The 60,948-nt window shown below is 42.6% G+C and overlaps 4 protein-coding genes across 4 annotated transcripts; all 4 read left to right on the top strand.

Moving 5' to 3' along the window:
- The first annotated feature begins 5,446 nt into the window (after window positions 1-5,446).
- Window positions 5,447-7,670, top strand: LOC103717030 (L-type lectin-domain containing receptor kinase IV.2-like). The gene has a single exon (XM_008805261.4). The coding sequence runs from the start codon at window positions 5,471-5,473 to the stop codon at window positions 7,475-7,477; it is 2,007 nt and encodes a 668-aa protein (XP_008803483.3). The 5' UTR covers window positions 5,447-5,470; the 3' UTR covers window positions 7,478-7,670.
- A 10,992-nt stretch (window positions 7,671-18,662) lies between these two features.
- On the top strand, window positions 18,663-20,771 carry LOC120109963 (L-type lectin-domain containing receptor kinase IV.2-like). Its single transcript, XM_039123883.1, has one exon. The coding sequence runs from the start codon at window positions 18,672-18,674 to the stop codon at window positions 20,604-20,606; it is 1,935 nt and encodes a 644-aa protein (XP_038979811.1). The 5' UTR covers window positions 18,663-18,671; the 3' UTR covers window positions 20,607-20,771.
- Window positions 20,772-34,586: 13,815 nt separating this feature from the next.
- On the top strand, window positions 34,587-36,733 carry LOC120109962 (L-type lectin-domain containing receptor kinase SIT2-like). Its single transcript, XM_039123882.1, has one exon. The coding sequence runs from the start codon at window positions 34,606-34,608 to the stop codon at window positions 36,613-36,615; it is 2,010 nt and encodes a 669-aa protein (XP_038979810.1). The 5' UTR covers window positions 34,587-34,605; the 3' UTR covers window positions 36,616-36,733.
- Window positions 36,734-40,039: 3,306 nt separating this feature from the next.
- LOC120109964 (L-type lectin-domain containing receptor kinase IV.2-like) lies at window positions 40,040-42,221 on the top strand. The gene has a single exon (XM_039123884.1). The coding sequence runs from the start codon at window positions 40,084-40,086 to the stop codon at window positions 42,088-42,090; it is 2,007 nt and encodes a 668-aa protein (XP_038979812.1). The 5' UTR covers window positions 40,040-40,083; the 3' UTR covers window positions 42,091-42,221.
- Window positions 42,222-60,948: the final 18,727 nt, after the last annotated feature.

Below are 60,948 nucleotides of genomic sequence, written 5' to 3' on the forward strand. Positions count from 1 at the left end.
TGCCTTCTGCATTCAAGAGAAGTCAATATCTGTGGACGCGCATCCGAGAAATTTGTATGACACGGTGGAGATGGCAGCTACAAGGAAGAAAGAAAGTAGAGAAAATTCAAAGCATGGGCTCTGTACTTGTCACCTCACCAAAAGGAAAGAGAGAATATCTTAAAAACAATGACCCATGTTCCGAGATGCAAGAAGGATGGGTACGGTATCATTAAAAATGATTAAATAATTAGCTAGTTTATTGCAGGCGAAGACATTTAGTCACTACTTTCTGTCCTCTTCCATCTTTCCAAAGCCTTCTAACAATTGCATGGGCCCTTCATTACTTTCTGTCCCCTCCTTACTTTCCAAGTGCTGACCATACTGCAAGCAAAAACTTCAAGTCATCCCATGTGCCCTTCCAGTCATCGCAAAAAAAACTCCAAAAAATAATTATATTGCAAGCAAAGTCTTCGAGTCATTGCATGTGCTCCGTAAGCCTGACTAAATCATTAGCTTGTTTTATCATGGATCTGGCCATCTATATTGCAAGCAAAAGCTACATTTCAAGTCCTCCAAGCAGCGGAAATCACCAAGGCTATCACAGCAATTTTATTTAGGATGGGCAGAAATATCTAGAATCCTCCTCGTCTGTTACAGCACCTAAGATCACCTTTGACTATTGGAAGCCTCTACCTCCAGGCCATCTGAAGGTGAATTTTGATGGTAGCGCATCAGGTGATGAAGACAAAATATGTGTTGGTTTTGTGACCAGGAGCCATAACTCTAGGCTGATCGCTGCTGGGGGCAAAGTGAAAGATTTCACATCGTCTACACTCGTTTTAGAGCCTGAGCATATGAGGCGGATATTTTCAAATTCTGCAGACGCATTTTGGGTGGAAAACAAAATCGAGGAGGAGTCTGAGCGGCGCGTGTGCGCGCGTGCGGGCTTCAGAACCGAACAATATCTAGCAGGGGAGCCCCATGTTCCTCCCTCATGTGGCTCCCACGTGGACACTAGGTGCCTCATGTGCCCCGCGTAGACGGGGGCATGACACGAAGCATCGCCGGTTTGACAGTCATAGGGATGGAGCTCATTGCAACATGAGAGGACATCACCTATGCAAGACAGGTGCTGAGGGCGGAGTGTATCCTCGTCAAGGAAGACTCAGCAACGGTGATCGACTCGTTCGGAAGGAGAGGCTTGTGTATGTGTATCGGAAGGCAAATAGGGGCGCCAACTAGAAGCCGCTCCCCCATTACTTTGTCACTTTCTTACTTTTGATTCTGCGGGCTCTATTTATATATATATATATATAAACTATATTTCAATCTATCAGAATATTTTAAAGAGGTAATTAATTCCCCACCCTCCAAAAGACCACGCTATAACAAAAAGTCCCGGTTGACTGATCTTAAAATTTTCCATCCAATATCTTTACCAAGTTTAATTCCCGGTCCTTGAGCCCCTTTTATTTTTTTTGAAAAGGCCGAAAATGCCCCTGCCCTCCTCATCTCCCATTCCCAAAAGGAGAAGAAGAAAAGGACGCCACCGCCGACCACGGCCCGCCCCCGCCCGAGCTCCCTCCTGCGGCCGCCGCCGGCCCCGGCTCGCCTCCTCCCGAGCCCCCTCCCGCAGCCCTGCCCCCGACCGAGCTCCCTCCTGCGGCCACCACCGGCCCCGGCTCGCCCGCTCCCGAGCCCCTCCCACGGCCCCGCCCCCTCCCAAGCCTTCTCCCGCAGCCGCGCCGCCAAGATTGCCCCCGCCCCTGCCCCCGCACGAGCCCCCTCCTACAACCGTCGCCGGCCGCAACCCGCCCTCCTCCCATGTTCGCCACGGACCGGCCCCTTTTCGGAGCCGCTAGCCTCGCGGGAGGAGAGGTGCTTTCCGCTGGCCGGCCGCGGCCGCCGCCGCCGGAGGCCCCGCCCCCTCTCGGGCCGCCTGCCATGGCCCCCTCCTGTAGCCGCCGCGGCCCGGCCCCCTTCCGGCGCCGCCAGCTCGCGGAAGGAGAAGAAAGAAGAAAGAAGAAGAAGGGAAGAAAAGAAGAAAAAAAAGAAAAAAAAAGAAAAAAAAGAAGAAAAAGAAAGAAAAAGAAGAAAAGAAAAGAAAAAAAAGAAGAAAAGAAGAAAAGAAAAGAAAAAAAGAAAGAAAAGAAAAATAAATAAATAAATAAATGCATCAATATATATATATATATATATGAATGAATGAATAAATAAATAAATAAATAAACAAATATATTTTAATGACATAAAATAATTATAAGTAAATAAAGCTGCTGTGGCTGGACCCCCTCCCGCGGCCGCCACGGCCCGGCCCCCTTCTGGCGCCACCGGCCTCACGGGAGGGGAAAATAGAAGAAAAGAAAGAAAAAAGAAGAAAAAGAAAAAAAAGAAGAAAAAGAAGAAAATAAAAAAGAAGAAAAAGAAGAAAATAAAAAAGAAAAATAAATAAATAAATAAATTCATAAATAAATAAATACATATATATAAATGTGATGAACGAATAAATAGATAAATAAATATATAAGAAAAGGAAAAAAAGAAAAGAAAAAAGAAGAAGAAAAAGGAAAGAAAAAGGAAAGAAAAAGAAGAGAAGGAAAGAAAAAGAAAAAAAAGGAAAGGAAAAGAAGAAAAGGAAAAAAAAGAAAAAAAGAAAACAATAAAAGAAGAAAAAAAAGAAAGAAAAAGAATACTTAAATATGTGATGCATAGAAGAAAAAAAAGAAAGAAAAAGAATACTTAAATGTGTGATGCATAGAACAGTTACTGTGTGCAGAGAAGATTTAAGTGTGTGTGCAGAGAAGACTTAATTGTGTACCGAAAATATTTAACTTAAATGTGCGATGTACAGAATACTTAACTGTGTACAGAGAAAATTTAAATATGTGCATAGAAGATTTAATTGTGTATAGAGAACACTTAACTGTGTGATGCACACAGTTAAATGTTATCTGTATACAATTAAGTCTTCTATGCATACACTTAATTGTGTGATGCAGAGAATACTTAACTGTATGCAGAGAAGATTTAAGTGTGTGCAGAGAAAATTTAATTGTGTATAGAGAACACCTAACTGTGTGATGCACACAGTTAAATATTCTCTGTACATACTTAACTGTGTGATGCAGAGAACACTTAACTGTGTGCAGAGAAGATTTAATTCTGTACAGAGAATACTTAACTATGTGATGCACACAGTTAAGTGCTATCTGTACGCAGTTAAATATTCTCTGGATACAATTAAGTCTGTGTGCAGGAAAGACTTAATTGTGCACAGAGAATACTTAATTGTCTTTTTTTTCCTTTCCTTTTTTTCTTTTTCTTTCCTTCTCTTCTTTTTCTTTCCTTCCTTCTTTTTCTTTCCTTTTCTTCCTTTTTCTTTTCTTTTCTTCTTTTTCTTTCCTTTTTCTTCTTTTCTTTCCTTCTCTTCTATTTCTTTCCTTTTTCTTCTTTTTTTTTCTTTCCTTCTTTTTCTTTCCTTCTCTTCTTTTTCTTTCTTTTTTCTTCTTTTTCTTTTCTTTCTCTTCTTTTTTTTGTCTTTTCTTCCATTGTATCTATCAATATCAAGAAAAGAAAAGAAAAAAAAGGAAGAAAAGGAAAAAAAAAGAATAAAAAGAAAAGAAAAAGAAGAGAAGGAAAGAAAAGAAGACAAAAAAAAAAAAGAAAAAAAAGAAAAAAAAAATAATGAGTGAGTGACAGTTAGGTTAGTAAGCTTGGTATACAAGTAATATAGCATTGTTAACTTAACTGTGTGCAGAGAAACCATACCTATGTGCAGAAAATAGTAAACTGTGTGCACAGAATAGAAGACTATATTTCGAGGTTAATTAAGTATGTATCATCGTTAGTTAAGTGTGCTTCAAGTTTAATCGACTATGTGCCATGCTAAGGTAAGACTTGGCTCACAAGAACAACCTATATTAAGTATCTACCACATCATTGTAATTGATTCGAAACATTCTACAAAAATCAGATTACTTAATTTAACTGTGTGCAGAGAAACCATACCTGTGTGCAGAAAATGGTAAACTGTGTGCACAGAATAGAAAATTATGTTTCGGGGTTAATTAAGTGTGTGCACAGAACAGAAAATTATGTTTCCTTTTTCTTCTTCTTTTTTTCTTTTCTTTCCTTTTCTTTCCTTTTTCTTCTTTTTCTTTCCTTTTCTTCCTTTTTCTTTTCTTTCTTTTCTTTTTTTTCCTTTTCTTCTTTTTCTTCTTCTTCTTTCCTTTCCTTTTTTATTTATAATTATTTTATTCTATTAGAATATATTATTTATTTATTTATTTGTTTGTTTATTTATATTTATTTATTTATTTATTTATGTATTTATGCATTTATTTATTTATTTATTTTTCTTTTTCTCTTTTTCTTTCTTTTTTTTCTTTTTCTTCTCTTCTTCCCTTCTTCTTCTTCTTTCTTCTTCTCCCGCGAGCCGGCGGCACCGGAGGGGGCCGGGCCATTGGAGGGGGCCGCGGGATGGGGCGGGGCCGCCGTCGGCGGCGGCGGAGAACACCTCTCCTCCCGCGAGGCCGGTGGCTCCAGAAAGAGGCCGGGCCGCGACAGATGCAGGAGGAGGGTGGGCCGTGGCCGCAGGAGGGGGCTCGTGAAGGGGCGGGGTCGGGGGTGGGGGCATTCATGGCGGCGCGGTTGTGGGACGGGGCTTGAGAGGCGGCGAGCAGGGGCTGGCGGCAGCCGCGGGAGGGAGCTCGGGCGGGGGCGGGCCGTGGGAGGGGGCTCGCCCGCAGGAGGGGGCTCGCCCGCGGAAGGGAGCTTGGGAGGGGACGAGCAGGGGCCGGCGACGGCCGCGGAAGGGGGCGAGGCTGCGGTAGGGGGCGAGGCCGCGGTTGGGGGCTTGGGAGGTGGCGAGCAGGGGCCGGCGACGGCCAGGCCTTTTTCTTTTCCTTTTGCTTCTGAGAACGGGAGATTAGGTGGGGAAGGGGCACGGGACGGGGCGGGGCCGCGGGACAGGGCTCGGGAGGGAGCGAGATGGGGCCGGTGGCGGCCGCGGGAGGGAGCTCGGGCGGGGACGGGCCGTGGTCGGTGGCGGCTGCCCCTTTTTCTTCTTCTTCTTCTGGAAATGGGATATCAAAAGGGACAGGGGCATTTTAATATTCTTAGGGGGTATTTTCGTCTCATAATAAAGTATTGAAATATGGCTGGACTGATTGTTAAACAATCAGTCAACAGGGATTAAACATTGTAGTCCGGTCAAAGAATGGACCGGATATTAGTTTCCCCTATTTTAAAATGAGTTACGGCATGCGGTCGGCCAAAGAAAGACCGAGGGATCGATCTGGCATTTTCGTCGACACGGACTTGCCGTTTGCAAGCAAGTCTTGCCTACTGACGCGGTAATCTGGACAATCCTTCAACGTGAAATGGGATGGGGATGGATGAACCACCCAAGGACTTCTACTCTTCAATGAGATGTCCACCTCTAATTAACTCTTCTGTCGTTTGTGGGACGCCAAGTTTGAATAGATCCATGGCTGCACATCATGATGTGTGGCAAATAACCATTGAATTGCTCAAAAAGAAAATCCCCATTCTTCTCCAAATGGATCGAAAACTATCCTTACTTTTGGTGGTATGTCTGCTTACAGGAATCTCAGCAACCAAATATGATGAATTCACATACAATGGATTTCAAAGGAGTGAGTTGTACCTTGATGGCGTAGCAGAGATCACACCCAATGGTCTCCTGATATTAACCAACACTACAAGGAATCAGCAAGGACATGCATTCCACAAAGTGCCACTGCATTTCAAGAACACCTCCGAGGGTAATATTTACTCTTTCTCTACTTGCTTCGTTTTTGCAATACTCCCCGAACATCCAGATGTGAGTGGCCACGGACTTGCATTTGTGCTCTCTCCGACCAGGGGGCTCCCTGGGGCTATGCCCAACCAATACCTTGGTCTCTTCAACTCTGCCAATAATGGCAATTCATCAAATCATGTCCTTGCGGTTGAGCTAGACACCATCTCTAATCCGGAGTTTGGAGATATTGACAGCAACCATGTCGGAATTGATGTCAATGGATTGAGGTCGACAGACGCCGCGCCGGCATCATATTTCGTTGAGAAAATTGACAAGTTTAAGAAACTCAGCCTTATAAGCGGGGAACCTATGCAGGTGTGGGTAGATTATAGCAATCCAGAGAAGAAGCTAAATGTAACAATATCCCCCATCAGTGTGCCAAAACCAAGCCATCCATTGCTGTCTTCTTTCGTTAATCTCTCCTCGGTAATTTTAGAAACCATGTATATTGGCTTCTCTTCTTCTACAGGCTCCATTCTAACATCCCATTATGTTCTGGGTTGGAGCTTTAAGATGAATGGGCAAGCGGCTGCCCTCAACCTGTCCAGCCTTCCTTCACTTCCTTTGAAAAAGCATAGAAGAAACCTAACATCTTTGATAATTTGGCTGTCCTTAGGAGTAGTGGTGTTCATAACTATAACCGCCTGCAGTATTGCTTACATAATAAGAAGAAAGGCAAGATATGCTGAGGTTCTTGAAGAGTGGGAGCTAGAAAATAGAACTCATAGATTCTCATATAAAGAACTATACAAGGCTACCAAAGGCTTTCCCGAGAAAAATCTTTTGGGTGTTGGCGGTTTTGGAAGAGTTTACAAAGGCGAGCTGCCCACCTCTAAAACTGAAATTGCAGTGAAGAGGATTTCTCATGATTCTAAGCAAGGAATGAGGGAGTTTGTTGGGGAGATTGCGAGTAACAGTCAGCTCCGTCACCGCAATTTGGTCCAGCTTCTTGGCTATAGCCGTAGGAAAGGGGAAGTCCTTTTGGTCTATGAGTTCATGCCCAATGGAAGTCTTGACAAGTTCCTCTACGAGGCAAACAACCCAACGACACTTGGCTGGAGTCAGAGACTAAAAATTATCAGAGGTGTGGCGTCAGGTTTGCTCTACCTGCATGAAGAGTGGGAGCAGATTGTTGTACACAGAGACATAAAAGCAAGCAATGTCTTGCTGGACAGTGAAATGAATGGAAAGTTGGGAGACTTTGGACTATCAACATTGTATGATCATGGTAGCGATCCCCAAATCACTCGTGTGGTGGGAACTTTCGGTTATATAGCTCCGGAGCTCACTAAAACAGGCAGGGCAACTACGAGCACTGATGTCTTCGCCTTCGGAGTTTTCGTACTTGAGGTTGTCTGTGGAAGGAGACCAATAATGCAACAAGAATCACCGGACCTTCATTTGGTGGACTTGGTGTGGAGGAGTTGGAGGAATGGAGTAATTCTAGAGGTTACAGATGCAAGACTGGGAGGTGATTACCATCTGGGGGAAGTAGAAATGATCGTAAAGATTGGATTGCTTTGTTCACATCCTGTGCCTGGAACAAGACCAACCATGCGCCAAGTGATGCAGTTCTTGGATGGTGATCTTTCGCTGCCGCAAATGCCCAAGGGTGGGAGGGGCATCATTATTTCATCACCAGAGCATGCTGAGGAATTAGAAGAACCATAATATCAGTAGTTTCCCTTGTAAACTGTTCCATCCACCGGCCAAGAGCCAATCCCCTTTGAAGGTTGTTGATTTTCTTGAATTTAGGTAACTAGTGGAATTTGAATGTAAGTGGTATATTTTGTCATTTCCTCTCTTCTCACTTCACTGAGAGACCTAAAATAACATCCAATCAACTGGTCATATTCATCCTTTATTCTCATTTAAAGATGAACACAAACTGCTCTGAGCACCAAGTAATTCTGAGCAAGTCATTCAGCCTCTTTAGCTTACGCTAAACACTGTCTGGGAGAATGCTTGCACCGGTCTATATTTCGTGGAAAAATAACTGTTAATGTTAGTGAAGAAAAATGTTGCCATGTCCTTCAAGTAAGAATGAGCTCTCAGATTCCAGATTAAACGAACATCTATTATTCTCTTCAAATAAAGGGCTATAATGTAAAACCAGGCCTTTTAAGGGAATTGGGCCTGGTCCATTTGATCGGCCCAGTTGGATTTGGCACAAAACCCACAGAAAAAAAAAAACAGAAATTGGCATGTGCCGCACACGTGCCTGTTGAGGAAGTGGATTTCCAATGGGAGTCTTCTTTTTCCCGATCTCACCAGATGCAATATAACTCCGGATTCCGATTGCGACGCCTCTATTTAGAGGCTTCTTGAGCCCTCTATTGTATTATCTGTATCATAGTCTGATTCTTGTTTCACGATTTCACTAGTTGGATTGGCCAGAGCAGACTAACCCAAATTGTCAGACTCTGCTAACTAGTTGACAATATCTATCCTACACCCGATTGTTATCAGTCACCATTGGACCTATAATTGATAACCGCTGATCTATTCCCTTAATTTGATATATGATTCTTGATTAGATGGATTGAGTTACACTGTACTGACTAATTCAAATAATTGGGCATTAACATCTAGCCGGCCTCGTTTGTCTTCCTATATGAATATATTTTCATAGATTTTATTCTCTAGTTTCTCTCTCTTTCTGTTTCTTCTCTTGGTTAAAGGGACTCAGAGGGTAGTCCTAGGTTACTACGTGATGGTGGGCCCTTTTAGTAGATCGGTAGAGGGTTTTGGGATGTCGGATACTTCAGATAATTTTTTATGTTGATTTGGTTCTATAGAAAAACAATCTTGTGTGCAAGAGGATATTGAGCAGGGTTCAGTGGACTTCAGTTCATAGATCACGGTAGTCTGTTTGAATTATTAGAAAAGAGGTAAGTATCTTTATATACCTGTGAGACACGGGGCTGAAGTCGGCAGCCCTCGCCGATTTCAGCCCCGATTCATTTGGGGAAGGAGCCGGAACAGAGGATCGCGTGGGCGATCCTCTCCGGCTCCTCCGGAAGGGCAAACAAGGCAAGGGCGCCGCGAGAGTCCCGCGGCGCCCCTCCTAGTCCATCCACGGCCGATTCACGGCCGTGGATCTCGCTTGACCGCCGCAATTTTCGCGGCGGAGAACGGTTGCGATGGGGCTATAAAGCCCCATCTACTTCTTCCCTAGGGCACCACCGAACCCCCTCCTCTTCTCCTTCTCCTCTCCCTCTCCTCCCTCTGTTCTTACCTCCCAAGCGGCCGGCGTGCCGCCCGATCAACCACCACCACCATCCGAGCCTCCCCTGTTTCGAGACCTCCTTCCTCTTCGGAAAGCACCGCCGCCGCCGCCGCCGCCGCCGCCGCCTGACACCGGATCGAGCTTCCCTTGGCTGAGACCCACCACCTCCGTCGACCGCCGGTGAGCATCCCTCCTCCTTGCCTTCGTTCCCATGCCAAATAACATGATGCTTTCTTTCCCTGTTTCGGCCCCAAACCGAGATCTTCCCGGTTGCTCCTTCACACCGGTCGCCGCAGCGGCCGCCGGCCACCACTGCGGTCGGCTGGCCGTCGACCGGGCGTCAGCCTCCGGCCACCCAGGCCGGCCACCCCGCCGGCCCTCCCTCTCTCCTCCGTCTCTCCTTCTCCCCCTATTCGTGGGGGGGGTTTGGGGAAGGAGGAGGCCCATCACGGGCCAAACTGGGCCGTTGGGCCCAGTCCCCTGCAGGCCGAACTTGGGCCCAGTCCCCTGCAGGCCCAACTTCGGCCCAGTCCCCTGCAGGCCCAACTTCGGCCCAGTCCAGTCCGGTTGGGCCCAGTGGGGCAGTATCCTTGTGGGCCCAACTTGGGCCCAGTTCAGACCCAAGCCCGGAACCCGAACCCGGATCCGAAACCCGGAACCCGAAACCCGAACCCATTGGGCCGTGCCCAATATGGGCCTATCGGGCCATGCCCATTATGGGCTAACTATGGGCCCTGTTGGGCCGTGTCCAATAATATTATTTTTGAATTTTTTTTGCTTAATTCTGACATTAACAAAGAATTAATTAAACTTTAACAGGTGAACCTGATCCGTCTACCTGAAGTAGGAATCAAGCGAGAAGAGGTAAGTGACTTAATACTTCAAGTGTGATTTTCAAATAAATATATTAAATTCTGAAATATGTTTTGTATTTAGTAAAATCGGTCTGGCATTTCATTTGAAAATTTTGCTCTGAAATCCGTAAACTATGACTGAAAAATTTATGAAATCTGTTTTTATATATATATATTCTCAGCATGGCTATGATCTGTTCTGTTCTGCTCTGGCCCCGCCAATGGGGATTATACGTTGGACCTGTCGACTTGTATTCTGTGAGGAACCGGTTTCGACACCGCGCCACCGGTGATTAGAATAGTGGTTTCTGGACACCGTTTCCACCGGTGACTAATAATAGTGGTTTCTGGCACTCTGTGCAACCCATGCCGCTGGGTTACGTGGCCGTAGCCTATCATGTTGAGATTATGATATCAAAGTTTTATAAAAACAAAAATGATATTATTTGTGATTTGTTTCAAACATTATCCTGTATTTTGATCTGATATGCTCTGACCCCACTCTGGGGTATTTTGTTGCTTACTGGGCTAGTGTAGCTCATTACTCTGTATTCTCCATTTTTCAGATCCAGAGGCTTGATCGCACGGGATTGGGGAGTGCGTTAGAGATTTCGATGATTCTTCAGTTATTGGCATTTTAGTTAGTTTAGTTTGGATATTTGAATTATGTTGGCATATGTTATTTTGGAATTTTGTAAGACTGCTTTTGAATGATTTTAAGTATTTTGTCAATTTTAAGCATCTGCTATTAATCCTTAAATAAAGTCTTGAACATCTGTATTTGCTTTGATGTAATCTGATGCCTTGCACGTCTACGCGGCCCGCCGTGCGGGCGTGCGGCGTCTGCCGCGCCTCGGGCTCGGGGCGTGACAGATTTGGTGGTATCAGAGCTCAGGTTTAAGATCACTAGGGATTGTAACTGAAACAATTATATTGAGCCTAAGTTTTAGGATTCGTAGGATCCGTCAGAAAGGTTAAGAGATGGGTAGGAACCAGAATAAGGGGATAATGTTTATTTATTTTATTAACTATTTCGTATTATTCTGTTTGGATGATTTTATAATATCTATATATTTTTACTGAATCAGAATGCCGCCTCGTCGTGTCCATAGCCTGAATCGGATGGTCAGGGGCCCTCGGGGAAGAGCCCCTACTAACCAAGCGGGCGAGGCACCGCATAACTCAGGGACCCAGGGTCAATCAACTCCAGAAGCTGCCGCCGGAAATCAAACTCGGGTGCTCGAACTGATCGAGGAGGTCGTCGGGTTAGTACGCCAACAGAGGCAACAACCTCAGCAACCAGTCCAGCAGGATGTTGCTCCTCCTGAGCAAAGAAGGAGTATAGCAGAATTCAAGAGAATGGCACCTTCGGCTTTTAAAGGCACCACTAGTCCTCAAGAGGCCGAAACCTGGATAAATGAAATGGAGAAAGCCTTCAGGGCAATGGAGTGCACCGATGAAGAGAAGGTCAGATTTGCCACCTATATGCTTCAGGACCGAGCTCATCATTGGTGGATGTCTGTGGAGCGCACATTGGCACCCGAGCATGAGGCGCTTACCTGGCAGAGATTCCGCACAGCATTCTACTCCAAGTATTTTCCCTCCAGTCGTCTGAGGGAGCTAGAGAGGGAATTTCTCAATCTGAATCAAGGAACTATGACTGTGGATGAGTATGAGGCAGAGTTTGACAGGCTATCTCGGTTTGCTCCCACCCTCGTCATGGATGCAGAGTCTCGGATGAGGAGATTTGAAGAAGGATTGAAGCCTCACTTACGTCGGAGTTTGGCCGCAATAAACTCCACAAACTATGATGATCTGGTAGACAGGGCTAAGAATCTGGAAATTGTCTGGAAAGAAACCTATGATGCCAAAGATAAGAAACAAAAGAAGAGAAGCAGAGATTATGATGCTCGCAGTGGACAGAATTCTAGCAAAACTGCAAAATCACATAACCAATCTTGGCAATCAGGGAAGCAAGGATCTGATGGAAAGACTATTCAGCAAGAGAAGCAGAAGTGTGATGCATGTGGTGGTATGCATAAGACTGAACACTGTAGACGATTATCTGGTGCCTGTTTTAGATGCGGCCAGCAGGGTCATAAAGTAGCTGAGTGTCCTCAACAGGACCTTCGATCAGTTCAGAGGCCTCAAACTTCAAGAAACCAGCAAGTGCAAGCTTCTCCTGCTCTGGCTCAGTCAGCTCAGCCTTCTTCTCCTAAGCAGCAGAAAGGGGGGAGACTGCGCACACAGGGTCGTATTTATGCACTGACTCAGCAGCATGCTCAGGCATCCAACACGGTGGTGTCAGGTACATTGCCAGTTGCTTCTGTTTATGCTCATACACTATTTGATTCTGGTGCTACGCATTCCTTTGTGTCATCTACATTTGTGCAAAAACATGACCTGCCTTGTGTGCAATTAGAGTATGATCTGCATGTTAGCACTCCTGCAGGGAGTGGGATGATTGGTAATCAGGTCTGCAAGACTTGTCCAATTCGGATTGTAGGTAGAGACTTGCCTGCTGATTTAATAGTTATAGATATGCATGACTTTGACATAATCCTCGGTATGGACTGGTTAGCATCACAATTTGCCACTATTAATTGCCATGAGAAACAGGTAAACTTTCAGATCCCCGGAGATACCGAATTCAGCTTCGTGGGGAGTGGTGCTTATACCTCCCCTCGAGTTGTCTCCGCTATGCAAATTAAGCGGCTGCTTAGAAAGGGGAGTATGGCGTATATTGCCACAGTGGTTGACACCAGACAATCAGATCAAAGATTGGAAGATATTCGAGTAGTGAATGAATACCCTGATGTCTTTCCGGAAGACCTTCCTGGCTTGCCACCAGATAGAGAAATTGAATTTGCAATTGATTTAATTCCTAGTACCACACCAATCTCTAAGACCCCCTATAGAATGGCTCCAGTTGAAATGAAAGAATTAAAGGAGCAGTTGCAGGATCTTCTTGATAAGGGTTTCATCAGACCTAGTGTTTCACCTTGGGGAGCTCCAGTCTTATTTGTAAAGAAGAAAGATGGTAGTATGAGATTATGTATTGATTATCGAGAGATAAATAAAGCAACAATAAAGAACAAGTATCCTCTACCAAGAATTGATGACTTATTTGATCAGTTAAAGGGTGCTCAGATATTCTCTAAAATTGATCTTCGTTCTGGGTACCATCAATTAAAGATAAGGGCTGAAGATGTGCCTAAAACTGCTTTTCGTACTCGCTATGGGCACTATGAATTTTTGGTCATGCCTTTTGGACTGACAAATGCCCCTGCAGCTTTTATGGATCTGATGAACAGGGTGTTCAGACCCTTTCTGGACAAATTTGTAGTAGTCTTTATTGATGATATCTTGATCTATTCTGGGAGCCAGGCCGAGCATGAGCAACATTTGAGGTTAGTACTGGAAACCCTAAGACAAGAGCAGTTGTATGGTAAGTTGAAGAAAAGTGAATTCTGGCTAGACAGTGTGATGTTCCTAGGGCATGTAATATCTAAAGAGGGTATCTATGTGGATCCAAAGAAGATCGAGGCAGTGGTCAACTGGAGCAGACCCAATAGTGTTACTGAGATTCGCAGCTTCTTGGGCCTAGCAGGATATTATAGACGATTTGTTGAGAATTTTTCCTCTATTGCTGCATCTTTGACTCGACTAACTCGTAAAGGAGTTAAGTTTGAGTGGTCAGATAAATGTGAACAGAGCTTCCAGGAGCTTAAGCAACGTTTGGTGTCCGCTCCCATCCTTACCCTTCCTTCTAGTGGCGAAGGTTATACTATCTACAGTGATGCCTCAAAGAAAGGATTGGGTTGTGTACTGATGCAGAATGATAAGGTTATTGCATATGCTTTCCGACAATTAAAGTCATATGAGGAGAACTACCCCGTTCATGATCTGGAACTTGCTGCTGTTGTGTTTGCATTAAAAATTTGGAGACATTATTTATATGGTGAATCTTGTAAGGTGTACACTGATCACAAAAGTTTGAAATACCTTTTTACCCAGAAGGAACTAAACATGAGATAGAGAAGATTTGACATATCCTGAGCAGCCTGCACGTGTGGTTGATAGAAGAGAGCAAGTGTTGAGGAGGCGCACGATTCCTTATGTTAAGATCCAGTGGAGCCATCACTCAGAACGAGAGGCCACGTGGGAGTTGGAGGACGAGATGAAGGAAAAATATCCGGACCTTTTTGCAAGCTAAGGTATGTTAAATTTCGAGGACGAAATTTTTTTTAGGGGGGAAGAATGTGAGACACGGGGCTGAAGTCGGCAGCCCTCGCCGACTTCAGCCCCGATTCATTTGGGGAAGGAGCCGGAACAGAGGATCGCGTGGGCGATCCTCTCCGGCTCCTCCGGAAGGGCAAACAAGGCAAGGGCGCCGCGAGAGTCCCGCGGCGCCCCTCCTAGTCCATCCACGGCCGATTCACGGCCGTGGATCTCGCTTGACCGCCGCGATTTTCGCGGCGGAGAACGGTTGCGATGGGGCTATAAAGCCCCATCTACTTCTTCCCTAGGGCACCACCGAACCCCCTCCTCTTCTCCTTCTCCTCTCCCTCTCCTCCCTCTGTTCTTACCTCCCAAGCGGCCGGCGTGCCGCCCGATCAACCACCACCACCATCCGAGCCTCCCCTGTTTCGAGACCTCCTTCCTCTTCGGAAAGCACCGCCGCCGCCGCCGCCGCTTGACACCGGATCGAGCTTCCCTTGGCTGAGACCCACCACCTCCGTCGACCGCCGGTGAGCATCCCTCCTCCTTGCCTTCGTTCCCATGCCAAATAACATGATGCTTTCTTTCCCTGTTTCGGCCCCAAACCGAGATCTTCCTGGTTGCTCCTTCACACCGGTCGCCGCAGCGGCCGCCGGCCACCACTGCGGTCGGCTGGCCGTCGACCGGGCGTCAGCCTCCGGCCACCCAGGCCGGCCACCCCGCCGGCCCTCCCTCTCTCCTCCGTCTCTCCTTCTCCCCCTATTCGTGGGGGGGGTTTGGGGAAGGAGGAGGCCCATCACGGGCCAAACTGGGCCGTTGGGCCCAGTCCCCTGCAGGCCGAACTTGGGCCCAGTCCCCTGCAGGCCCAACTTCGGCCCAGTCCCCTGCAGGCCCAACTTCGGCCCAGTCCAGTCCGGTTGGGCCCAGTGGGGCAGTATCCTTGTGGGCCCAACTTGGGCCCAGTTCAGACCCAAGCCCGGAACCCGAACCCGGATCCGAAATCCGGAACCCGAAACCCGAACCCATTGGGCCGTGCCCAATATGGGCCTATCGGGCCATGCCTATTATGGGCTAACTATGGGCCCTGTTGGGCCGTGTCCAATAATATTATTTTTGAATTTTTTTTGCTTAATTCTGACATTAACAAAGAATTAATTAAACTTTAACAGGTGAACCTGATCCGTCTACCTGAAGTAGGAATCAAGCGAGAAGAGGTAAGTGACTTAATACTTCAAGTGTGATTTTCAAATAAATATATTAAATTCTGAAATATGTTTTGTATTTAGTAAAATGGGTCTGGCATTTCATTTGAAAATTTTGCTCTGAAATCCGTAAACTATGACTGAAAAATTTATGAAATCTGTTTTTATATATATATATTCTCAGCATGGCTATGATCTGTTCTATTCTGCTCTGGCCCCGCCAATGGGGATTATACGTTGGACCTGTCGACTTGTATTCTGTGAGGAACCGGTTTCGACACCGCGCCACCGGTGATTAGAATAGTGGTTTCTGGACACCGTTTCCACCGGTGACTAATAATAGTGGTTTCTGGCACTCTGTGCAACCCATGCCGCTGGGTTACGTGGCCGTAGCCTATCATGTTGAGATTATGATATCAGAGTTTTATAAAAACAAAAATGATATTATTTGTGATTTGTTTCAAACATTATCCTGTATTTTGATCTGATATGCTCTGACCCCACTCTGGGGTATTTTGTTGCTTACTGGGCTAGTGTAGCTCATTACTCTGTATTCTCCATTTTTCAGATCCAGAGGCTTGATCGCACGGGATTGGGGAGTGCGTTAGAGATTTCGATGATTCTTCAGTTATTGGCATTTTAGTTAGTTTAGTTTGGATATTTGAATTATGTTGGCATATGTTATTTTGGAATTTTGTAAGACTGCTTTTGAATGATTTTAAGTATTTTGTCAATTTTAAGCATCTGCTATTAATCCTTAAATAAAGTCTTGAACATCTGTATTTGCTTTGATGTAATCCGATGCCTTGCACGTCTACGCGGCCCGCCGTGCGGGCGTGCGGCGTCTGCCGCGCCTCGGGCTCGGGGCGTGACAATACCGAACTGCATGATATAAATATTTTTGTACCTATATATGTATAATATACTAATGATCAAGATAAGCAAGAAGTAATAATAGTTTTATGATGGTTTCTGTATTAAGTTATATTTTGATCAAATAGGCTTGTGATTGATGGTATGATGGATACACATATGAGCATAACTTACACTTGCGTAATCGGACAAATGGATGTGGTGCTCTGGACAAACAATGTTATAATGATTGCCTCATTACGGGCTGGAAATGTAACCGTAGTTAGTCCAAAGTGAGAAATAAAAAAAAAATGATGCGTGGACGTGAACTTGATGATTTGAACCAGAGCTTTGGACTTATCTTGCTATTATCGATTGCCTCGTCACCGACTGAAAATGTGATACTACCTTTCCCAGGCAAGGGAGCCCCCTTTTTGCTTACCGCCCGAACTTTCTTTCTGCTGCTGCTACTGGAACAGATAGAGATAAAGAAGCCTTAACGTACTTCAGTTTTTCACTCGTCCTTCTCCAGGGTTTTTTATCCCGAATGATCTTATGGAATGGAAAAAATTTTTCTATCATCAAAAAAAGCAATAAAAAAATAATAAATTTTTTTTTTCCATCACAGGATGGAAATGTGATACTATTGATTGCTTCGTCGCAGGTTGAAAATGTGATACTATCGATTGCCCCATCACAGGTTAAAAATGTGATACTATCATTGCCTCGCACATGCTGAAAATATAATACTATCAATTGTCCTGTCCCAAAATATATGATACTTCTAATTGTTGCATGACCCCTCACTTGTCCTCTCTGAACTTTCCAAGTGACAACTATATTTGCAAGCAAAGACTTCTAGTCGTTGGTGCATCAGAAAAGACTTCTAGCCATCACATGGGCCCTTCATTACTCTCTCTTCCTCTCCCAAGTTTCCAAGCCTTTATGGTTCATGAAGTGGGTAGGCACGGGAAACCAATGGCACTTCTATGTTACTAATATCATAACCAGCGAAGGAATCTCTCATATTGCAGAAGGCAAGCAAAGTTGGACCAAAGTCATGCTTTTCCAAAGAACATGTTCTTCTTTCTCGTCCTCCCACTCACCACAACATTAGCTAAAGACTTCCACAAGGCAGAGTAGGCAGGGCAGATAAAGTCCCTCCTGCTTTAGAAATTTACAGGGGTCAATGAAGAAACCAGGGTGCAAAACATTCATGCTTTAGCACCTGGGGTTGAGCTCTCCATCTTCCCAAATGGTTTGTCATGGATATCTATCAGCTGAATTAGGTTTACAGTTACCATAAGTCTTTTCCATTCCAAGTCTTCATGAAAAGATTAGCGTCTTCTGAAAAATTTTAAAAAATCGAAGTTATATTACATAGATTCCAAAGATCGGCAATAGAAGAAAAATTTTTTGAGGGTAGCCTGCTAGATGAGAGAAAAAAGGGAGTAAAATGATAGTTCTCCTTATTCTGCCTAAATCACATTGAATGGTCATATTCTTCGGTTCATTTTCAAGGAATCTAGTTCCAAGGATTAACAATACGCACTTACCTATAGAACAGGTAACAGACTCTTATCATTTAGGGCCTTGGACAGTCCAGCTCTTACCACAAGATCTTTAGCAATTGCCTGAAAAATAGTTACATGCTAAATTACTTGCGGCAGCATTCATCGAAATGAACTATATATAAGGAATAAATGAAGATCTTATCACACTCATTTTCATGAATTATGGAGTAAATGAATGTAATGATCGCCCATTTTGTCAGAGTGTTTTAAAGTGACATTCCTGCGGCGGGCCAAGAGAGACTGGCATGTGAAAGTTTGCATTTTTCCATTGTTACATGACAAAAATGAATGGTAATCTTTGAAAGATAGTCCGATTAAAAACCTGATACGAGTTAAAGCTTCTTATAGGTTGGAACTTGTAAAGACTCTTGCCACATTGACACAAGAGACCAAGGTTTGATCCCAACCTCACCCTGATGTCGACCCAGGGTTCTATCCATCCTAGTTCAAAAAGGAAAAGTAAAAATAAAGTTCTTCTATAGTGGAGAAGTTAGCAAGTGGTACAATATCAGCCTTGCATTTAAAATTCAAAAACAAAAATCTGATTCCAGTGTATGAACTGAGGTCTCTTCTTTGGGAAAATAAGTATCATGACATATTTTTAGATCTCTTACGTTTCTTAGCTTTCAGAAATATCAAAGAAAGACCCAGGAGAAGGTTTAGCATTTTCATCCATAAGAACTTGTGTGGCCTTTGTGCAAACAAGTCTTGTCTGCTGCTGCGGTAACCTGAACAATCCTTCAACATTAAATGGGATGTCGATGGATGTACTACCCAAGGACTGCTACTCTTCAATGAGATGTCTACCTCCCATAATTAATTAGCTCCTGCTGTTTGATGGACGCCAAGTTTGAACAGGTCCATGGTTGCACATCATGATATGCGGCCAATAACCACTGAATTGCTCAAAAGAAAATCCCCATCCTTCTCCAAATGGAGAGAAAACTATCCTTACTTTTGATGGTATATCTGCTTACAGGAATCTCAGCAACCAAATATGATGAATTCACATACAATGGATTCCAAAGGAGTGACTTGTACCTTGATGGCATAGCAGAGATCACACCCAATGGCCTTCTGAGATTAACCAACACTACAACGAACCAGCAAGGACATGCAATCCACAAAGTGCCACTGCATTTCAAGAACACCTCAGATGGTAATGTTTACTCTTTCTCTACTTCCTTTGTTTTTGCAGTACTCACGGAATATCCAGATGTGAGTGGCCACGGACTTGCATTTGTGCTCTCTCCAACCAGGGGGCTCCCTGGGGCTTTGCCCAAAGAATACCTTGGTCTCTTCAACGCTACCAATAATGGCAAGTCATCAAATCATGTCCTTGCCGTTGAGCTAGACACCATCCAAAATATGGACATTGGAGATATTGACAACAACCATGTCGGAATTGATGTCAATGGATTGAGGTCGAGAAACGCCGCGCCGGCATCATATTTCACTGAGAAAATTGGCAAGTTTAAGAACCTCAGCCTTATAAGCGGGGAACCTATGCAGGTGTGGGTAGATTATAGCAATCCAGAGAAGAAGCTAAATGTAACAATATCCCCCATCAGTGTGCCCAAACCAAGCCATCCATTGCTGTCTTCTTTCATTAATCTCTCCTCGGTAATTTTAGACACCATGTATATTGGCTTCTCTTCTTCTACGGGTTCCATTCTAACATCCCATTATGTTCTGGGTTGGAGCTTTAAGATGAATGGGCAAGCGGCTGCCCTCAACCTGTCCAGCCTTCCTTCACTTCCTTTGAAAAAGCATAGAAGAAACCTAACATCTTTGATAATTTGGCTGTCCTTAGGAGTAGTGGTGTTCATAACTATAACCGCCTGCAGTATTGCTTACATAATAAGAAGAAAGGCAAGATATGCTGAGGTTCTTGAAGAGTGGGAGCTAGAAAATAGAACTCATAGATTCTCATATAAAGAACTATTCAAGGCTACCAAAGGCTTTCCCGAGAAAAATCTTTTGGGAGTTGGCGGTTTTGGAAGAGTTTACAAAGGCGAGCTGCCCACCTCTAAAACTGAAATTGCAGTGAAGAGGATTTCTCATGATTCTAAGCAAGGAATGAGGGAGTTTGTTGGGGAGATTGCGAGTAACAGTCAGCTCCGTCACCGCAATTTGGTCCAGCTTCTTGGCTATAGCCGTAGGAAAGGGGAAGTCCTTTTGGTCTATGAGTTCATGCCCAATGGAAGTCTTGACAAGTTCCTCTACGACGCAAACAACCCAACGACACTCGGCTGGAGTCAGAGACTAAAAATTATCAGAGGTGTGGCTTCAGGTTTGCTCTACCTGCATGAAGAGTGGGAGCAGATTGTTGTACACAGAGACATAAAAGCAAGCAATGTCTTGCTGGACGGTGAAATGAATGGAAAGTTGGGAGACTTTGGACTATCAACATTGTATGATCATGGTAGCGATCCCCAAATCACTCGTGTGGTGGGAACTTTCGGTTATATAGCTCCAGAGCTCACTAAAACAGGCAGGGCAACTACGAGCACTGATGTCTTCGCCTTCGGAGTTTTCGTACTTGAGGTTGTCTGTGGAAGGAGGCCAATAATTCAACAAGAATCACAGGAGCTTTATTTGGTGGACTGGGTGTGGAGGAGTTGGAGGAATGGAGTAATTCTAGAGGTTACAGATGCAAGACTGGGAGGTGATTACCATCTGGGGGAAGTGGAAATGATCTTAAAGATTGGATTGCTTTGTTCACATCCTGTGCCTGCAGCAAGACCAACCATGCGCCAAGTGATGCAGTTCTTGGATGGTGATCTTTCGCTGCCGCAAATGCCCAAGGGTGGGACGGGCATCACTATTTCATCACGAGAGCATGCTGAAGAATTAGAAGAATCATAATATCATATCTATTTTGTATATATATGTATTCTCAGCATGAGTATAATTTGGCTCTGCTAATAGGGATTGTTCGTTGGCCTTGTCAACTTATAAATTGTGAGAAATCGATTTCGATACCGCACCACCGGTAATTAGAATTGTGCTATTTAGACAGCGTTGCCACCGATGGTTAATAATAATAGTTTTTGTTATTTTGTGCGACCCATGCTACTGAGTTAGGTGGCCATAGCCTATTAATATTGGAATTCTGGTATTAGAGTTTTTCTAAAAATTCTTAATATTTTTTTAAAAAAAATTGTTTATTTGTGATTTATTTCTCAGTCATTATTTTGTGTTTTAATTAAACATCTGGAATGCTTTGACCCCACTCTAGGATATTATGTTGCTTACTAGGCTAGTGTAGCTCATCATCCTATTTTCTTTATTTTTTAAAACCAAATGCATAGACAGATGATCATTCGGGACTTGGGGAGTCCGTTAGATTTTCTAAGATTCTTTCAATTATTAGCATTTTAGTTAGACTGGTTAGAATATTTGATTTATATTGACATATGTTATTTTTGGAACTTTGTAAGATCTATTTGAATAAATTAATGTCTAAATAAATTTTAAGGATTTGTCATTGCTTTGATATGGTCCGTTGCCTTGCATGCCTATGCGGTTCACTGTACAGGCATGCGACGTCTATCGCGCTGTAGGTTTGGGGTATGACACATGGATCTTTGCTTAGGTGGTGGTCCGATGAGGTGGTAGCAGGTGATGGAGAGTGGCCAATGGCAATGGTGTGATATACGGGGCTGAAGTCGTTATCCCCAGCCGACTTCAGCCTCATGCTTCTTTTGGAAGGAGCCAGAGCAGAGGATCGCGATTGCGATCCTCTCCGGCTCCTTCAGGTGCCACCGGGGCAAAGGCGTCGTGGGCATCCCGCGGCATCCTCCTCCATCCAATCCGCGGCCAATTCCGACCGCGGATTTTACTCGGCCGCCGCGATTCACACGACGGAGAGCCATTACGATGGGGCTACAAAACCCCCTTTGTTCCTTCCTCCTAAGACCACCTTCGAGCCCTCCTCCCTCTCCTCTGTCTTCTCCTCTTCCTCTCCCTTCTTCTTCTCCTCCCTCTCCTCTTGCTTCTCAAGTGGCCGGCGTGCCGCCCGATCAACCACCATCACACATACACCTTCCCCTATTTTGGAGATTCACATCCCCTCGGTTCCGAGCGCCACCGCCGCCGCCGCTTGACTGCTAGATCGAGCAGTCCTGGCCGAGAACTCCCTCCCGCCACCTCTGTCGACCACCAATAAGCCTCTTTTGCCTTTATTCCATGCCAAATAGCATGCTTTCTTCCCTTTGTTTTGGCTCCAAACCGAGACCATGCTCGGCTGTTCTCGACCCCGACCGCCGGCTGCCACTGCGGCCGGCTGGCCGTCGACCGGGCGTCAGCCTCCGCCACCCAGGCCGGCCACCTCGCCGGCTCCCCGCTTCTTCCTCCTTGCTCCCTTCTTCCTCTGTTTTGGATGAATCGGGAAGAAGAGAGGCCATTTGTGGGCCATGAACAGACATTGGGCCCTGTTGGGCCATACCGATTGTGGGCCCAACTTGGGCCCAGATCAGCCATATTAGGGCCCTGAAGTAGGAGTTAAGCGAGAAGAGATAAGTAACTTAATACTTCAAGTGTGATTTCCAAATTATTTGATAAACTGATTAAGTTTTGACATATGTTTTGTATTCAGTAAAATGGGTCACACATGTTAAATTTTATTTGAAAATCATGTTATATGCTCTGAAACCCGTGAAATATGACTCGACAGTTTATGAAATATATTTTTGTATATATGCATTCTTAGCATGGCTATCACCTGTTCTGGCCCTACCAATGGGGATTATACATTGGACCTGTCGACTTATAATCTGTGAGGAACCGGTTTTGACACCGCGCCACTGGTGATTAGAATAGTGGTTTTTGGACACCGTTGCCACCGGTGACTGACAATAGTGATTTTTGGCACTTTGTGCAACCCATGCCACTGGGTTACGTAGCCGTAGCCTATTATGTTGAAATTATGATATTAGAGTTTTTGGTAAAAATGATAATAAGTTTTGAAAAGAGCAAAACGATGTTATTTGTGATTTATTTCCAGCCATTGTTTTGTATTTTATCTGATATGCTTTGACCCTACTCTAGGGTATTTTGTTGCTTACTGGGCTAGTGTAGCTCATTATGCTATTTTCTCTATTTTTTTCATATACAGAGACTTGATCGCACGGGATTGGGGAGTGCGCTAGACTTTTGATTATTTCTCAGTTATTAGCATTTTAGATTACCTTGGACATTTGAATGATGTTAGCAAATGTTATTTTAAAATTTTGTAAGACTGCTTTTGAATAATTTAAATAATTATGTCATATTTTAAGCATCTGTATTTGCTTCGATGTCATCTATTGCCTTGCACGCCTTGCGGCCCGCCGTATAGGCGTGCGGCATCTGCCGCGCTCCGAGCTCGGGGCGTGACAGATTTGGTGGTATCAGAGCTCAGGTTTAAGATCACTAGGGATCATAAGAGAAACAGTCATATTTGAGCCTAAGTTTTAGGATTTCTAGGACTCGTCGGAAAGATTGAGAGATGGGTAGGAACTAAACAAGGGGATAATATTTATTTGTTTTTGCTAACTATTTCGTATTATTCTATTTGGATGATTTTATGACATTTATATATTTTCACTAAATCAAAATGCTGCCTCGCTGTGTCCGTAGCCTGAATCAGATGGTTGGGGGCTCTCGAGGAAGAGTCCCTACTAACCAAGCGGGCGAGGCATCGCAAAGCTCAGGGCCCCAGGGTCAATCAACGATGACTCCAGAAACTGTCGCCAAAAATCAAACTTGGGTGCTCGAACTGATCGAGGAGGTCATCGGGTTAATACGCCGACAGAGGCAACAACCTTAACAACCAATCCAGCTGGATGTTGCTCCTTTTGAGCAAAGAAGGAGTGTAGCGGAATTCAAGAGAATGGCTCCTTCGACTTTTAAAGGGCACTACTAGTCCTCAGGAGGCTAAAGCTTGGATAGATGAAATAAAGAAAGCCTTCAGGGCAATGTAGTGCATTGATGAAGAGAAGGTTAGATTTACCATTTATATGCTTCAGGACCGGGCCCATCATTGGTGGAAGTCAGTGGAGCGCATATTGGCACACGAACATGAGCCAGTTACCTGGCAGAGGTTTCGCACAGCCTTCTACTCCAAGTATTTCCATTCAAGTCGCCTTAGGGAGCTAGAGAGGGAATTTCTAAATCTGTCTCAAGGAACTATGACCATGGATGAGTATGAGGCAGAGTTTGACAGGTTAGCTCGGTTTGCTCCCACCCTCGTCATAGATGCAGAGTTCCAGATGAGGAGATTTGAAGAAGGATTGAAGCCCCACTTATGTCGGGGTTTGCCCGCAGTGCACTCAACAAACTATGATGATCTGGTAGACAGGGCTAAGAATATGAAAATTGTCTGGAAGGAAACACAAGATTCAAAAGATAGAATACAAAAGAAGAGGAGCAGAGATGATGATACTCATAGTGGACAGAATTCTAGCAGGATAGCAAAATCTCGTAATAGGTCTGGACAATCAGAAAAGCAGGGATCTTATGGAGAGACTATTCAACAAGACCAGTCTAAATGTGAAGTATGTGGAGGTGCCCATAAGACAGAACTCTGTAGACGATTATCTGGCACATGTTTCAGATGTGGCCAACAGGATCATAAGATAGCAGAGTGCCCTTGCAATCGGCAAGTATCACAATCAGATCAGAGGCCCCAAGCTACAGGAACCCAACAAGTACAAGCTTCTCCTGCTCCAGTTCAGTCGGCTCAGCCTTCTTCTCCTAAGCAACAGACAGGGGGGAGACCGCGTATACAAGGTCGTATTTACGCACTGACTCAGTAGAATGCTCAGGCATCCAACACTGCGGTGTCAGGTACACTACCGGTTTATTCTGTTTATGCTTATATACTGTTTGATTCTGGTGCTACACATTTCTTGTGTCATCGATTTTTGTGTGAAAATATGACCTACCTTGTGTGTCGTTAGAGTATGATTTGTATGTTAGCACCCTTGTCAGGAGTAGGATGATTGTTAATCAGGTCTGCAAGACTTGTCCCATTCAGATAGTAGGTAGAGACTTGCTTGCTGATTTGATAATTATAGATATGCATGACTTTGACATAATCCTTGGTATGGACTGGTTAGTATCACATTTTGCCACTATTAACTACCATGAAAAATGGGTAAACTTCTAGATCCCTGGAGACACTGAATTCAGCTTTGTAGGTAGTGGTGCTTATACTTCCCCTCGAGTTGTCTTTGCTATGCAAATTAAACGGCTACTCAGAAAGGGGAGTATGGCGTATATTGCCACAGTGGTTGATACCAGACAATCAGATCAAGGATTGAAAGATATCCGAGTAGTGAATGAATACCCTGATGTCTTTCTGGAAGACCTTCCTGGCTTGCCACCAGATAGAGAAATTGAATTTACAATTGATTTGATTTCTGGTACCACACCAATCTCTAAAACTCCCTATAGAATGGCTCCAGCTGAAATGAAGGAATTGAAAGAGCAGTTGCAAGATCTTCTCGATATAGAATGGCTCCAGCTGAAATGAAGGAATTGAAAGAGCAGTTGCAAGATCTTCTCGATAAAGGTTTCATCAGACCTAGTGTGTCACCTTGGGGAGCTCCAGTATTGTTTGTAAAGAAGAAGGATGGTAGTATGAGATTATGTATTGATTATCGAGAGATAAATAAAGTAACAGTAAAGAACAAGTATCCTCTACCAAGAATTGATGACTTATTTGATCAGTTAAAGGGTGCTCAGATATTCTCCAAAATTGATCTTCGTTTTGGGTACCGTCAGTTAAAGATAAGAGCTGAAGATGTGTCTAAAACTACTTTTCGTACTCGGTATCGGCATTATGAATTTTTGCTCATGCCTTTTGGGCTGACAAATGCTTCCGCAGCTTTTATGGATCTGATGAACATGGTATTTAGACCCTTTTTGGATAAATTTGTGATGGTCTTTATTGATGATATCTTGATCTATTCTGGAAGTCAGGCCGAGCATGAGCAGCATTTGAGGTTAGCACTGGAAACCCTAAGATAGGAGCAGTTGTATGGTAAGTTGAAGAAAAGTGAATTCTGGATGGATAGTGTGATGTTCCTAGGGCATGTAATATCTAAAGAGGGTATCTATGTGGATCCAAAGAAGGTTGAAGTAGTGGTCGATTGGAGCAGGCCAAACAGTGTTTCTGAGATTCGCAGTTTCTTGGGCCTAGCTGGATATTACAAACGATTTGTTGAGAATTTTTCCTCTATTGCTGCACCTTTAACTCAACTAACTCGTAAAGGTGTTAAGTTTGAGTGGTTAGATAAATGTGAATAGAGCTTCCAGAAGCTTAAGCAATGTTTGGTGTCGGCTCCCATCCTTATCTTTCCTACCAGTGGTGAAGGTTATACCATCTACAGTGATGCCTCAAAGAAAGGATTGGGTTGTGTGTTGATGCAGAATGATAAGGTGATTACTTATGCTTCCCGACAATTAAAGTCATATGAGGAAAACTACCCCGTTCATGATCTCGAACTTGCCGCTGTTGTATTTGCATTAAAAATCTGGGGACATTATTTATATGGTGAATCTTATAAGGTGTACACTGATCACAAAAGTTTGAAATACCTCTTTACCCAGAAGGAGTTAAACATGAGACAGAAAAGATGGTTAGAGTTACTGAAGGATTATGATTTGTCTATACATTACCATCCAGAAAAAGCTAATGTAGTAGCTGATGCTCTGAGCAGAAAATCTACTGGTAATATTGTTGCTTTACTCATCTCTCAGAGGAAAATTTTGGAAGATCTGAGGAGAGAAGAAATTGAGATATGTTGGCATTACCCTAATGCACATTTGGCAAACCTACGTGTCCAACCTACCTTGATAGAGAGGATTAGGATTGCTCAAGCAGATGACCCTCAATTGCAAAAGCTTAGAAGTGACATTGAGTCAAGTTCTCGATCAGAGTTCAGGCTTCATGAGGATGGATCATTGAGATTCAGGGATAGAATATGTGTTCCAAATGACCTTGATCTAAAGAATGAAATTATGAGAGAAGCTCATAGTACTGGATATACAGTGCATCCTGGGAGCACTAAGATGTATAAAGATTTGAAAAATATATATTGGTGGAATAACATGAAGAGAGAGATTGCATAGTTTGTGGCTTGGTGCTTGACTTGTCAACAGGTTAAAGCAGAGCATCAGAGACCGGCAGGGTTATTGCATCCCCTTCCAATCCCTAAATGGAAGTGGGAACACATTACAATGGATTTTGTTTCTGGGTTGCCCCGTACTTCTAAAGATTATAATGCTATATGGGTGATTGTAGACAGATTGACAAGGTCAGCACACTTTATGGCATTCAAAGTGGGGATGACATTGGAAAAGTTTGCGAAGCTCTATATTGAGCAGATAGTAAGGTTGCATGCATGGAGTACCCATGTCCATTGTTTCGGATAGGGACTCACGGCTTGTATCCCACTTTTGGGGTAGTCTACACAAAATTTTGGGGACCACTCTGAGCTTCAGCATAGCTTTCCACCCTCAGACTGATGGCCAATCAGAAAGAACCATTCAGACCTTGGAAGATATGCTAAGAACTTGTGTAATGGATATGAAAGGTTCTTGGGACCATCACTTGCCTTTGGTTGAGTTTGCGTATAATAGTTACCAGGCAAGTATTCAAATGGCACCTTATGAGGCTCTGTATGGAAGAAAGTGCAGATCACCTATCTATTGGGATGATATTGGTGAAAGAAAAATTATGGGCCCCGAGATTGTGCAACAATTAATCAGGGAACATCTCCGGATAGCATAGAGCAGACAGAAAAGTTATGCAGATAATAGAAGGAGAGAATTGAAATTTCAGGTTGGAGATCATGTGTTTTTGAAAGTGTCTCCTACTAAATGGGTAATGCGATTTGGAATACACGAAAAACTCAGTTCGTGCTATGTGGGCCCCTTTGAGATTCTGGAAAGAGTAGGAGCTGTTGCATACAAATTGGCACTCCCACCTTCACTGTCTAGAGTTCACATTGTTTTTCATGTTTCCATGCTAAAAAAGTATGTTCTAGATATGAGCCATGTGGTAAAAGTGGCTCCCTTACAGTTTAGAGAAGATTTGACATATCCTGACCAGCCTGTACGTGTGGTTGATAGAAAGGAACAAGTATTGAGGAGGCGCACGATTCCTTATGTTAAGATCCAATGGAGCAATCACTCAAAACGCGAGGTACGTGGGAACTGGAGGACGAGATGAAGGCAAAATATCCAGACCTTTTTGCAAACTAAGATATGTTAAATTTCGAGGACGAAATTTTTTTTAAGGAGGAGAGAATGTGATATACGGGGCTGAAGTCAGCATCCCCAACCGACTTCAGCCCCATGCTTCTTTTGGAAGGAGCCAGAGCAGAGGATTGTGGCTGCGATCCTCTCCAGTTCCTTCGGGTGCCACCGGGGCAAAGGCGCCGCGGGCATCCCGCGGCACCGCCCCTCCAGCCAATCCGCGGCCAATCACGGCCGTGGATTTCGCTTGGCCGCCGCGATTCACGCGACGAAGAGCTGTTACAATGGGGCTACAAAATCCCCTTTGTTCCTTCCTCCTAAGACCACCTCCGAGCCCTCCTCCCTCTCCTCTGTCTCCTCCTCTTCCTCTCCCTTCTTCTTCTCCTCCCTCTCCTCTTGCTTCTCAAGTGGCCAGCGTGCCGCCCGATCAACCGCCATCACACATATGCCTTCCCCTGTTTTGGAGATTCACATCCCCTCGGTTTCGAGCGTCGCCGCCGCCGCTTGACCGCCGGATCGAGCAGTCGCGGCCAAGATCTCCCTCCCGCCGCCTCCGTCGACCACCAGTAAGCCTCTTTTGCCTTTATTCCATGCCAAATAGCATGCTTTCTTCCCTTTATTTTGGCTTCAAACCGAGACCATGCTCCGCTATTCTCGACCCCGACAGCCGGCCACCACTGCGGTCGGCTGGCCGTCGACCGGGCGTCAGCCTCCGCCACCCAGGCCGGCCACCTCGCCGACTCACTGCTTCTTCCTCCTTGCTCCCTTCTTCCTCTGTTTTTGGATGAATCGGGAAGAAGAGAGGACATTTGTGGGCCGTGAACAGACTTTGGGCCCTATTGGACCATACCCATTGTGGGCCCAACTTGGGCCCAGATCAGCCATATTAGGGCCCTATTTGGGTTGTACCCTATGTGGGGCCCAACTTGGGCCCAGTTTAAATCCGAAATCCGAAATCCGAAACCCAATAGTATTATTTTTGATTTTTCTTAGCTCTAAAATTAACAAGAAAATTAATTAAATGTAAACAGGTGAACCTGATCCACCTACCTGAAGTAGGAGTTAAGCAAGAAGAGGTAAGTAACTTAATACTTCAAGTGTGATTTTCAAATTATTTGATAAACTGATTAAGTTTTGACATATATTTTGTATTCAGTAAAATGGTCAGGCATGTTAAATTTTATTTGAAAATCATGTTATATGCTCTGAAATCCGTGAAATATGACTTGATAGTTTATGAAATATATTTTTGTATATATGCATTCTCAGCATGGCTATGACCTGTTCTGTTCTGGCCCCACCAATGGGGATTATACGTTGGATCTGTCGACTTGTAATCTGTTAGGAACCGATTTCGATACCGCGCCACCAGTGATTAGAATAGTGGTTTTTGGACATCGTTGCCACCGGTGACTAACAATAGTAGTTTTTGGCACTTTATGCAACCCATGCCACCGGGTTATGTAGCCGTAGCCTATTATGTTGAGATTATGATATCAGAGTTTTTGGTAAAAATGATAATAAGTTTTGAAAAGAGCAAAACGATATTATTTGTGATTTATTTCCAGTCATTGTTTTGTATTTGATCTGATATGCTTTGACCCTACTCTGGGGTATTTTGTTGCTTACTGGGCTAGTGTAGCTCATTATGCAATTTTTTTATTTTTTTTCAGATCCTGAGACTTGATCGCACGGGATTGGGGAGTGCGCTAGACTTTTTAATTATTTCTCAGTTATTAGCATTTTAGATTATCTTGGACATTTGAATGATGTTAGCAAATATTATTTTGAAATTTTGTGAGACTGCTTTTGATCATAATTTAAATAATTATGTCATTTTTTAAGCATCTGTATTTGCTTCGATGTCATCTGTTGCCTTGCACGCCTGTGTGGCCCGCCGTGTAGACGTGCGGCGTCTGCCGCGCTCCGAGCTCGGGGCGTGACAAGTGGGCAACCGAGAGCAGCTGTTAGAGGTAACCGGTCGATGACAGCAACTGGCCGATGAGGGCACAAAAATTAGCCAAAAATAGGGCCAAATATGTGGCCCTTTGCCCGATCTTTTTCGGGTCGCAACTCGCTCACCGGTGGGTAGGGCTCTGACTTCAGCTAGGGGCCGATGTAGGGGAGAGGTTGAGGCCCTCTACGATGAACATTGGTGAAAGAGATGGTCAAAAAAAATGAAAAAAATTCAGGCCAAATAGGAGATATTTTCTCGATTGGCAGCTAGAAAGAATGGGAAAACGAAGAGAAGAATGGTTGTGGCCATACCTTGGCTTTGACGAGCTTCTTTGGCCTTGATCCGGTGGGCGCTGTGCTATGAATCAGTGAATTTGAATGCGAGAAAAAGAAAGAAAAGAGAGAGGATGAGGCATAGCGCTCGTGGTGGAGGGTCACAGAGAGGAGGAGAGGAGGGCTTTTTTTTTATAAAGAAGTTCTAGGGTTCCTAGTAGCCCTAAGACTCCAGTTTCTTCCTAGACTTAACGAAGAAGAAGATTTCCATTAGAAATCTTTTACTTCTCTAATGTGGGTAATGCGCATGCCGTCCCTTCTTAAGCTAAGGGTAAGTGAACCTTCAGCGAAAAGGAAAGAAATTGGCTCGCATTACGACGAAGGGATTGGGGTAGTTGCTGAACCATACCACATAGTTCCAGCAACAACGAAAGCTGCAAAAAAAACAGCAGCGATACTACTAGAAAGTACAGTTTCAATATTTCCCATACGTAATCCTTTGTATAGACGTTGAGGCGGACGGACACTAAGATGGAATAGACCTGCTAATATGCCCAATGTACCCGCTGCAATATGATGAGAGGCTATTCTTGAAAAAAAAATCCATTTTTTGATTTATTTCATCTATTCCATGACCGGAACAAAGGGGGATACACGTTACACCACGATTTTGAATCAGAAGAGAGATTTCAAGAAATGGCAGATCTATTCACTCTATCAATAACCGAGCCGGATCTGGTGTATCATAGGGGATTTGCCTTTTCTATTGATTCCTACGGGTTGGATCAAAAAAAATTCTTCCTCCTTCGAGCCTTTTTTCTTCAAGAAAATACTGACTCCCGAGGCTAGCTCTTGGCTCACTAGAAAGGTCTCTTTTTAGGAGGTGGAGAGCGTTGTGAAAGAAGCTAAGTCCGATAACAAGCTTAATTTAGGCACCTACCTCCTGAACGATTAGAAAATTACAAAAATGAAACCCTTCATTGTGAATGAGTGAAAGGGACAAGTTATGGCTCTGACTCCTTCTTCATTCCTGCTTCCAATTTCTTAAATGAGAGCTTTTTGCCTCAGGTATTCTAGGAATTTCCGTTTTTGAATTGCTCCTTCGACTTTGAGACGAGAAGACTCCTCTTTCTTCACGAAAGCTGCCAATCAAGTCCGAATCCAGATCTTGATCCTGAGGGAGTACTGACAATACAGGCTATGCCGCTCATAGGGACATATCTATCCGGATAGAAAATAGTAACGATCTTATAGATAGATCTCTCTCTATATAGATAGGTATCTCCGTGGATAGAGATAAAGATAGGGATCCCCATATCAAAATTTATTTAGAAAATATATAAAATGGAAAAAGTGCACTTTTTGACTACTACTTTAATTAGGACTCTTTTCGTTGTCTTTCATATCCGATATTAAAGAGAACACATAGCTCTCTCTTTACTCTCTCTCAAAGAGGATGGGGCGCATGTTCGACCTGTAGGAGTTGGGCAAGCCAATCCGCATTAGCTCCCTCCTTCACCTCCCGCACCAGCTCCGGTATGAAAAGTTTTTAATGTTAGTTGAGTCCCTGGTTCCCCAATTGATTGACCCGCAATAATACCTACGGCTTCTCCCAATTCGACCAGGTCGCCGTGAGTGGGACTCCGACCATAACATAATTGACAGATTGTCTTAACTTCTTTCTGTCTTCCTTTGGGCTGGAGATAAAGCGGAGCTCAAAGCGAGGAGGAGATCTTTTATTCTTACATGGGTCCTCCCCTTTAGAAAAGAAAGTTCTTTTTTAGCCCCTGAGAGCGAAGTTGGAAGAATCTCTGTTGCCGTATCCGATGATGCTAGCGCAGTCAGAAGAATGGGTCAAGTGGGAATTGATTCGTTTAAGTTTCCGAAGTCAGTTCGCCTTTTCATTTGGTTGACCGCCCTGCCAGAGTCGAGCGAGCTTTCGCTAATACTAATCAAAGACGAAAAGCTAAGGTAAGAATTTGCATAGAGATGGACGTTTTTTTTTTGTATAAAAAGAAAGCAGCTTCTTTCTTCATTCTTTCGGGCATGAAAAGAAGCGAAATATGGACTCACTCAGGAAGCACTTCACGAAGCTTCCCTAGGATCTGCTTCTCGGTCGGAACTAGTGCTGCTCGACCTTACTTCTTTTTGCAATACAGAAAATCCATTCAAAGGCAAAAGGAAAGCTTACCTATAAATGCGGATTTGAAGTCCAGGCAAAACATGGTACTCTTTCTATCGGGACTAACGTACCGAAATGGTTTCAAAATGAATAGTGGGTAATTTATCTGATATAGAACACTCATATCGATAAAATTATTTGAACCATTTATTAAAAAAATGGGCATTTAAGCTCCAAGCCAAGGATCACTTAGATGGGCATCTTTCAACTATGAAATCATGAGTTTTTTCGTCATTCTTACCATTTCTATTCAAGAGCCGAGTTTGAGATTTGAACCTCATTCCGGCTCAAAATAAAGCTGCTAAGGACTGAAACTGAGCATTTCTCTTTCTGTCTAGCGCTTTCAAATCCACACAAACGCTTTCGAGCTCGGATGACAGAACTAGCCAGCCCTTTTCCGAGCGAGCTTTTCTTGAGCGAACACATTTCTATATTTCTAACCTCGGGAGAGGAGGACATTGATCGAGCTGGAGCAGCCACCATAGCTAGAACGTCCAGAGGTGAGCTGACCTACCAACGTGTGAATGTTTTATTCCGACCTACTAGATCCTTTAGGTTGAAATCAGCGTCTGACAACACGATTCTATCTTTCTCCAAAGAGCTATCGTCCCAATATCGCCACGTTTAACTGTCGTATTCAAATTGTGATAAGAATCATTCTCATTTATCGTTTAGGAGCACTGGCCGCCATGGCCCAAACGAAAGTCACACCCAGAATATGGGCCAGAAATTGCAGAGGAGCAGGATCCGAAGCGGTGGCTGCTACAAGAATGGAATATTCCAATCTCTTTGCGAAAATCCTTTAAAGCCCCCAATCGGCTCTTGGAGAATAGGGACTCTTTTTCTTTCTATCCTGCGCTAAGGCTGGTTCGAAATCCACTTCTTTCATCAGGGAGAAACCAGGGACTGGTGCTTGGTCGGATGAGTTTCTTCTAAAGGACGAGGAGGAGCGGACAACAAGGAGAAAAGCGTAAAAAGCTCAAGCTCATAGGATCAAATTTAACCCACTTTAAAACTCATTTTTCCTTCCGTTTGAAAGAACTTCCTTATGTTAACAAAGTGGGAGCCGAGTGCTTCGTTTGATGGAAGCACGAGGTGAGCTTGCCTCTGAGCCTGCGGCGAGCTCTCTAATAGTTTAGTTGGGCCTCCCTTCTCTTTACTTTATTAATTTCATAATTGTCTCGTTGAATGCGATATGAAAGAAATTAAAGTAAATCAATGTAAACAAAGCCAATAATAGAAACACCTTATAAGGAATTTGAGAAATTAATATTTAGGGCTTATGTGACGGCTATAGGAATTTGCCGCTCTTTCTAGTCCAGGCTGGCCAATGGGCCAGACCAGTCCAATGCGAGACTGAGTCTCATATTGAACGTCATCTACTCTCAATGTATTGCCATGGAGGGGTGTAATGGTTAGAATTCTCTGCGGTCAAAACCCAGGTACTTAAGAAAGTTAATTGGCTTCCCACTATTGATTCATATAAAAAATAAATATTTTTTTTCTTTTGACGTGTTTTTTTTGTTTTGTTTTCCCTGCTGCGTGAAAGAGAGGCAAACATTTATGGACGCACATCCGAGAATTTTCTCTGACAGATGACAGCTGCAAGAAAGAAAAAGAGGAGAGAAAATTCAAAGCATGTTCAGGCCGTGCTTGTTCCCTTACCCAAAGGCAAGCTATATTATCTTAAAATCAACGGCAAACTTCTAGAGATACAAGAACAGTGGGTCCGACGTCACTAAGGATGACTAAATCAGGAACAATGCTACGCTGCACCACTGCTAAATTTTGCATCCAGCATGGCAGGAGGGAATTGGTGCAAGTTACGATGCTCGACTAATATATCAGCACCATGTCAGACGAGGAATGGGATGGTGAATGTAGTGCTGCTGCATAGCTTGTTTCGTGATGTGGCCGACTGTATTGCAAGCAGAGTCTTCAAAGTCATCTTTCACTCCCTCCCACCCAAAAAAAAGAGTTCCAAAATTCCAATCGCCAACCATACTGCCAGCAAAGACTAATAGTCATTCATCTATCAAAAAAAAAAAAAAAAATCTTCTAGTATTGGCGGATTCTCTCCCAATTTTCCAAGCATTTATGATAGATGAAGTGGGTAGGCAAGGGAAACCAATGGCACTTCTATGTTATTAATATCATAACCAGAGGAGGAATCTCTCTGTAGAAGGCGAGGAAAGTTATACCCTAGCCATGTTTCAAAAGAACATGTTCTTCTTTCTCATCCTCATACTCACAACAGCATCAGCAAAAGATGCCGATTTTTCTTACAATGGATTTGGTGCTGCCAAACTGCGGCTAGATGGCATTGCAGATATCGCACCCAATGGCCTCCTAAGACTCACTGGCACTAGACAGCAAGCCAAGGGCCACGCCTTTCTCCCGACTCCACTTCGTTTTAAGAACTCGACAACTGGTAAAGCTCTCTCCTTCTCAACTTCTTTCATCTTTGCAATCATCCCAAAGTACCAAGACTTGTTTGGCCATGGAATAGCCTTCGTTCTTGCACAATCGGTAGATCTGTCTTATGCCTTACCCAGTCAATTCCTGGGACTCTTCAATTCAAGCAATTCATATTCTTCAAACCAAATTGTGGCCATCGAGTTCGATACAAACATGAACCCTGATGTTGACGATATCGACAATAATCATGTTGGAATTGATGCTAACAGTCCAAAGTCCATTAACTCTTCGCATGCAGCTTATTTCACTAATGACAATGAAGGTAGGTTCGAGAATCTGAGCCTTGCGAGTGGCAAACCAATACAAGCCTGGATAGAATACAGTCACTTGGATGGACTGCTTAGTGTAACGTTAGCACCCATTGATGTAGCCAAACCAGGTGTTCCACGCTTGTCTTCATATGTGAATCTCTCTTCTTTGATCTCAGACTATATGTATGTCGGATTTTCTTCTTCGGTAGGCACATTTACAACATCTCATTACATTCTGGGTTGGAGCTTTAAGTTGAATGGAAGGGCCCAAGCACTAGATCTCTCACGTCTTCCATCCCTCCCTCGCACAGGGTCTAAATCGCGCTTAGAGTCTTGGAAGATTGGGTTGCCAATAATCTTGGCAATACTCTTGTTGTTAATAATCGTAATTGGCATAACCCTTCTTGTGAATAGTAGGATTAAATTCAGAGAGGTGTTTGAAGATTGGGAGTTAGAATATGGACCGCAGAGGTTCTGCTTCAAGGACCTATTCTTGGCCACCAAGGGCTTCAGAGACCAACATCTCTTGGGAGCTGGAGGTTTTGGTAAGGTCTACAGTGGTGTGCTGCCAAACACTGGCATCCAAGTTGCAGTTAAGCAGGTCTCGCACGAATCAAGACAAGGTATGAGAGAGTTCATCGCAGAGATTGTTAGCATCGGCCGCTTGCGTCACCGGAACTTGGTACAGCTCCTTGGTTATTGCAGGAGAAAAGGGGAGCTCTTGTTAGTCTATGAATTCATGCCCAATGGTAGTTTGGACCAGCACCTATTTAACCAACCCAAGTTGATGCTCAGTTGGGGACAAAGATTTCAAATAATCAAAGGTGTAGCTTCCGCGCTTTATTATTTGCACGAAGGATGGGAGAAGGTGGTTGTTCACAGAGATATCAAAGCCAGCAACATCCTGCTAGATGATCAGATGAATGGAAGACTAGGTGATTTTGGCCTGGCAAGACTATATGATCACGGAACCGATCCCCATACTACACATGTAGTTGGAACTCTGGGTTACCTTGCACCGGAGCTCGCCAAGACAGGCAAGGCAACTACAAGCACAGATGTGTTTGCCTTTGGTGGATTTTTGCTTGAGGTGGCTTGTGGAAGAAGGCCAATAGAGACGAGAGCATCAGAACAAGAGATAGTGTTGGTGGATAAAGTTCTGGAGTGCTGGAAGGCAGGGACTATTGTGGAGGTAAGGGATCCCAACTTGGGGAATGAATATATTGCCGAAGAGATGGAGATGGTGCTAAAGCTTGGCCTCCTTTGCTCACACCCTGACTCCAGTTCTAGGCCTCCTATGCGGCTGGTGATGCGAATACTGGAACGCGACGCTCCCCTTCCTGAGATGACTGGAGATGGTTGGCAAGCCGAAATTTCAGCTATAGGGAAGGAAGGCTTTGATGATATTGGCATGTCAGATAGTTCGCTGCTTAACATGTTAGCCTGCTCGGCATCAACCACGGAATCTGCTCCCTTGACAGGCCGTTGATAGTGGTCAATGTTTGTAAAAGTATTGCTTAAAGTATACCGAGCTTCATGTTATGAATGGTATAAATGCTTTTTGCTGCAGTGTGGTTGTGAAAGATATGAGATCCCTCTTTCTTTCTCGTTTTCTTTTCTTGGTTTTGCTACTCTTTTTGTGTCACGCCAAAATCCATCACCTGAATCAACCATATAAGAGGGCCACATGAATGCTCAAATAAGGACCTAGAGATCCTACAAGGCCTAAGATGAACCATTTCTAATAACTTCAAAAATTTAGATCAATAGTTAATAATCAAATAATCTAACTAAATAGAACCACTATAATAAAATAATCAACTTGATCAATTACAAAATTTTTAAATGTTCGTCAGTATTAGAAATTAAGCTAACTAACTAATAACTTTGATGCTTGAACTCTATGCATAAGCCATCTGACTCTACGCATCTTGTGACTCTAGAAAAAAAATATAATAGATGGACATAAGCTTTCTTTCCAGACCAATATGAATTCCCACACACCGACACCTTTATAATAATAAAAAAATGTCAATTAATTTTTTACTTACATAAATTCTATGGCACTAAATACCATAATTATAAAACGGTCATAGCAAAGAGACATCTTTTAATGCAATAAATCACATCAAATAATTATCTTAAATTAGCATATATCGGATTCGATAATATTTAGGTTCTTAGCTCTAGACTACCATAACTATATTCCTGGTCTGTGGTGAGGCATCAACATTACTATATTTTCGGCCCATGTTGGGGCATCAATAGTACCATATTTTCGGCCTATGGCAGGACATCAACTAGTAGCATGTTTCTGGCCCTTGGTGAGTTATCAACAATGGGGCTAATCCAAAGTAAAGTACCACAACCCATCATTTAGATATACAATTCAATTACTTGCTTGTTATGTGAATATAACTCAAGATCATACTCCTTTGCAAAACTTGGTGCATGCAAGTACCAAAGTCCACACAACTTAGAATCAGTAATATAGGGTATATTCATTCGTAAAGATCCACATATACCAAACAAATAAATGTATAATAAGCAGTCATCATCTACCACACAAAGCAAAATCACTGATGCACAAGTAGCTTATATATAGGTGATTAATGTCTGAAAATTCTTACTTCTACTTGTGGCAAACTCAACTCAGTCCACACTTCAATTTAGGAACCGAGGTGTCAAGAACCTTGCTCGATATTCTCCTGTCCAAAAGATCGTTCCCTTACAGGACCGAATCTAATGTTAAAATAAAAATCATAAATTAAAATTCAACTACCTAGAACCCTCTACTAGGGTTCGCGAAGGGCCTACCATCGAGTCTCCTGAATCCCTCTTCCACAATCCTTTGGTCCAACTAGAGAGATAAGGAAGAGAGAGAAAAGTAGAGAGATGAGAGAGAAAGGGAGAGAAGAAAGATAAGAGCGAGAAGAGAGAGAGGGCTCTCTTCTCCTTCCTCAAAACAAGGGAGACTCCCTCTCCCTCTCCACATCAAACCAAGCAACAGAAAGGCTAGTGGACGGTGGCCTACAGTGGCGTCCGACGGAGGCAAGGGCAACAACCCTGTGATGTGGGCCGCAACCGGCGATGGCTAGAAAAAACCAAGGGAGAACAAGAAAACAGACGATGGCCTACATTTCACCATACTTTCATTACGCAACTCTAATCAATATTCTCCAAAATTCCTTAATGATTCCAAATCCTTTTATTTTTAAATAAAATCCAAGCAAAGATTTTATCCTTACTTTCTAAATAAGACCACAAGGTAATTGAAATATTTATACCATTATATGACCAAATTATTATATTCTAGATCTGATTTGAGCTAAGCCAACTCTAGAATCCCTTGACAATTCTATTAGATAATTGAAATTGATCTCTCTTTTTCAACTATATTATGCACCAATGAATAAAAAGATCCCTAAATTAACTTACTCATGAGCATATTCAACCCTCTCAAGATCTTTTCTTCCAGATTAAACTCATTTGAGCCCCTATTTTTTTAATAACTAACATGAAATTCCACTCATTTCATCAATGGTTGTACAACATCCATGATCAGCCCAAAAACTTGATTTTTCTTTTTTTTTTGACTTCACAAAAATCTAGTAATCTCGTTCAAAGATTAATAAGAAGAAGCTCCTCCAAGACATATCTCCAATGAATAGGGGATCGGGCAAAGGAACATGGTTCCTCTATTCCAATCCCTTCTTTTTTTCTTTGATGTCTTGAATTGAAGTCGGTTGGGCCTGCCAATTTCAGTCTAGAATAGGCCCAATAGGCCGATTCTCACATTCTCTCCTCCTTTAAAAAATTTTATCCTCAAAATTTGAGTAGTTTAGGCCTTCGACATCATACCCAAAGTAGCTAGGAGATAATTTTTCGTAGGGTCAGGGTTGTCCTAATCTAAACACCCATGTGACACCTCGACATGTCACACACCATGACCAGCCCTCCTGAGTCTTTTCACTCGGACACATATATAAATGTGTAGCCATCCTGCCATGCATTTATATACCTCTGCTCAGCAACTATGTCAAACTGAACACATGAGACATCCTCGAATGCTTGCAGGCATCCTAACCCCATGGGTCAACCACAACACTTATGCGCATCTTTGTGCCCAAGCATAGACTTTTTCCAAAAATGCTCTACAACTCAGTACCTATATGCCAACTCTAGGGTTTTGCCCCTTAAGTAACATACAATCCAAGATCTCGTTTCTCCTCGTTTAAAATCAGTGCGATAGCTAGATTGGATCAACTATCAAAAGCCTCCTATCTTATTTAAGATTAAGACATAGACTAACAAGATTAGCACTAGATAAGTGACTAACTATGATTAGAGATCTTCATCTTTGATGGATCTGTCCCTATGATGGAGTTGCACGTGGAGTGGGAAAGTCTCGTCCATGCTAGAGTGCACCTGGGTGCTCGGCGGATATTACTAGAGAGCGATTTGACCTGAGTGATCAACTGGATTCGGTGCCGCAGGTCAGGTCAGATCTGCACCCACTACTTCGGGGCATTTGGCGCTTGGCAGAGGAGTTAGATTCATTCCGGATCTCGCATGTGTTTTGGGAGACGAATAGTGTTACGGACTGGGTCGCCTCCTATGCAGCCCACCACTTTAGATTTGTATTATAGAGAATTTTCGATCCTGTTCCGTAGGCATTAGATCGTGTTTTGCTATAGTGAGATGCCGGTTCACGAAGAAAAAAAAAAAAAAAAACATCCAAGAAAGACTGGGATAGGTTTAGCATTTTCGTCGACAAGGACTTGTGTGGCCATCTGCAAGCAAGTCTTGTCTACTAATCTGGACAATCTTTCAACATTAAATACGATGCGGATGGATGAATTACCCAAGGACTTCTACTCTTCAATGCGATGTCTACCACCCATAACTAATTAGCTGAACTTCTGTTGTTTTCTGGACGCCAAGTTTGAATAGGTCCATGGTTACACATCATGATGTGTGGCAAATAACCACTGAATTGCTCAGAAAGAAAATCCCCATTCTTCTCGAAATGGAGCAAAAACAATCCCTACTTTTGGTGATATGTCTTCTTACAGGAATCTCAGCAACCAAATATGACGAATTCACATACAATGGATTCCTAAGGAGTGAGTTGTACCTTGATGGCATAGCAGAGATCACACCCAATGGCCTTCTGAGAGTAACCAACACTACAACGAACCAGCAAGGACATGCATTCCACAAAGTGCCACTGCATTTCAAGAACACCTCAGATGGTAATGTTTACTCTTTCTCCACTTGCTTTGTTTTTGCAATACTCACCGAATATCCAGACGTGAGTGGGCAAGGACTTGCATTTGTGCTGTCTCCAACCAGGGGGCTCCCTGGGGCTTTGCCCAAACAATACCTTGGTCTCTTCAACACTACCAATAATGGCAATTCATCAAATCATGTCCTTGCCGTTGAGCTAGACACCATCCAAAATATGGAGCTTGGAGATATTGACAACAACCATGTCGGAATTGATGTCAATGGATTGACGTCGAGAAACGCCGCGCCGGCATCATATTTCATTGAGAAAATTGGCAAGTTTAAGAACCTCAGCCTTATAACCGGGGAACCTATGCAGGTGTGGGTAGATTATAGCAATCCAGAGAAGAAGCTAAACGTAACAATATCCCCCATCAGTGTGCCCAAACCAAGCCTTCCATTGTTGTCTTCTTTCATTAATCTCTCCTCGGTAATTTTAGACACCATGTATATTGGCTTCTCTGGTTCTACAGGCTCCATTCTAACATCCCATTATGTTCTGGGTTGGAGCTTTAAGATGAATGGGCAAGCAGCTGCCCTCAACCTGTCCAGCCTTCCTTCACTTCCTTTGAAAAAGCATAGAAGAAACCTAACATCTTTGATAATTTGGCTGTCCTTAGGAGTAGTGGTGTTCATAACTATAACCGCCTGCGGTATTGCTTACATAATAAGAAACAAGGCAAGATATGCTGAAGTTCTTGAAGAGTGGGAGCTAGAAAATAGAACTCATAGATTCTCATATAAAGAACTATTAAAGGCTACCAAAGGTTTTCCCGAGAAAAATCTTTTGGGAGTTGGCGGTTTTGGAAGGGTTTACAAAGGCAAGCTGCCCACCTCTAAAACGGAAATTGCAGTGAAGAGGATTTTTCATGATTCTAAGCAAGGAATGAGGGAGTTTGTTGGGGAGATTGCGAGTAACAGTCAGCTCCGTCACCGCAATTTGGTCCAACTTCTTGGCTATAGCCGTAGGAAAGGGGAAGTTCTTTTGGTCTATGAGTTCATGCCCAATGGAAGTCTTGACAAGTTCCTCTACGACGCAAACAATCCAACGACACTTAGCTGGAGTCAGAGACTAAAAATTATCAGAGGTGTGGCTTCAGGTTTGCTCTACCTGCATGAAGAGTGGGAGCAGATTGTTGTACACAGAGACATAAAAGCTGGCAATGTCTTGCTGGACAGTGAAATGAATGGAAAGTTGGGAGACTTTGGACTGTCAAGATTGTACAATCATGGTAGCGATCCCCAAATCACTCATGTGGTCGGAACTTTCGGTTATATAGCTCCAGAGCTTACTAAAACAGGCAGGGCAACTACGAGCACTGATATCTTCGCCTTCGGGGTTTTCATACTTGAGGTTGTCTGTGGAAGGAGGCCAATAATGCAACAAGAATCACTGGACCTTCATTTGGTGGACTTTGTGTGGAGGAGTTGGAGGAATGGAGTAATTCTAGAGGTTCCAGATGCAAGACTGGGAGGTGATTACCATCTGGGGGAATTGGAAATGATCTTAAAGATTGGATTGCTTTGTTCACATCCTGTGCCTGCAGCAAGACCAACCATGCGCCAAGTGATGCAGTTCTTGGATGGTGATCTTTCGCTGCCGCAAATACCCGAGGATGGGAGGGGCATCACTATTTCATCACCAGAGCATGCTGAAGAATTAGAAGAATTATAATTTCATAAGTTTCACTTGTAAACTGTTCCATCCACCGGCAAAGGGCCAATCCCCTTTGATAGTTGTTGATTTTCTTGAATTTAGGTAACTAGTGGAATTTGAATATAAGTGCTATATTTTGTCATTTCCTCTCTTCTCGCTTAACTGAGAGACCTAAAATAACATCCAATTAAGTGGTGGTATTCATCCTTTATTCTCATTTAAAGATGAACACAAACTGCTAGGAGCACCAAGCAATTCTGAGCAAGTCATTCAGCTTCTTTGCCTTATGTTAAATACCGTCTGTGATATTATGTCTATTAGATAATGCTTGCACCGGTCCATATTTCGTGGAAAAATAACAGTCAATGTTACTGAAGAAAAATGTTGCCATATCCTTCATGTAAGAATGAGCTCTCAGATTCCTGATTAAAACAACAACTATTATTCTCTGCAAATAAAAGGCTATAATTCCCGGTCATGATACTCGATGCTAAACTCAAACCTTTATGTAAATAACTGATGGTTCGCACGTTGCTAACGTAGATGCTATTATTCAGAAACAAGAATGCTTCCACATTTCATCCTGTTGCCCAAGAATCTGGTTTTGGCTCTTCTCATGTAGCTAGTCAGCTTCTCTGATAATATTTTCATTCTCAATGGATTCAGTGGGACGGACATGGGTCCAAATGGAGGTCACCTCCAGTGGCAATATCCGTGTCACCAAGGACACCAGGGAAGTAGAGGACTACACCTATGCCATGAACAGCAAGGAAGCTTAGGGCTTCACCTTCTATTCCATTCTACTTTGAAAACTCTTCTAATGGTAAATCCACCACATCAACTACTTCTGTCTTTGCACTTATGCTGAGTTTCTGGCATGAGCCACTAAGTCATCGTCATTCCCATGCACAGCTTTTATTGAACTCCACCAAAAATCAATATTTTCCTTCAGCATTGGTATGACCAACCTAAACTTTATATTCTCATGATATTGTAGTACATCGAACATCTTCTCCATGTTCCCGAATCCAGGTCTCTGCAGCCAGAGGATCAGCTCCACCCACAAATGTCGGTGGGTTGAGCTTTCTGAATCTCTCGTATTATGACTCTAAAGTTTGTGCAGATCGAGGAGTGGCCTGCATCGACTGCTGGTGCTAAAGAAACAAGGCCGCCACCTGGTATATTTGGAGCCTTCTCGTCCGGCTAGTTAGCATCTCCTCTCTGTTGGAAATATAGAAAGAGATATTAGAGAGGAAAGGATGGAGAGGAAGAATGTTTTTCAGATTTTTTCTATTCACTTTGGCTCTTGCCTTGCTTACAAAACCATAAGACTTACATGGTATTTATAGGACTTCTAGGTACATGAATAAACCTAAGTACATGAACCACTTAAATGCACATAGAAAACCCAAAAGACATAAACCACTTAAATGCACATAGAAAACCCAAAAGACATGAACTACTTAAATACATATACATGAATCACCATTCTCATGGTGACCCTTCACATATTCATGAATCCTTCCAAAAGTCATTCATTAAATTAAGTTTACTTTTCAACACCCCCCTTTAAACTTAATTTGTTGTAACTCCAAGCATCATCCTCAACTTGCTAAAAGTGTCATACTTGAGAGGCTTAGTAAAAATATCTGCAACTTGATCATGGGTCTTCACATACTTCACTTGCACTTCATTCTTTGCAATGCAATTTCTGAGAAAATGATACCTTGTATCTATATGCTTGCTTCTATCATGAAAAACCGGGTTCTTTGCCAATGCAATGGTCGACTTATTGTCAACAAAAATCTCCGTGGCCTCCTCTTGTGGCATTTGTAACTCCTTCAATAATCTTCTTAACCATATGGCATGACAAACACAAGAAGTAGCGGCAACATATTCAGCTTCACAAGTAGAAAGTGTCACGATTGGTTGCTTCTTCGAACTCCAAGTAAAAGCTGTATTTCCCAAGTAGAAAATGAAGCCGGTAGTGCTCTTCCGGTCATCCATATCTCCGGCCCAATCACTATCACTATAGCCCACAAGCTTAAATTCATTAGAACATGAATAAAGCAAGCCAAAACTGATTGTACCTTTGATGTAACGAAGAATTCGTTTCGCCGCTTTGAAATGTGTCATGCTTGGTGACTCCATAAACCGACTAATAAGCCCAACTCCAAAAAGTATATCCGGTCTTGTGCAAGTTAGGTATCTCAAACTTCCAACTAAACTTTTGAAGGTTGTAGAGTCAACCTTCTCTCCTTCTTCATGCTTAGACAACTTTACTCCACATTCCACCGGAGTGTTCACAGGTTGACAATCTTTCATCTTGAACCTCTTAAGGATTTCCTTGGCAAAACCTTCTTGAGAAATAAAAATTCCATCCTCCATTTGTTTGATCTCAATGCCAAGATAATAAGACATGAGACCAATATCCGTCATTTCAAACTCTTTAGTCATAGCTTGCTTAAACTCTCCAAACATACTTGGATTATTGCCCGTAAAAATCAAATCATCAACATATAAGCAAACAAGCAAAATATCTCCATTTTCACGCACCTTAGCATAGAGAGCATGCTCATGTGGGCACTTGGTAAACCCATTCTTTTGGAAATACTTGTCAATCTGACTATTCCAGGCCCTTGGTGCTTGCTTCAAACCATACAATGCTTTCTTCAACTTCAACACTTTGTCTTCATGGCCTTTGATCACATAGCCCAAAGGTTGTTCAACATAAACCTCTTCCTCAAGAATGCCATTCAAAAAAGCTGATTTGACATCCATTTGATAAATCTTCCACTTCTTTTGAGCTGCAAGTGAGATTATCATTCGGATGGTCTCTAACCTTGCAACAGGAGCAAACACTTCACCATAGTCAATCCCGGGACGTTGGCTATATCCCTTGGCTACCAACCTTGCCTTGTATCTCTCTACTTCACCTTTAGCATTCTTCTTTTTTTTGAAAACCCACTTCACACCAATGGGCTTTTGACCTTCCGGTATAGTTGCTAGCTCCCAAGTGTCATTCTTCTCAATTGACTTGATCTCTTCATCCATGGCAATTCTCCACTTCTCATCTTTGACCGCTTCTTCAAAAACTATGGGCTCACAATCGGCAAAGTGACAAAAAAGAGTTAAATCATCACTTAAATTTTCTGTTACCTCATAAAGATCTTGAAGACTCCTCATTCGTGGTTGCCTTTCACTAGAGCTTCCACTAGAAGATGAAGAAAATGTACTAGGAGTTGTTGGTGATCGAGGTGTTATGGGCTCTTGAACTTCTCTTCTTTGCTCCTCTTCATCAAGGAATGGAAAGAAATCATACCTCTCCTTATCTTCATTACTCCAATCCCAAGAATCTTCTTCATCGAACTCCACATCTCTACTAATAGTCGCCTTGCCAACACTTGGATTGTAGAGCTTGTAGCCTTTGGAACGTTGATCATACCCGATGAAGATCTGCTTCTTGCTTTTATCATCAAGCTTGGACCTCTCTTGATCAGGTACATGAACATAGCCAATGCTCCCAAAAACTCTTAAATGGGAAACACTTGGCTTTCTTCCGCTCCATGCTTCTTGAGGAGTTTTGTTCCATAGGCTTCTAGTTGGACACCGGTTGGATAGGTACACTGCACAGTCAACCGCTTCCGCCCAAAATTCTTTTGGCATTTTCTTTGTCTTCAACATGCTTCGAGCCATATTGAGAATGCTCCTATTCTTCCTTTCGACGACACCATTTTGTTGTGGAGATCTTGGAACGGTCAAAAACCGCCGAATGCCATTTGCTTCACAAAACTCATTAAACTTGTTAGAAGTAAACTCTCCCCCTCTATCCGTTCTCAAGGCTTTAATACAATAGCCACTTTGTTTTTCAACAAGTGCTTTAAACTTTCTAAAAGCACCAAATACTTCGGATTTTTCTTTCAAGAAATAAACCCAAGTTTTTCTACTACAATCATCAATAAAGAGAAGAAAATACCGATTGTTACCAAATGAAGAAGGCTTGATTGGTCCACAAACATCGGCATGAACAAGTTCAAGTAGCTCCCTTGCTCTTGAAGTAGTTTCTTTTGGAAAACTCTTTCGGAATTGTTTGCCAACAAGACACCCCTCACATAGTTGATCCGGTTGGTCAATAGTCGGCAAGCCCTTCAACATCTCTTTTTGTCCCAACAACTTCAAGTCTCCAAAATTCATATGCCCAAGCCTCAAATGCCAAAGCCAAGAAGAATCTTTCACACACGTCTTGAGACATTTAGCAACATCAGTTTGGATGTCAAGCAAAAACATCCTATTTTTTGTCATGGGCACCTTAGCAATCACATTCTCCCTATCATCTTGAAGTAAGAGACTACGATTTTTCATATGAACCTCGTAGTTCTTCTCCAAAAGTTGTCCCAAACTCAAAATATTACTTTTCATACTTGGAATATAATAAACATTACTCATAAGTTGATGGCCACCATTTTTCATACGAATTAAAATCGTACCTTTGCCTTCAATTGGAACTTTGGAGTTATCTCCAAAAGTGACAAAGCCGGTCACCGATTCGTCAATCTCCACAAATTTGCTTTTATCTCCACACATGTGATTGCTTGCGGCATTATCAAGATACCACAAATCTTTCTTGCTTCTTTCTTCTCCTTTGAAGGCTAGCAACAAAGTGGCCTCCGCTTCTTCATTTTCAACATGATGAGCCTTCTCTTCAACATTGAAAGGAGAACTCCAACACTCCCGAGCATAGTGCCCAATCTTTTGACAATTGTAACACCGAACTTTGGACTTATCATTTTGCCTTGTGTAGTTTCCTCTACCACGGCCTCTTGACAAATACCTCCTTTCTTCATTGTTGGAGTATTGATTGCCTTGTCCACCTTTTCCTCTTCCTCTTCCTCCTCTCCCTCGACCTTGTCCACCTCCACGTCCTCTTCCTTGTTGACTTTTCCCAAACTCCCTTTCTTTCTCCTTCACTGAGAGCTTGGTGGCTAGAACTTGCTCGATCGGCTCCTCCTTCTTCTTGTTGATTCTCTCTTCATGGGCTTGTAACGAACCCATAAGTTGATCAACCGTCATAGTCTCCAAATCTTTAGACTCCTCGATGGCTACGACGATGTAATCGAACTTCGAATGCAACGAACGAAGAATTTTCTCAATGACTCGGACATCCTCCAATCTTTCTCCATACCTCTTCATTTGATTTACTATGGCCAACACCCTTGAAAAGAAATCCGCAATGGACTCGGATTCTTGCATTCGTATGCCTTCAAAATCTCCTCGTAGCATTTGAAGGCGTACTTTCTTCACTTTATCAACTCCTTGGTAGGAGTTTTGTAATATCTCCCATGCTTGCTTGGCGGTGGTCGCATTAGCCACTCTCTCGAACATGACTTCATCCAAACATTGATGGATGAGGGTGAGAGCTTGTTGGTCCTTCTTCCGCATTCTGGGTAGAGCCTCCCTTTGAGCAGGACTCATCAAAGCTTCTTCACGAGGCTCATCATAGCCTCTATCCACGATCTCCCACACATCTTGCGATCCAAGCAAAGCCTTCATACGAATGCACCAATTCTCATAATTCTCTTTTGTAAGGCGAGGGAATTGAAATGGGAAGGTAGAATTGGCCATCTCCAGGATCAAGAAACTGGAGCTCTGATACCAGTTTGTTGGAAATATAGAAAGAGATATTAGAGAGGAAAGGATGGAGAGGAAGAATGTTTTTCAGATTTTTTCTATTCACTTTGGCTCTTGCCTTGCTTACAAAACCATAAGACTTACATGGTATTTATAGGACTTCTAGGTACATGAATAAACCTAAGTACATGAACCACTTAAATGCACATAGAAAACCCAAAAGACATAAACCACTTAAATGCACATAGAAAACCCAAAAGACATGAACTACTTAAATACATATACATGAATCACCATTCTCAAGGTGACCCTTCACATATTCATGAATCCTTCCAAAAGTCATTCATTAAATTAAGTTTACTTTTCAACACTCTCATGGTCACTCTTGCTACTCTTCTCCTAGCAGCAAAATTTGTCAAGACTTCCTCCTCTTTGTTGCTCATTGTCACCTATTAAAGTACTAACATTAATCAATTTTCATGGTTGAGCAATAATAAGATTACACTTATTCGTCTAAATAGAACCTAACTAAACGAGACCTACCACCCATTGCTAGTCTTTAAGTATTACCAATGTTATCAAATCTAGGCTCTGATATGATAAAATATCACATCCCAAATTAGGGATATAACATAGTCATGCTGTCAAGGGGCACAACCCATGATAACATGAAGTTGACAATCATAATATGTATACAGAGCAACCTCAAATATAAACGAATGAGCCAAATCTATCATCCATTAAATAATTATATAAGTGCTGGTTTAGAGTGACTAAATCCATTAAATACCAATAACCCAGAACCTCAAAATTCAGAAAGTCATCACCAAAGTCATAGTTAATTAAAGAACTAAAATTCTGCTACAAAATTGCCAAGCTTGCTAGTGCGAACTCCAAGCCTGGACCGTCCTTCATTCCTAGTAATCCTATTCGTCTAGAAAGAGAAAAAAGAATAAAGAGTTGTGAGCTACACAACTTAGTAAGTAAATTTTGTACTACCTTACCAGATCAAACATAAGTTTTTACATAAATCATTAAATCATTTAAAAAAGATAACTACCATTAGCAAATAGAATATTTTATAATAACAGTAAATTCATAAATCAATCATGCTCATGCATCTTCATAAATCATGCAAATTTACATAGATATGGTTCCCAATGCATAAATAAAATCATAAACTATGATAAGTTTATAAAATCATAAATTATTTTTTACTTTTCACATCATAGTTCTCAATAATTTTCTCAAACTAAATATTAAGATTACTATTATACCCATAATAGAGTCGTAATCGACAAAATACCAACTACTATTATTCGTTGGCAGGGTCGTGTGCCAAGTACTATTACCTATTAGCAGGATCATATGCTAACTACTATTATCCGCTGGCAAGGATCATATGCCAACTACTATTACCTATTAACAGGATCGTATGTCAGCTACTATTATTCGCTCGCAAGGTCGAATGCCAACTACTATTATTCGTTGGCAAGGTTATATGCTAACTACTGCCAATCTATCCCACTTTTAGGGACTATACATAGCTATCTGAGAACCTTTTGTCATATTTCTTAAATCATATTTTCTAAGATCATATTTTATTGAATCATATTTTCTTAAATCATAATTTCTCAAAACATATGATCTTAAATCATACATAAATAAAAAGGTTGAAAAGAATTAAATTTTATTATTGAGTTCATAGTCCATAAAAACCTAATAGTAAAAAATAACAGTCATGGAATTATTATTTCATGATAAATCATGAGTTTCATGATATCATATGCTCAATTCTTAATTTTAAGAAAATATGATATTATCAATATTTAAAATTATTTTTGAATTTTTATATAAATATATGGAAGATATGTAGAAATTTGAAAACTAATAAGGAGTATCAGGATTACTTATTTCATCCTCCTTAGATTTTCAAACTTTATTAGGTGAACCTACTAAATCTATTTACAACATTAAAAGTAAAATTAATTTCTATTCAAAAATTTGAATAGAATTAAAATATAAGAAATATGGACAATTGGCCGGATGGCAGCACTCAGCGGCTCCATAGGGGTTAGGTCAAAGCAACTTGATCAATGAATGATGAAACATGTACTCAATCTAGGCCAAAATCATTCGAAAGAGTTCACAATGGTAGGTTTCCAGGATACAAAATAGAGTCGAGATGATCGATCCGCTAGGTTGCCCAGGCACCAGGGTTGTTCAGGGCCATTTTGCGGAGGTCAACGCAGATCCATAAGAGAGGAAGATGGGACCCTACATGGGTTCCATAGGTCTGCTAGAGAGAGAAAGAGGGAGAAGAGAGAGAAAGAAGATAGAGAAAAAGAGAGATGGGTCTTCTCTTTCTCTCTTTTTTCTTCTTTCTTGGCAAAACTAGGGAAGAAAGAGGGTGACTCGCAGTTGTGGTCATGGTGGTTTGGTGAGGTGGCAACAGGCGGCTATGACAAGCAGTGAAGAGCAGCCAGCAGCAACGCCAACCGGCTGAAATCAACCCAAAAATAGGGTCAAATAGGGGGTTCTTGGCTGGGTTATTCTCGGGTCTAGCTTGCTCACCGGTGATTAGGGCTCGGGTTCCTGCTAGAAGCTGATGTAGGAAAGAGACTGAGGCCCTCGATGATGAACTTTGGGGTCAGAGATAGCCTGTTGCCCAGATAGACAACCCAAGAGGGGGGGGTGAATTGGGTTTTAAAACAATTTGGATAATTTAAAACGTTATGGATGATTAATTAAAAACTATGCCAAGTTATTTAATTAATTACTATGTGCTGTGAGCAATATGAAATGAGAAGAGGAAGAGACAATCAATCACAAACACAAGTTTTATAGTGGTTCGGAGCTATCCCTTGCTCCTACGTCCACTCCCCAAGTTTCTCTTGGGAATACACTATAACCCCCTTGGATTACAGCCGGTTGTTTTGCAAGCTCACAACCAAACTTGTTGTTTTACGAGCTAACAACGAACTCGGTCGGTTTTCCCAGGCTCACCGACTAGAACCAACCCCGATTGTTTTCCCGGGCTCACAATCAAACCCTTTCACACGTTGGTTTTAAAACTGGCTCACCAACTAACCTTTATCCCCTTGATTCAATCCCCCGATTGAACCAAGTAAATACACGTAGTAGAAAGAAAACAGAAAATAAGCTTCTCAAAAGCAGGTATGAAACAATATATTCAAGGATGAGTTTAGAAGCCCTCAAACGCTTTTAAGCTTAAGTAGAGGAATGGCTTCTTGACTCTGGTCTCCTCTTGGATGAGTGATCGACTTGAATGTAGGAGGAGGAAGCTTTGAATGCTGGGGAGAAGTTGGTGGCGCAGTAAATGCTGATCTCCCCTTTTTCTCGTTGAAGAGCACTTGCAAAGCTTGAAGACTTGAATGCTTGGAGTGGAATGTATGTTCTCTATTTTGCTACAGTCTTCTGTGGCTATTTAAGCCAACCCCCACGGAAACTAGCCGTTACTCCACTTTTTCTGGCCGTTCTGCACACTCTGCGCAGCCTGACAATGTGACCGTTGGTGGGTTGGAGTCGACTCGCGCGATCAGGAGTCGACTCGGCTGTAGCGGGAGTCGACTCAAGCTTTTCAGGAGTCGACTCGGCAACTGTTCCAAGTTTGAATTAAAGTTGCCGTCACGACTGGGAGTCGACTCGTCTTGGCCCGGAGTCGACTCGCCAACTTCTGGCGCTGACCTGGCAATTTTGGAGTCGGCTTTTCCTCTGTAGACCGTGGATACAAATTTGAATTTTGCCCTCTCGAGTCGACTCGACTGTCCTGGGAGTCGACTCGAATCTCAGAGCCCGAACTCCCGATTCTCTGTCTTTTGGCTCATCCAGTCTTGGAGTCGACTCGAACTTCCTTGGAGTCGACTCGGCTCTCAGTTTCCGAAAGTTGGTCTTCTGCCTTTTGACGTGAAGCTTGTCTTGGTGTCGACTCGAGCTGTCTGGGAGTCGACTCGAATCTCAGTGGCAGTAACATGGTTTTCTCTGTTGATGGTCGCACAATCTTGGAGTCGACTCGCGTAATGCGGGAGTCGACTCGAATCTCAGAGTCCATAAAACACTCTCTGACTTTTTCTTTGTGCACCGGTGGGAGTCGACTCGCGTTCCACTGGAGTCGACTCGAATCTCAGAGTCCATAAAATACTCTCTGACTCTTTCTTTGTGTACCGCTGGGAGTCGACTCGCGTTCCACTGGAGTCGACTCGAATCTCAGAGTCCATAAAACACTCTCTGACTTTTTCTTTGTGCACCGCTGGGAGTCGACTCGCGTTCCACTGGAGTCGACTCGAATCTCAGATCTGAAAGACTGCTCTTCTATCCTTCTGTCTGTTTTCAGTCGGAGTCGACTCATACTGATTAGGAGTCGACTCGAGCTCGTGCCAGTGACCTTGATACGCTTGGAGTCGACTCGTGAAACTCGGGAGTCGACTCGAGTCTCAGACATTGGTTCAGCAGACTTCTTAACTTATCCAAAATACTGTAAACCATGTCTAGAAACACTTGAGCAGGATTTTCACTGAAACACTCAATTGAATTCATTAGTAATCACACGATATACTCAAATGCTTTGAGCTCATCAAAATCAAACGGGGTTTTAATCAATCACTCCACAATCTCCCCCTTTTTGATGATGACAAAACTTTGAGTATACGTAAAATGAATTGCTCAATAAATAATGAAATAAAATTCACAAGTGAATTCAAATGTCTGAAAATTTAATTTATCCAAGTTTGAAAGGTGTGAAACATTTAAATTTCGGAGTTAAAGCTCCCCCTTTCATTTGGAATTATATAAGCCTCCATATTATGCAATCAATTGTTTGGCTTATATGTTATCAATGATTTATCTTGATTAAAATTCAGATTCTCCCCCTCAACATATGCATTCAACTAGTTTTAGTTTTCTGAATTTCCTTTTAATGCTTTGAAATTTTTGAACTGAATTTTTTGTTTTTAGAGGGAAAATCTGTCAATTTGTTCTTGAGTACGATTAAGCTAATCTCCGAATATCCCTTGAATAGATTCTGGAGATTACTCCATTAGGAGCCCCAAAAGAGAGATAATGAGCCTCGAGGTACCGAATCCACTTAGAACAAATTTGTGTGTGTTTTTAAGAGTTCTTTTACATATTTTAACCATATTTCTCCCCTTATTACATATTTTATACATATTTCTCCCCCTTTTTGTCATCATATCAAAAAGGAGGTAATCACACACACAATCAATGGCACAAATGGCACAATCAAACATCAAATGGCACAGTCAATTGGCACAGAAATAAAGATAAGATGTCTACTCATTGTATTGATATGAAGGTGAATACATTTGAGCATACTATAAGTAAGGCAAAAACAATACAAAAGAAGATAAAACACAACTCAAAATCATCTATGTCCTCCTCGAGGATGTAGCTCCCCCTCTCGAGGATGTAGCTCCTCCTCTCGAGGATGTAGCTCCTCCTCTCGAGGATGCGTCTCCTCCTCTGGAGGATGTGGCTCCTCCTCCCAATCTGCTCCGCTCCATGAGGAGGGCGACTGCCTCTGTGACATGGCTAAGCTGTGTGATGATAGACGAGGTGGCTCTGCTGTGCATAGTGGAGAGCTCAGTCACCGACGTCTGAAGCCCAGTCACTGAGGTCTGAAGTGCGTCCAGCTTGCCGACAATCACATTCGACAAGCGCTCGGCCCCCTCGGTAGTGGTGTGCATGTCACGGCCTATCTCCTCTCGAAACTGTCGAGTGGTGCTCTTGATCTCCCTCATGTTGCGGAACTGGGCCTGCATCAAATCCCTGATATTATATATCTCTTCCCGCACTTTAGCCGTCATGTCTGTCACGGCTGTCAAGGATGGCACCAATGCGGAGGATGGAGTGGGTGCAGGAGTGGGTGCAGGAGTGGCAGCTGGCACGGAACCTCGGAGCTCCCGGAGCAGCTCGTCCCTCAAATCTCGGACGATCTCCTGCCGCAGCTCTCGGAGCTGCTCTGGATCAATACGGACCTCCATAGATGGTGGAGCTGAGGAGGAAGGTCCGGCAGAGGTGGTAGGAGCAGGAGGAGTGGATGGAAGGTCTGGATGATGTGGAGAGTCTGGGTAATCAGAGTCTGGCTCAGGACTGGGTGATGGTCTGGTGGTCTGAGCAGTGAGAGTGGACTTCCTAACCCAGATCCCGTCTTTCTTCCGAAATTCCATCCTGTGCATGGTCCCCGTACCCAAGCGATCAGTCCATCGCAAGGCACGAGAGGGTTCCCTCTCAGGAATGGAAATTTCGTACTGCCTAAACAGGAGAGTGAATATCATCCCGTATGGGAGGGAGAGCCTAGGTCTATCTAAAGGCTCACACATATACCTATAAATCAGCTTGGGGAAGTTGACCGGGGTGTCCTGAAGAATGTAAGACATAATAGCTAGGTCCCTCTCATTCACAAAATCAAATCTTCCTGTCTTAGGGAAGATGGACCTGGATAGAATGCTCAAGAGGATTCTCACTTCAATAGGAAGTGAGCTAGCAGATACCTCATCTAGGGGGGACTGAGGTGGCTGCCCTAAGACGATCGTAAGGGCCTCAAATCTATCCTCAGGATGTGCAGGAGCTACCCCTACCAGTGGGAGGTGGAGGATATGGGCAACGAGATCCTCCGTGACACGTAATGGGACACCTAATACCGTGCCCTCAATACCTCCATCTCCCCGATGGACGGTACTATAGAACTCTTGAACTAGGCCAGGATAGGTGGGAAGGTCCAAGGTGAGGAAGTACTCTAGACCCTGGGCTCTAAGCCTATCGCCTATGGTGAACCCTTCCCGGGAGAGGAAGTCAAAATCGACATACCTCCCGGTGGAGACGGCCTTCCCGGCCAATGGCCTAACATGAACCTCCCTAGGCGGGGAACGATCCGGAGGTGGTTGCCTCGCGGGATCATGCCGCGCCTTGGAGCGCCGCTCGGGAACGGCCGCGGGACGGGACCTCTTCCTAACGACGGCCTTACGAGGCATCTTGACCTAAACGGGAATAAAAATACCTTGAGGACGATGAAGGACGGACAGAGGAAGCTCGGGACGGACCGGAAATGACCTAGGAACGGATGGAAACTCAATGTCCGGCGAAGAATCGACGGGAAAAAGGCTTGGAGACGATCGGGGATGACCTAGGAGTCGGCTCTAGGGCTTTGTGAACAGTGGCGGCTTGAGGAAAAGTGTTTGCGAAACGACAAACCTAGGGTTAAAAAGTCGGATCCCGACTGCGAGTCGACTCCCCTGAGTCGCGAGTCGACTCGACCTCGAGTCGACTCCAGAATATGCGCGAGTCGACTCCCCTTTTGCTGCCAGCTTTGCGAGTCGACTCCCGCAAATGCGCGAGTCGACTCCCCCTTAGGAGCCGGCTCTGAAACTTACTCGAGTCGTCTCTAACCTTGGCACGCACTTAAAACTCTTGCTATAATCGCGCCAAATGAGGGAAAATCACCTAATTAAGGACTGATATGATGATCATTGAATAGAAACTCTCTTTTAACCTCATTCTCATCATCAAAATCAATTAATCTAGTGGTAACTCCCACTAGGATGGATCAATCACTCCTAATCCCCTTCTAAGCACACTAAATCTCTCTTCACTTAGGGGTTTTGTGAAAATATCTGCTAATTGATTATCAGTACACACAAAGTGGAGTGACACATCACCATTCAATACATGATCTCTTATGAAGTGATGTCTTATCTCAATGTGTTTAGTTCTTGAGTGTTGAATTGGATTTTTAGTTAGATTTATGGCACTTGTGTTATCACAATTAATGGGGATTTCATCTTGTTTAATGCCATAATCTTCTAATTGTTGTTTAATCCATAAGATTTGAGCACAACAACTCCCGGCTGCAACATATTCAGCTTCTGCAGTGGATAATGCAACCGAGTTTTGTTTCTTGCTAAACCATGAGATTAGGTTTTCTCCTAGAAATTGACAAGACCCGCTGGTACTTTTTCTATCAAGTTTACATCCAGCGAAGTCTGAATCTGTGTACCCTATTAAGTTTAGGCTAGATTCTTTAGAGTACCACAGTCCTATGTTCTTAGTTCCTATTAAGTATTTAAAGATTCTTTTAACTGCAGCTAGGTGTGATTCTTTAGGATTAGCCTGATATCTAGCACACATGCACACACTAAACATAATATCAGGTCTACTTGCAGTAAGATACAGTAAAGAACCTATCATACCTCTATAAAGTTTTTGATCGACGGATTTACCTGATTCATCTTGGTCTAACTTACATGATGAGCTCATGGGGGTGCTGATTGATTTGTTTCCCTCCATATCAAACTTCTTGAGCATCTCCTTGATATATTTTACTTGATTGATGAAGATGCCTTCTTCAGATTGTTTGATTTGAAGCCCGAGGAAGTAGTTTAGTTCTCCCATCATGCTCATTTCAAACTCACTCTGCATCAAATCAGCAAATTCTTCGCAGAGGCGATTGTTAGTGGCACCGAAAATGATATCATCAACATAAATCTGTACTAACAACATATCCTTATTTTGTCTTTTCAGAAATAATGTTGTGTCTACATTTCCCCTAGAGAATTCATGTTCTAATAGGAATTTACTAAGTCTCTCATACCATGCTCTAGGTGCTTGTTTTAACCCATAAAGTGCTTTGTTTAGTTTATACACATGATTAGGGTATTGATGATTTTCGAAACCAGGAGGTTGTTCTACATACACCTCCTCATTAATATACCCATTTAAAAATGCACTCTTTACATCCATTTGAAATAGTTTGAAATCTTTAGAGCATGCATATGCTAATAATAGTCTAATAGCCTCAAGTCTAGCTACGGGAGCAAAGGTTTCATCAAAGTCTATACCTTCTTCTTGATTATAACCCTTTGCTACTAGTCTAGCCTTATTCCGTATAACAATTCCATTTTCATCTAGCTTATTTTTATATATCCATTTTGTACCAATAATTGGATATTCAGAAGGTCTCTCTACTAGATCCCACACTTTGTTTCTAGTAAATTGGTTTAGTTCTTCTTGCATTGCATTTATCCAATTTACATCATTTTCGGCTTCTTCTATATGTTTGGGCTCAAAGTGTGAAACAAAGGCTAGATGATTATTCATATTCCTAAGGGATGCTCTAGTCCTAACCGGTTGTGATGGATCATCTAGAATTAGTTCCTTAGGATGCCCGTGAGCATACCTCCAAGCTTTAGTTAGCCCATGATCCACTATAGGCTCTTGGTTTGATGATTCTCCTTCAATCAACTTTTGATTATCATCTCGTAATCCCATCTCATCTATCTTTTCTTCAAGTATTTCAATATCATCATCAAAATTAACCTTCTTACTAGATGAGATGTCACTAGAGTCATCAAAAACAACATGTATGGATTCTTCTATAACTAGAGTTCTTTTATTAAAGATTCTATAGGCTTTACTAGTTGTAGAATAACCTAGGAATATTCCTTCATCAGATTTAGGGTCAAATTTCCCTAGATTATCTTTCCCATTATTATGTACAAAACACCTACATCCAAAAACATGAAAATAGTTAACCTTTGGTTTTCTGTTTTTCCACAGTTCATATGGTGTTTTCTTTATGATGGGTCTTAATAGAACTCTATTTAATATATGGCAAGAAGTATTAATGGCTTCTCCCCAAAAATACTTAGGGAGGTTACTTTCACATAACATCGTTCTAGCCATTTCCTCTAGTGTTCTATTTTTCCTTTCAACAACTCCATTTTGCTGTGGTGTCCTAGGTGCTGAGAAATTATGGGTTATCCCCTTTTTGCTACAAAATTCATCAAATAATTGATTTTCGAATTCGGTACCATGGTCACTTCTAATAGCTATAACTGAGGATTCTCTAGCATTTGTTACTTCCTTGTGGAACTTCTTAAACATAGAAAATGCTTGATCCTTATGCGCTAGAAACATGACCCATGTGTACCTAGAGTAATCATCTACTATAACTAGACCATATTTATTTCCACCTAGGCTTGTTGTTCTAGTAGGACCAAATAAGTCCATATGTAATAATTCTAGAGGCCTAGAGGTAGAGACACATTTTATGGATTTAAAAGAATTTCTAGATTGTTTGCCAAATTGACATGCTTCACAGATTTTGTTCTTTTCAAATTTTAATTTTGGCAAACCTATCACGGAGTCTCTTTTAACTAGTTTAGTTATTGTGTCCATGCTTGCATGACCTAACTTACGGTGCCATAACCAACTAGCATCATTTTCTTTGGTTTCATTTACAACTAGACATTGGTTATGTTTTGCAAGATCTTCTAGGTCTACAACATATACATTTCCACGTCTAATCCCTTTAAAGACCAAACTATTATCATTAGGATTTGTTACAATACATAGTGATGGTTTAAACATAACATCATATCCTTTATCACATAATTGACTAATGCTTAACAAGTTATGTTTAAGACCATCAACATATCTAACATTATCTATAAAAGTAGAAGGGGTGATTTGAACTTTACCAATGCCAATGATGTGACCTTGGTTGTTGTCTCCAAACGTCACAACACCTCCCTTCTTAGCTTCAAGGGTGAAAAATTGGTCTTTATCACCCGTCATGTGCCTTGAGCAGCCACTATCCAAATACCAGCAATTTTTGTTGACCTTGGCTGCAAGACACTCCTACACAAGCAAATCATGTCATCTTAGGTACCCAAGTTTTCTTGGGTCCTTCATGGTTAGTCAAGTTGGTTCCTTTTGGAACCCATACCCTTTTAATTTTTCTTTTAGTTTTCCTTTTCCTATAGTCACATGTATTTGCTTTATGTCCTATATTTCCACAACAGAAACAGGTGATTTTCTTAGTTTTTGTTTCCCCAGCTTTAACAAAGAAATTACTAAGAAGTTTTTGCTTATTCCTTGGTTTGTACCCTAAGCCTGCTTTATTAAATACTGCACGTTGACTATTTAGTATCATGTTTAACTTTTCTGAACTATATGAAAATTTTTCAACTAAGGGTTTGTATTTGTTAAGTTCTTTAGTTAATGTTTGATTTTCTGTTTTTAAATCATTTAGTTCTTTTGTTAGATCCTTGTTTAAGACTTGTTTATGGTTTGAAAGTTCCTTAGTTAGTTTTTCATTATCTTTAGTTAAGGTGTTAGTCTTCTTAATTAAAAGTTGATTGCTTGTCTTAAGTTCTAGATTTTCTTTGGTAAGATTATCTTTATCCTTAATTAATGAATCATGCTTATGAATATAAGTTTGATTAGTTACTTTTAGTTCTCTGTTTTTAACATTTATATTCTTGTACTCAATCATTAATTCATTGAACGCATCATAAAGTTCATCAAAAGAAAAATCAGGATGCGTATCGGAAGTTACCTCGTCTTCGTTGGCCATGAAGCAGAAATTGGCCTTTTCTTCTTGTTCCTCGTCAGAAGAGGAGGATGATGAGTCGGAGTCGGATAGTGTAGTGACAAGAGCTTTCTTCTTCTTGTACTTACTCCCCTTCTTCAGTAAGGGGCATTCAGCTCTTATGTGACCCGGCTTCTTGCACTCGTAACATCCAATCCCCTCGTTTTCTCTTTCCTTACCTTTGTCCTTCCGGTAGAAATTTGAGGGCCCTCTCCTTTGATGATAGGACTTCTTGTGGTTGATGAATTTCTTGAATTTGCGCACAAGAAGAGCCTCACCACCATCTTCCTCATCTTCTTCTTCTTCACTGCTGCTGCTGCAAGATAAGTCCTTGTTAGAAGAAGTAGATTTTAAAGCTATTACCTTTTTCTTATGGGAAGACTCTTCCTCGTGTTGTTTCATGGTGAGTTCGTGAGTCATCAGGGATCCAAGGAGCTCCTCAAGTGGAAGCTTGTTCAAGTCTTTAGCTTCTTGGATCGCTGTCACTTTAGCTTCCCACAACCTCGGTAGACATCGAAGGATTTTCCTGACAAGCTCACTGTTAGTATAGTTCTTGCCAAGGCTTTTTAGGCCATTGACAATATCAGTAAACCTAGTGAACATGGATGTGATAGTTTCATTTGAATCCATTTTAAATAGTTCATATTTATGAACCAAGATGTTTATTTTGGATTCCTTGACTTGATTCGTGCCCTCATGGGTCACTTCAAGTCTGTCCCAAATTTCTTTTGCTGAATTACAAGTTGAAATCCTATTGAATTCATTACGGTCTAAGGCACAATAGAAGACATTCATTGCTTTAGAGTTTAATTGTGCCTTCCTCATGTCATGTTCATCCCAATCCGTTTCTAGTTTGGGTACCTTGACACCATCTATATATATGGATGGGATGTATGGGCCATTTACAACAATGGTCCACATCTCATAGTCTTGGGCTTGGATGAATATTTTCATCCTAGCCTTCCAGTATGAGTAGTCGGATCCATTGAAGAAAGGGGGTCTTTGGGTGGACTGACCCTCAATGTGAGAAGATCCAAATGGGGTTGTCATTTTGATCTTTTAACTCTTGAGTGGAAGAGTTTTTGGCTCTGATACCACCTGTTGCCCAGATAGACAACCCAAGAGGGGGGGGTGAATTGGGTTTTAAAACAATTTGGATAATTTAAAACGTTATGGATGATTAATTAAAAACTATGCCAAGTTATTTAATTAATTACTATGTGCTGTGAGCAATATGAAATGAGAAGAGGAAGAGACAATCAATCACAAACACAAGTTTTATAGTGGTTCGGAGCTATCCCTTGCTCCTACGTCCACTCCCCAAGTTTCTCTTGGGAATACACTATAACCCCCTTGGATTACAGCCGGTTGTTTTGCAAGCTCACAACCAAACTTGTTGTTTTACGAGCTAACAACGAACTCGGTCGGTTTTCCCAGGCTCACCGACTAGAACCAACCCCGATTGTTTTCCCGGGCTCACAATCAAACCCTTTCACACGTTGGTTTTAAAACTGGCTCACCAACTAACCTTTATCCCCTTGATTCAATCCCCCGATTGAACCAAGTAAATACACGTAGTAGAAAGAAAACAGAAAATAAGCTTCTCAAAAGCAGGTATGAAACAATATATTCAAGGATGAGTTTAGAAGCCCTCAAACGCTTTTAAGCTTAAGTAGAGGAATGGCTTCTTGACTCTGGTCTCCTCTTGGATGAGTGATCGACTTGAATGTAGGAGGAGGAAGCTTTGAATGCTGGGGAGAAGTTGGTGGCGCAGTAAATGCTGATCTCCCCTTTTTCTCGTTGAAGAGCACTTGCAAAGCTTGAAGACTTGAATGCTTGGA

The sequence above is a fragment of the Phoenix dactylifera genome, chromosome 2 (genome assembly GCF_009389715.1).
Source record: "Phoenix dactylifera cultivar Barhee BC4 chromosome 2, palm_55x_up_171113_PBpolish2nd_filt_p, whole genome shotgun sequence".
Lineage (NCBI taxonomy): Eukaryota > Viridiplantae > Streptophyta > Magnoliopsida > Arecales > Arecaceae > Phoenix > Phoenix dactylifera.

Coding starts and splice junctions, on each gene's coding strand:
- LOC103717030 (XM_008805261.4), top strand. CDS start 5,471: ATGGCTGCACATCATGATGTGTGGCAAATAACCATTGAATTGCTCAAA.
- LOC120109963 (XM_039123883.1), top strand. CDS start 18,672: ATGGAGAGAAAACTATCCTTACTTTTGATGGTATATCTGCTTACAGGA.
- LOC120109962 (XM_039123882.1), top strand. CDS start 34,606: ATGTTTCAAAAGAACATGTTCTTCTTTCTCATCCTCATACTCACAACA.
- LOC120109964 (XM_039123884.1), top strand. CDS start 40,084: ATGGTTACACATCATGATGTGTGGCAAATAACCACTGAATTGCTCAGA.